Raw genomic sequence first — 72,089 nt, forward strand, 5'->3', positions numbered from 1 at the left:
AGAAAAACACGCAGATAAACCCGAAACAAAAGATTGCTCATTGCAATCTGTCTCACAGCAATGTGGCATGGCTGGTCCCAGATAAAGAGTTTGATTAATTCACTTTAATTTTAAACTGGTCCATTGGTTTATATAGTCTATAGATACTTTAAGATATTCCCTTCTTTACCATTGCTTCTAAATATTCCTTTGACCTGGAACCCACTGTCATAACTTAAATCCCTTATAGATAAACCTGAATTTGTTGATGAATGTTCTGTTAATGATACACAGATGGTGGGAATTGTCTGGTTAAGAACTGAGGCACATATAAAGAGTCAGGAGTGTTGTATTCTGCAGTCCCATACAACCATAGGATGCACAGTTCACAGACTCTCAAAATGCCTGCAGCTTTTGCACCCTTGAGATGTTTGTGGACCATGCATATAAAACTTTTAATAAGCTGCACCCAATTTATTTTATTACATTTTTGTTTGCACCTCTGTCCCACGCTCCTGATTTCCAGTCACCCTGTGCAGAGAAGGGTAGAGAAGGTGGAGGGCCTCCTCATGAACCTGTTCCTGGGACTGACCAAACTTGCCATCAACAGCTCCAGGCAGCGGGTGACTGAGTGAATCCAGCCCGTGTCTCTGCCTCTCTACCACGACTATATTCACATCCAGTTATCCCTGAAGAGGGAGCATGCACTGTCTGCCAGCATCACTGAGGCCTTCCATTTTGAATGGGCACTGCTGGGACTGGGATGATTTATCAACCCTGTTAATCACATCTTGGTTTGACGTTTTAAGTTTCCTTTGTATTTTGTTTCTTGTTTGATGCAGTGTCTCTTTAAGGGATCGCTCTCTTCATTTGTCCCTTAGTTTGTTTAATTTAGTTTAATTGTTTCAACCTAAAATAGTGTAAAGAGGGTCAGTTAGCTTAATAGGTTACAACCAAAAGGGGGTCCGTTTGACACAACTATCTGCCCCTCAACAACTACCTAACTACGCCTTGGTGAGGAAGCGCGTGGTGCCTCTCCAGGTACACCTGGATTTGAACATAGCTATGGTATGGGGCAGACAGTCGGAATGAATGATCCCCTTGGTTGCCCTCTGTCTGGACCTGTTGATGACAAGTTTGGCTTCAGACATTTCGTGGGCAGTGGGCATTGTGGGTATTGTGGTGATCTTCAGCCTCAGGAATGACATTTTAATTTGGTTTGTAAGTTTCCTTTGAAGGTTTTATTTTGTAAAAGAGCCCACTAAGGGTTGTCAGTCCCTCTCATTTTTGATTTTGAGTAATTTATTGATCTTGTCAGCTAGGATATGGGTGAGCCGTGCGGAGTCAGAGATCTATGATGATGCATCCTGTGAATAAACATACTCGCAAGAAAAAGATCTATGTTTTGTTTAGCAGTTTGTGCTTTGTCGATCCCCAAAGAGAAAATGCTGGAAAATTTGCTTTTATCCAGTGTGCTTTGTAGATGGTGGATTGGCGTTGAGGGGTCAGTAGGTGAGTTCTCTCTGCAGGGTTCCTGGCCTCTGACTCTTTGGCACTGTAAACAGTGTTTACATGGTTAATCCATTTCAGTTACTGGTCAATGCCTTTAGCAGGGTGTGTAAGAGAGGAATTCACTGATGAAAGGGCTGATTGGTTAGATTCTCTCTTGTTGAAAATAGTCATTGAGTAGCATTTGTGTGGTATGAATGTTACTTGCCAGTTGTCAGACGAAGTCTGGATATTGTCCAAATCTTGCTACATATGGACATGGACTGCTTCAGTATCTGAGGATTCATGAATGGTGCTGAACATAATAAACACAATCATTAGCAAACATCCCCACGTCATACCTTGTGATTTGGGCCTAGAGCTTGACCTGGAGAAACTCCTGCGGTGATATCCTGGAGTCGTGCCTAGCACATCTCTCTTTGTGTTAGGCATAACTCCAACCAGCAGAGAGTTTCCTCCCGATTCTCATCGGCTGCAGTTTTGCAAGGCCTCCCTGGCGCCACAGTTGATCAAACACTACCTTGACGTCAAGGGCGATCAGTCTCACCTCACCTTCTGACGATCGGTGATGCTGCACCCTGTGAATAATCCTCCAAACAAGGAAAACATGTGTCTTGTTTCATACTTCATCATCTTGCTTAGATCTATTTAACATAGACATCGCGGGTGGAACTTTCCTGTCCTCCTCGCCATGAGAATCGATGCGGGTGGGACATGGACCATGCAAAGGTCTGTTGACTTTGGGCAGGATTTTCTAACGTTGGGGCAAGCGCGGTTGGAAAATCCCATCCTTCATCTCTGCCAAGAAACTCAGGAAGGAGTTACCCATTATTTAGCATCTTTACACCACCATCTTTGGCCTCTAAATTTACAGGGACTATCCTATCCTTTGAATAGATATTATCTTAGGGATGTTTAGCAAATCCTCATTTTTTCATTTACCTTATTACTTACCTTAGTCCCAACCTAAAACTTAGATCCATCAGATATATGTATCAAGAAATTAGACATTTTCATAAACTTTGTAATTTTCTTTCCCTAATGAAGGTTGTTAGTGCAGCAAATTGAATATTTTCACTTTTGGATCTCTGTTATCAATATCAAATGTTCCCCAGTTGTCTGGGCAGCTGCTGAGTAAAGCTGTCTCTAGCCTGCATCAACAACTTGTCTCAGCCTTGAATGCTACAGAATGATCTTCAGTGCGTCAATGTAATACTTTCATTACCCAGAAGCAGCTGCTCTTGCCCCCTCTCCGAATGAGACTGACAATCAATATCAAACATTGGACAGCTTAATGCCATGGGTTCAATTCCACTGGGAACAGGAATCAAATTTCCCAAACTCACTGCACATATGGAACTTACAGTCATCAGAGATCTGACAGAGAGAGGAGAAATCTCTCCCATCAATCTGGGCTAATAGGCAATCGAGTTAACTTGCAGATACCAGGTGCAGAATCATAAAAAGCTGCCAAGTAATAGTCCAAACATGTCTGTAATTATCCTCCAATTGCCAAACTTGGTTTTACAATATTTTACAACATTTACAATATTTCTTCCTCTCTTTATCTCTAATTTGTTTGTGGGATTTGGGCTTAATTGACATGGTTAGCATTTTTCGCTCACCCCTGATTGCCTTTGAAAAGGTGGTGGTGAGCTATCTTTTTGAAGCATGCCAGTCTGTGTGTACTTATTGGATTTTGACCCAGCAATAATGAAGGAATGGTGATGTGTTTCTAAGTCAGAATGCTGTGATTTGGAGGGGAACTGCAGGTCTTGTTGATCCTGTGCACCTGCTGCCCTTGTTCTTTGAGGTGGTGGAGTCCATGTGTTTGGACGATGCTGTTAAAAGAGCTGTGAAAAAGTGCTGCAGTGCACCATGTGGGTGGGACACCCTGCAGCCACACTGTGCCACTGGTGGAGGGACTGAACGTTTAATGTACTAGATGGGATGCTGCTCAAGTGGGCAGCTTAATCCTGAACGGCCTTGAACTTCTTGAATGTTGTTAGGTTTCAGTTATTCAGGCAAGTGGGCAGTATTTCATCATGGTCCTAATTTGTGCCTTGTAGATGGTAGAAAGGTTTTGAGGAGTCAGTACATGAATTACACAGAACAAAACACCCAGCCTCTGGCCTGCTCTAGTAGCTACAACATTTATGTGCTGGTCCAGTTAAGTTTCTAGTCAATGTTGACAGCCCAGCATGTTGACGCTGAGGGAGTCAGCGGTGGTAATGTCATTAAATATGAAGGAAAGGTGGTCAGCTTCTCTTTTGTTGGCGATGGTTATTACTCGACACTTCAATGACAAGTAATATTTCTGCCACACACCAGCCTAAGGCCAAATGCCCAAGCCGTGTTGCATGCAGGCATGAATTGCTTTACGCTCAAGATTTGAAAACTTGTGCAAGCATCCTCACTTCTGACTTCCTGATGGAGGGAAAATGCTTCTAATCCTCCCTATCTAAGATCATGTTATGATGAGTTGATGGTATAATTAAGGGTATTTGGAACAAAGAATGGAACAGTGCAATAACAGAACGCCTTGTGTTGAATAAACAAAATTGTAATGGAATTTATATGCACACTTGAATTTACAGTAATAGCAACTGCAGGAAATATAATTTATACATCAAGTACCCCATTATAATTTCACCAGTTTTATCGCTGCAATTTGGGAGAAATTGGCTGAATCAATGCAAAATTGAGTTTTTGCACACTTTAACATTGGTTCAAGCATAATTTTGCCCATAGCTGGCTCTGCCCATGAAACTGACCAGGCCTCCCAATTGACACTAATAAATTAACCAAGTTTTAGTCAATAACAGTGTTTAAATTGTAATCTTCACACACCCACTCAAAACTCTGCCATCCAACCATCCTGTACATCCTTTTATTCAAATCTAAAGTATAAAATGATAAAGTAGTACAGAATTTTGCTTAAAAAAAGACATTTTTACATGTAAAATGCATTTCAATGGCCCATTGATGCAAACAGAGAATTAAATTTTATGCAGCGAAAATAAAACACGTGTGAAGAGAGTAAAAAATAACCTTTTTAAAAATAATCGTTGAGTGGCGCTGGGAATGGTGTGCCAATGTTGTGTCTCCAAAGAGATAAATAATATATCATTCTATCAAGAAGTAACTAATCTGGCTTCCTTGGTACACAACCCTCCATTTCCACTGCTTCAGGCCAATTTCCGTATTTGTTCTTATTTTTCTCATTCTTCAAGATCTGTTAACAAAAATGTGTTTTTAATGACAATACTGTCTACATACTGTTTTCTACCTTTCTACCTATGGTTCTATGCCTATGACCATGGGTCTTCTGTTCAGTTTCTGAACCTCTATTTCTGACTCTGAAAAACACACCTGGCCTCCTCCATCATTTCAGGGCAGTCTTCTGATGGAGATTCCTTCCAAACGGATTCAGTTCGGGCAGCCTCAGTGGGACAGAATCATGCAGAAACTATGCTCCCTTTTCTTTTATGCTACAAGTCGTCATATTCTGTTCTTCTGGAGTACGAATGGCCCAAAGCTTCCTTGAAAAGCTATGGAGAGGTAAGTAAGGGGGTGGCTGAGGGAGTAGGGTAGGTAAATTAAGTGAGTGGGTGAGGTCAGGTTAGGTTGAGGGGAGGGGTGAGGGGGGGGGTTGGGGCTAGTTAGGGGAGGCGGGCTGGGAGGGTTGTTCAGATTTGGAGGTCAGTTGATTGGTTATCCAGGTGCTGGACAAGGTTATAATCTAACATCTCTGTGTAAATAAATAGGAACCATCCAAAGTCTCCAACCCCCAACTCAGAGGTGCAGACTTTTCCAGAGGGTCCTGGGACCAGGGGAATTGTCCATTAAGTCAAACTTCCTGTGTAATTTCCATGGAACCATTGTATTGGGACTTCCAGTAGCACATCTTGGACGATAAGTCCCGTCTCTGACTAAATGCAGACCATTCTCAATGACACTGGTCACGTACTTTTCTTTATTTGGGGCTGAACAGCTTAGCTACAATCTTATCACTGCTCATGATTTTCCCATCCTGCTGAAGTGAATGGAGATTTGGCTGGCCGCAAAATTCTCCGACCTCATTGCAATGGGAGTGTGGTGTGAACGGCTGGTGAAATCATGCCCCTTTTCTTTGATTTATGGACATTCCCAAAATGTACAAACAACAGGTATTCAAGCATTTCTACACTTTTAAAGAGACACATTATAACATGCCCCAATCCCACAATGAATCTGATGTTGTGTATCCAGTCTCCAACTGGATAACTCTAACTGGTGAACTCTAACTGAGTTCATATTAGTAATGGTAAGATCACCATAGTTCCAGGTGAGCAGAGGCTGCTCTCCCCTTTGAGGAGAGTTGACTGGTGGCGATTTAACTTGAGGGTCACCATGCCTCAGGTCAGGGAAAAATTGAGAAGGTGGGGTTTTCATGAAAACCCCAGCGAGTACGGGAACTGAACCGGTGCTGTTGACGTTGCTGTGCATCACAAATCAGCCATCCAACCAAATGAGCTAACCTACTCCCTCTCAATTAATACATCCTTTTTCATTGTCATCGGTGAAGTTCTCCTGCTTTGTTCTCTGTTGAACAGACAGGCAGAGAAAGCTTAGCATCTGGTCAGCACTGGCATCTAAAGAAGTTGCAATGGATTCACACTTGAGAGTAGCAATGAGTAGACTGGACATTGGTCTTCATCCCCTGCCCTAACCTTAAGGATGTCAGAGGGGAATCTCATGCATGAAAAATAATAGATTGTTAATCTGCAGATATAATTATAAAGTATGAACCATAATGTTGACTAAGGTGAAACTGATCCAATTTGGAAGGAAGAATAAAAAAGCACATTATTTAAATAGTGAGACATTGCAGGGCTCTGAGATTCAGAAGGATTTGGGTGTATTAGTGTATGAATCACAAAAGGCTGGTATACAGGTACAGCAAGTAATTAGGAAAGCTAATAGAATGTTATTGTTTGTTGCATTGGAAATTGAACATAAAAGTAGGGAGGTTATTTTCAGTTGTAGAGGACACTGGTGAGATCACATCTGGAGTATTGTGCACAGTACTGGTCTCCTTATTTAAGAAAAAACGTAAATGCACTCAAAGCAGTTCAGAGAAGGTTTACTCGATTAATATCTGGAACTGGTGGGCTGTCTTATGAAGAAAGGCTTGATGGGCTAAGCTTGTATTCACTGGAATTTAGAAATATAAGAGGCAACTTGTTTGAAACCTTTAAGAGTTTGAGGGACATTAACCGGATGGAGGTGGAGAGGATGTTTCCACTTGTGACAGACTCTAGAACTAGGGGTCACTATTTAAAAATAAGGGATTGCCAACTTATGAGAGATGAGGAGAATTGTTTTCTCCGAGAGGATAGTGAATCTTTGGAACTCTCTTCATCAAAGGACTGTGGCAGCAATTTTTGGATATTTTTAAGGTAGAGTTAGATAGATTCTCAATAAACAATAGAGTGAAAGGGGCTGGACAGGAGATTACATTCAGATCAGCCATGATCTTATTGAATGATGGAGTAGGCTCAAGGAGCCAAGTGGCCTACTTGTGCCCTTAATTTGTATGTTTGTATGTTCATCAAAACATAAGGACATTCACCAAGATGTCTGTAAACTGGTTATGCACATTATGTTTACTGGAACTATGGGGCCCTATTTTACCATTTTGATTCTAAGTGCTGAGTGTACTTGAAACTAGGAGTGTTTCAGATCTGACTTTTAGACCGGTTGTCAGTGACGCCATACACACTCTGCCTGAAAAAAATCAACAATTCCGAATTGCGCTGCACAAGCCTGCGGGCAGGGCTTAACATGCCAGAAATCCTGCAGCTCCGATTGGTGCCTCCAACTGCATGCAAATACATTTAGATGGTCATTGCGCCCATTTCGAGCATAGTCCCAATCATGTCCATTTTTGGGCCTTGATAAAGGAGGAATCAGCATGGATGGGGGGGTCTACTCGCCTCACGTCCAATGTTACCAAGTTTTCGTGCCTGAAAACAAGGGCAACGTGAGGGTAAAATTGGGCCCTTGGACTCTACTGTAACCCAAAATCTGATTCTGAAGCAATAATGCAAAACAGTTCTCAAGTGCAAAAAAAGGGCAAAATAACAGCAGTGAAGAGTCCAGAAGATAACAATTCTCTGGAGGAAGCAAAAGACAGTGTAAAATGTTTCGGGAAATAGAGAAGAACAATCCTTTTCCCCAGTACCTTCTCCAGGCCATTTGTTAATAAGCTAACAGCATTCAATCCACCTGTATAAAAATCAGTTCTGCACTAACCATCATCACTCGGCTATCGGATCGGGTTAATTAATTTGGGTTGGAATGGTATTCCGTTCCTACCTGTTCAAATGGACTCTTCTCCTTGATGGGTTTGGCACCAACAAAAACCCAGTTGTCCCGAAAACCCACAGAATGAATTAAAGAGCTCCCTAGGTCACTAAAAAGTGTTCTTGCTTCATCAGTCATCCTAAAAAAGCGAAGAGATTACACTAATAATCTTTAATTAAATCACATTTAAAAAGAACAGGTTAGGCCACAAAGACTATAAAAGAGGATGGTTACAAATTAGAAGAGTCTGGATAACACTTCGAATTATCACTGTATTCTTTGATTTATGGATTTGAGCTTTACCGCCACTGAGACAGGGGGAGGTGAAATGTTGTTCCTGGCTGAATGGGGATTATTGAATTGAATTTGGGCAGTTGATATATTTGGTATGGTGTGAGATGACGATGTGATAGTCAACATTTCCACCCTGCAACAATAAAAAACCCTGCTGAAAACAACTCAAGTCACTTCCTAGAGGCGCAAGAAAAATACCAAAACAAACGATGTTAATGGTGATAAACAAAAGCGTGGTGTTAAAATGGAGAAGACGGTGGAGGGGGTGAGGGAAATGTAGTCAGCGGGAACCAGACAGCTGCTGAAGGCATAATAATCAAGGGTGAAGCAGAGCGGGGGCACAGGAAACTGGAGTCAAAGAAACAAGAAAAATAGCTCTGATAAAATGTTATCCAGACTCGAAATATTGGTCCTATCCTGGCTCCACAGCTGTTGTCAAACCTGCTGAAATTTTCCAGTATTTTCCATTTTTGCTTTAAAACACAGCATCTGCAGTAATTTGCTTTTATCAAAGAAACAAAGTTTGGCAGGGAGGTTAGAAAGAAGTTACAGATGTTCAAAGATGTGCAGATTAGGGGGATTGACCATGCTATTGCCTATTAGTGTCCAAAGAAGTGTAGGTTAGGGGGTTCAGTGGGATGAGTACGTGGAGTTACAGGGATACTGTTTCAGAGAGTTGGTGCAGACTCGATGGGCCGAATGGCCTCCTTCTGTACAGTAGGGATCCTATGATATGGATGATTGAGGACATGAATAAAGGAGGCCTTTCATATTTGAAATGTTGGGGCACTGAAGGCATTGTTGATTAGCAAGGACAGGGGTGAATTGTGAGAGATGCTTGGGGTTAGCTTACTTTTGAGGATGGAGTACGGGAGACGAGTCAAAACAGCACTGGAATTGTTGAATCTGAGTCGGCAATGACTTAAGTAAAAAATTCAGCAACAAATGAAGTAATTTGAAGACAGAGGTGGGAGAATCCATTCTTGTGATAGAGAAGTTACAGGATTGAAACATCAATTCAGATTCAAATAGTGTAACAAGATTACTGACAGTCTGATTGAAGCTGCCACAGGAACCAAGATTGGGAATGGAGTGAATGATAAGTTAATAGAGCGCGTGGTACCACTGATACAGAATTTAACTTTTCATCAATTAGCCGGAGGAGTTTTTCTCATCCAGGACTGACATTGTGACATGTGGCTTATCCACATGCTCATAAAAACTATTTGCAAATATGTAAACATAGAACTCACCTAGAAACTGTTATTTTGTTTCAATGATTCAAATGCAAATATTGTCAACTTGCTTTCGAGTGACGTCTAAGTTACGTATATATTTGCATTATTTAATTTGATTGCTGGTTGCTGGCATCTAGACGTCATTTACCCTTTTAAATTTGGCTCCCATATCTTAGTGGCAGATGTGTAAATCAATTATAAAAAACTGTCTTTATAAACCACATTTTGGGGTAAGGCAATCTAAGACAAGCTTGAAAAGTTGGCATATAGATGATTCACTGGCGTCCAAATTAAAATAGTGCCAAAATAAAAGCAACTAGAATTGCGCCTTCAGGTTTAATGATTTTCTCTCATTCCACTTAAACAGTTGGTGCTTAGTGTTACAGGGTGGGTATGGAAATTTGTGCCCCAGATCTGCAGAGTAGGTAAACAGTATGACTTTTAGGGGAGGGTCTCATCAGCACTTTGAAGTTTCCAATTGCTTAGCAAATGTTCTGTTCTGACACTGGTGTTAAAGTGATAGAACGTGGTGTAATCTATTGATAGCAAATTGGGGGAGCAGACAAAGACATTATTAATAAGTTAACAATGATTTTCACCATAATCAGGCTTTTTATTACTTCAACGCTTCTAACACTTATCATCCAAAGCTGCTGCCTTACCTCACCTATAGGCTTGTGTGCCAATATTTTGAAGCGAGTTACCAGCCGGTCTGATAGCCAGCTGATGAAGATTAAGCATGCGTGCTGGTTCAACAGTGCTTTAAATGTGCTGTAGCATGTGTTTAATTCAAATTAGTAGCCAACTGTTCCCAGCTGGTAAGCTCCTTTCGAGCATTGGAAAAGACACAGACAGACGGAGATGCAGCAGTGTTGGATGGATTCGCTATATTTTATTATAAAAGCATTCCCTGTAGGTAAAGAAGTAGGAAGAAAGAGTTTGTACACTGGAGTGACTTTGTTGCACTGTTATAAATGGCTTCCACTAGATTTATTAATTAAAGAGTACCATGGACGAGTTTGTGTTATGTATCCCAAATTTCCACACGTGATGATTCCACAATAAAACAAGTTGGAACTGATCACACAATGTATACGTGTATAAATTTACACAACTTAAGAGGCTTGTTATTATAATATCACAATGATGTGACTTGTGTGCGTGATAAATCTGTAATTTCACTGGTTGATCAAACATATACCCCAACTGTTTAAAAAGCACTTTTTAAAGACAAGAAAGGAGATGGAATAAAATTGGCTGCCACAAGACACCTGACATTGGGTATTGTCACTTGACTAGCATCTGGAAAGTTCCGATGTGGCTTTAGAATTCAAATTTTGTAATTTGAACTGAGAAAGAATGAAGTGATTTAAAATGCAAGGCCACATTCTAAGGTGAAGGTGAAGAAAACAAACCTTCTGACCCAACAAAACTTATCATTGAGTGAGAGACATTAAAATGCAAAGGATACTGAAAAATGGCTACTACAGACAGTCGCACAACAGACCTCTTGGAAATATACAATGGGTGAAAGAGAAGGATTGCAGGTGACACAGGTAGTAACTGGAATTTTACCACCACACCTGGCCCAGAATCGGGGCAGGCACTGTTTGCAGAATGGAATTCTCTAATGCTCCCAGGTGGGATTTTATGAGCTTCGCCTGAGCAACATCATAAAATACCGGCAAGTGTGTCAGTTCTGAACAGAGAAAACAGGCTGAAAAATTGGCATCTCTCTCCCTTTTGGAAAAAGTGGGTGTCAACCAGTTTGAGAATCAACTATCAGAAACCAACCAGCAAACTGAGACTTCACAGTAATTGCAGAGTTTTCTACATCTAACCGCATCCTTGAAACCAGCGAACCTAAACAGACTGCAACATTTAAAAACCTACTCTTCAAGGACAAGCAAACTGTATATTCTTTTAACTCTTTCATTGGACTCTAACTTCCCTTCTGATGCATATATGTGTGCACATGTATGTGTGTGACACTCTGTTGTTCTTATTTTTCCCTCAGGTTTAGTTATTAATAAAAGTTGCTTTTTTGTTAACTCAAGAAAAACTTGCTTGATTGGCTTTTTGTTGTTTACCACATAAATAGTTAAATATTTTTGGATTTGGAAAAGGCATATCCTCTTAAAAAAAAGAGAAATATAAAACCTTTGTTGTAATCAGCCCAGGCGGCTGAATAGAGGGGAACCGGTTCACACCTTACTTGGTTCAACATTAACCCACAAACCAGTTCCACATTTACTTACTTTGTTGCTGGATCATCGAAAGAAGCAAGTAAAATTATAGTGCCAGGTTTGATCTGCTGTAAGAATTCCACCAGTGGCTTAATATCTGGAAGAAAGGAAATTAGAATTCTCTTACTTTTATTGATCTATTTTTCATATGGTCTGTGGATCTGTTCCTTGATTTACAATTTACAGATAATGGGCCACAATTTTCGAGAAGTGGCAATCACAATTGGATTGCCACGACTCTCCTTTCTTCCCAGCTTACTCAAACACTGCACATTCCTTGCCTGATCTTCCAACATAGGCAGGAGGGAAAGGTGCAGCGCAGAGGCTTCCCATGGCCTTTAGTCAAGGACATTTGAAAGCATTGGAGCCGCACACCCTTTTTTTTAAAAGCAGGTGAGTTTAAAAGTTTGAGAAGGCAGGTGAAGTTTAAAGTTTATTTATTAGTGTCACAAGTAGGCTTATGTTAACACTGCAATGAAGTTTCTGTGAAAATGCCCTAGTCGCCACACTCCAGCACCTGTTCGGATGCACTGAGGGAAAATTTAGCACGGCCAATTCACATAACTGGCACATCTTTCAGACTGTGGGAGGAAACCGGAGCACCCAGAGGAAACACATGCAGACACAGGGAGAACGTGCAGACTCCACACACACAGTGACCCAAGCCGGGAATCGAACTAAGTCCTTGATGCTGTGAACAGCAGTGCTAACCACTGTTCCACAGTGCTGCCTAGGAGGTAAGTGTTTAAGTGGGTAGATTTGGGTGGGCGATGGTGGGACGGTGGTCATTGTGGAGGAGGGCTGTTTGGTCAGTGGTGGCATACAGGCAATCAGTGGGGGAAGGTTGGGTTGTTGGTCATGCGGGGTTTTTGGGGGAGGGAGGGACTGGGGGTGGTTAAGGGAGTGTGGGTATGGGGAGCAAACAAGAAGTCTGGATTGTAATTGGTAGTTGGGGGGGGCGGTAGTTGTGGAGGTCCACTGGGAGATGGGATGAGGTGATAGGGTTGTTAAGAGATGAATACTATAGTTATCTAGGAGATAAAAGCGGTATTGCGAGTCTGTGAAATTCTCTATCCCAGAGCATGATGGATGCCAGGACATTGAATAAATTTAAGGAAGAGCTGGACACATTTTAATTGGTAAAGGTTTGAAAGGCTATGGAGAATGGTCAGGAAAGTAGAGTTGAGGCCGAGATGAGGTCAGCCATGATTGTATTAAATGGCAGGGCAGACTCGGGGGGCTGAATTACCCACTCCTGCTCCTAGTTCATATGTTCTTAATTCTTCCAATTTTTCCTGGGAAACTATTCTGGTAAGACAGTTGGCACCATCTGAAGTCTTTGATTAAAGGGAGAGTATTGGATGGTTCCCAGTTCAGAGTAATTGCTGATCAGGAGTTTGAACTTCCTAGGGAAATTCCTGTGCAGTCCTTGCATGGAGATTTTCAGGCTATTTTGAGGTATTACCAAAGGCCAGGGCAGGGGCCTGAAGGTGGTGCCAAACGCCAGCACCAACACTTCCTCCCCAACTCAGGAAGTGGGGAGTTCAGATCTTTTTAGATCTGCACTGAGAGTGTCCAATTCACAGAGTAGTTTGAAGGCTGGAAGCAGCAGTGTGGGTCCAATTTTAAAAGAAAACTTCTGTCAGAAAACTAAACCAGCCCAAAAGGTCAACAGTAGCGGAGCAACTGTCAGGAGAATGTTCTAGTTCAGAAAAGTAAAATCCCTGCAGTTTTACAATCAGTTAGATGCTGTGGGGAAGGCTGGGGGAGATTGGTGTTGGGAGGTTGGCTGGGGACATGAGGAAGGTGTGGAGGGCCTCACAGGAAGTGGGGAAGTGGTGGGTGAAGGGGAGGGGGGGTGGAGTGGGGGGAGACTGAGGGAGTTTTTGAGGGGGGTTGGGTGCAAGGTTGAAGGGGAGTTGCGGGGATGTTGGAAGGGCGCTGAGAGACAAGGTTCAGGCAGTTCAGTGGAGCTAAGCTACAAGAGTTGAATTGTTTTGGGAATACAGTCATTTCTTTGTGGCTACTTTCCTAACATCAGTTGATTGCTTGATGGTTAATTTCCCTTAGAGACTCAGCTCGGGGCCTCCAAATCTATCACTGCTACAGTCACTCTGCCTACCACATGTGGGTGTAATGAAAGAAAGACAACACCTACATTTATACATCACATTTCGCAATGTCCCAAATTACTTTGCAGCCAATTAAATAGTTTTGAGTTGTGATCACTAGTATAATGTAGGTATGTTATCAAGCACCAGAGCAGACTCGACAGGCTAGATGACTTACTCCTGCTGCTATGTTTTTATGTAAGCCTAGGATGGGTGGAATGAACAGAGGGCTAGATGGCCGTCGTTATCCCTGATTATCTTGTGAACGTTGGGTGGAATCATGGCTGGAGTTCTGCTCATTGTATTGTTAATGGAACTTGCTAATCTGAGCGGGCCGTATAGGATGAGATTGCCTGGACAGGAGTGCATAATGCGCTCATAGTGAATCAGTGGTCTGTTTTACATTATACATTTTCCTTTTCCCTATCATCCCCTCTATCTAGGTGTTTTAATGAGCTTTTTAAGGTCTTGAAATACTGTGCTAAATTTGTGAAGCACGGTAGATACTGAAAATATTTTGTAGTGAGAAGCAGCAGAGTCTTCAGACTTGCTGATCAAGAAAACACAGATGCAATTGGGAACAATTTAGTCTTTGTCCTCTGGCCCCTGAAAAGTTGTCAGGAGAGACACCTGAGGGCTCCAATAGACAGTGAAGAGCTATGTTATTCAATCATTCCACTTCATCGCTCAGGAGTCATTTGATCTTTCTACCCTGCAAACTTATTGATGAAATAGAATCCTTGTATGAAATAAAGATATTGAACAATATCACGTACCCAGGCAGGTGAAAGTCTTCTGCTGCTATGGAATGGAAAAGATTTGTGCAGTTTATCTGGGTTCAGATATTGAATCTTTCCCCCAATTATGAATTGACTGTCACTTGTTGATGTGGTGCAATGTGCAGCACATATTAATGAGAGCTGAGGCAGTCACCAAAATCAGCATTATCATCTACGCAGTGTCATAAATAAACAATAGGATATTTTCCTTTCAAATTAACCATATTGCACAATATTGTTAAAGTAGAATTTGTACCTTCTGGTTTGTTTATTAGTTGCAGTGGGATCACCGAGAGTATGCACACAAACTAAAACTGCTCTTAATATTAATGAATCATACTGCATATCTATGGGGCAATATTGGAGCAGCACGGTGGCGCAGTTGTTAGCACTGCTGCCTCACAGCGCCAAGGTGCCAGGTCACCGTCTGTATGGAGTTTGTACATTCTTCCCGTGTTTGCATGGCTTCCCACTGGGTGCTCCGTTTCCTTCCACAGTCCAAAGATGTGCAGGTTTGGCGGATTGGCTGTGCTAAATTGTCCTTTAGTGTCAGGGAAGACCAGCAAGGTAAATGTTGGGGTTATGGGAATAGGGCCTGTATGGGATTATTGTTGGCTTAATGGGCGAAATGGCCTCCTTCTGCACTGTAGAGATTCTATGATACTTATATTTAATGCCAACTATAACTGTAATCATTTTACTAGGATTTCTCTGTGATTATTTACTGAATCTTGAAAGGGAAAAATTATCATAAATGATTGGAGGGAGAGTTAAAGTGGGGTTGGGGGGGAGGGGGTGGTAGGTGGAGAGAGAAAGTAAAGGAGCCTAGACACTTTGGGCTCATGTTCTCCTTGACCTTGGTACCACCCAGGTATGAACTCTCCAAATATTGGAAGTTACGGACCATTAATTAATATTGAAACTATTATCTTCTGTTTAGTTTGAGTTGAATCTACTTCACTGCCCACCTTGTCCCCCACAACATCTAGCAATGAACGGAAGGGTGGGTTACATTTCCATCTGAAAACATTTGAGTTAAATCAAAACAAACTTAGTTAAATTTCATAAATATCTTACCTCCACTCCACATGTCATAAAAGGAAGTTGATAATAGTTCACCATTTGATGCTGCAGAATAAAGGGACATTTCTGTTATATGTGAGAAATAATAATGTGGCAATATGAAATTGTACGAGTATTTACTCATTGCACATTTTCAGACAATCTACTCACCATTAACTAGAGCAATGTTTAAGCCTCTTCCAATGTTATTCATTATACCGCTCATTAATCTATAGGAAGAAAGAAAGAGATATCTCAAACTAAGAGGCAATGGCCTAGTGGTAATATCCCTAGACTATTAATCCAGAAACTCATCTTATGTTCTGGGGATCCAAGTTTGGATCCTGCCACAGCAGATGGTGGAATTTGATTTCAATAAATAAAATATCTAGAATTAAGAATCAGGGTGGCATGGTGGCACAGTGATTAGCATTACTGCTTCACAGTGCCAGGGACCTGGTTCAATTTCCAGCTCGGGTCACTGTCTGTGTAGAGTCTGCACACTCTCCCCATGTCTGCATGGGTTTCCTCAGGGAAGTGCGTGCAAGAGATTTCCACTTGGATTCTGAACATACAGCAGCTGCTATATTTATTGATAGGATTTTTAATGCCAAGAACATCAAATTCGCGGCCTTGTTATGGTCACCAGAGAGAGAAACACAATCAAGGAGTGACAGGAGCCCTTGAAAGCACAGACTCTTATTTTCAATATTGTCTGTTGTGTAACAATCACATCTTGACTTTTGGATGTGACACTTATTCAAATTGGGGGTGGAAGATTTCACAACTGTGCAGTTTAGAAAGCTGATTCAGTGATGGGAAGGACCTGTTTCTCACAGTCCAAGCATTGACCCAGTGGCACTGTTTTCTTCCCACAATCTGAAAAACGTGCTGGTTAGGTGCATTGACCCGAACAGGTGTGGCGACTAGAGGAATTTCACAGTAACGTCATTGCAATGTTAATGTAAGCCTTACTTGTGACTAATAAATAAAGTTTTTTAAAAACTGATGACCATGAGACCATTACCGATCGTTGGAAAAACCTATCAGGTTCATAAATGTACCTGGCCTACAAATGGTCTGGCCTACATGTGACTCCAAAGCCACAGCAATGTGGTTGACTCAACCTCCTTCCAAGGAGGAATAAGAATGGGTAATAAATGCTGGCTAGCTAGTGATGCCCACATCCCATGAATGAATAAAAAAAAGTTATTTTACCAGGATCCTGAACTTGAGATTAGAGCATTGTATCTCAGACACTTTAAAACAGACTTGTCCAACTGGTGGCTCATAGGCCAGATGTGACATCTGAAACCATTCTATGGGGCCCCCAGAACCAGTTTTCAAAATGCCAGTCAAAAGTATGTTGGTTCAGAAGATGGGTGGCATGGTAGCACAGTGGTTAGCACAGCTGGTTCACAGCTCCAGGGTCCTGGGTTCGATTCCCAGCTGTGTGGGGTTTGCACATTCTCCTTGTGTCTGCGTGGGTTTCCTCCAGGTACTCTGGTTTCCTCCCACAGTCCAAAGATGTGCGGGTTAGGTTGATTGGCCGTGCTAAGAAATTGCCCCTCAGTGTCCAGGGATGTGTAGGTTAGAGGGATTAGTGGGTATAGTATGTAGGAATATGGGGGTAGGGCCTGGGTGGGATTGTGTTCAGTGCAGACTCGATGGGCCGAAGGGCCTCTTTCTGCACTGTAGGGTTCTATGATTCTGTGAAAACTGTTCCTGATTTCATGGCTATGCCTTTTCAGAGTTCGATTGAATTGAGAGAGCGGTGTTCTGATTGGAGGAGCATTGAACACCATCAGTGGTGAGTTTGTTAGAAAGAGGTCTTCTTTTGCAAGATGGGACTTCATCTCCATAGGGATTGTGCCGTGGTCACTCTTCCCGATACTGTCATTGACAGGTGGGACAGTGGCAGGCAGGTCGGTGAGGATGAGGTTAAGTATGTTTTACCCTCTTATTAGTTCCCTCACCATGTGCCGCAGCTATGTCCATTAGGACCTGGCAAGCTGTGGGGCCCGGGAGTGTGAACATGAGTTCCGGGACCTGGGGAACGGGAATGTGAGTTCCGGGACCTGGGGAATGGGAATGTGAGTTCCGGGACCTGGGGAACGGGAATGTGAGTTCCGGGACCTGGGGAACGGGAATGTGAGTTCCGGGACCTGGGGAACGGGAATGTGAGTTCCGGGACCTGGGGAATGGGAATGTGAGTTCCGGGACCTGGGGAACGGGAATGTGAGTTCCGGGACCTGGGGAACGGGAATGTGAGTTCCGGGACCTGGGGAACGGGAATGTGAGTTCTGGGGCCTGAGCAGCGGGAATGTGAGTTCTGGGGCCTGGGAAACAGGAATGTAGGTTCCTGGGCCTGGGAAATAGGAATGTCGGTTCTACGACCTGGGAACTGGGAATGTGGGTTCTGGGGCCTGGGGAATGCAAATCAGAGTTCCGGGGCCTGAGGAATAGGAATGGGAGTTCCAAGGCCTGGACAGCGGGAATGTGAGTTCTGGGACCTGGAAAATGGGAATGTGGGTTCTGGGATGCGGGGAACAGGAATTGGAGTTCTGTGGCTTAGGATATGGGAACATGAATTCTGGGGTCTGGGGAACAGGAATCAGAGTTCCGGGGCCTGAGGAATAGGAATGGGAGTTCCAAGGCCTGGACAGCGGGAATGTGAGTTCCTGGGCCGGGGTGTGGGGAGCGGGAATGTGAGTTCCGGGACCTGGGGAGTGGAATCGGAATTCCAGGGCCTGGGGAATGGGAATATGGGTGCCAGGGCCGTGAACACTATGCGTGGAATTTTCCTGGCCTGCCCCCAGGGGAACTGTAGCGGGTGGGACATGGACCATGCAAAGGTCCATTGACTTTGGGTGGGATTTTCCAGCTTTTGGGCGAACGCGGCTGGAAAATCCCACCCAATCTTTCTTTCTGTTCAAAAAGAACATTGAGAGAACATTTAAAATAAATGGTACAACCCTAAAGAGGATGGGGGAGCAGAGAGCCCTTGCTGAATATGTGTATATAAATCATTGAATGTGGTGGGCTTTATTGATAAGGGTATTGAGTACAAGACTAGGGTGGTTACATTAAGTTTGTATAAGTCACAAGTTTGGCTTCAGCTAGGATACATCATTCAGTTCTGGACACCACACTTTAGGAAGGGTATGCAGGCATTAGAGAGAGAGCAGAAATGATTCATGAGAATGGTTCCAGGGATGGGGAACTTCAGTTATAAAAACAAATTAGAGAAGTCAGGACTGTTTGCCCTGGAGGAAAGAAGGCTGCAAGGAGATTTGATGAGGTATTCAAATTCATGTGGTGTCTGGAAAGAGTGGATAGGAAGCAGCTGTTCCCACACGTGAAAGGATTGCAAATGAGAGGGCACAGTTTTAAAGTCGAAGAAGTGATATAAGGAGAAACCCCTTTGCACAGCAAGTGGTAAGGGTTTGCAATGCACTGCCTGAGATTGCAATAGAGGTTCAATTAAACCATTCAAAAGGAAATTAGACTCTTCTCTGAAAAGTAAGAATGTGCATGGTTACGGTGAGAAGGCAGGGTAATGGTACTGTGGGTAAATTGTTCATTCGGCGAGTCGGTCCGGACAAAACAGGCCAAATGATCTCCTTCTAAGCCCTAAAAATTCAGTGGATCTCTGAGCTTATAAATTCTGGGGTACACAAGCCTTTGGGGAAATCTCTCTTTGTAATTTAATGCTCAGAGTCCTAGTATCAATTTGGTAAATCTACACTCCTCACCTTCCAAAGGCAGTAGATTCCTCCTAGGGTGTGCTGCCTAAGCCTAATACTTCAGGTGTGATCTAATTCAGACTTTGCATAGTTGAAGCATAATTTCTATCTTGTTCCATTGGCCTTTTTATTTACTTTCTGTACCTGGTCATGACATTAAGAAAGGAAAGTGAGGCTGGAGAAGTAATAATAGGAAACAAAGAAATGGCAAAGGAACTGAATAGTTACTTTGCTTGAGTTTTCATGGTGGAAGACCCAGTGGGATGCCAGAGCTCCAGGAGAATCAAGGGGCACAAGTGAGTGTAGTGGCCATCACTAAGGAGGAGGTCCTGGAGAAACTGAAAGGTCTGAAGGTGGATAAATCACCTGGACTGCAGGGAATACACCCCAGGGTTCTAAAAGAGATCCAGACATGGATAGAGGATTGGCTGACTGGCAGAAGGCAGAGAGTGGGGATAAAGGATGGCAGCTGGTAACTAGTGGTGTGCCTCAGGGATCGGTGCTGGGACCATAACTTTTCACAATATACATTAACGATTTGGAAGCAGGAACTGAAGGTACTGTTGCTAAGTTTGCAATGATGCAAAGGTATGTAGAGGAACAGGTAGTATTGAGGAAGCAGGGGGCTGCAGAAGGACAGGTTAGGAGAGTGGGCAAAGAAGCAGCAGATGGAATACAATGTGAAAAAGTGTGAGGTTATGCACTTTGGAAGGAGGAATGGAGGTATAGACTATTTTCTTAAAGGCAAAATGCTTAGGAAATCAGAAACACAAAAGGACTTGAGCAGTGCATTGTTCAAGATTCTCTTAAGGTTAATGTGTAGGTTCAGTTGGCAGTTAGGAAGGCAAATGCAATGTTAACATTCATGTTGAGAGAGCTAGAATACAAGAGCAGGGATGTATTTCTGAGGCTGTAAAAGGTTCTGGTCAGACCCCATTTGGAGTATTGAGAGCAGTTTTGGGACCTGTAACTAAAGAAGGATGTGCTGACCTTGGAAAGGGTGCCAGAGGAGGTTCACTAGAATGATCCCTGGAATGAAGAGCTTATCATGTGATGATGAGTTGAGGACTTTGGGTCTGTACTTGTTAGAGTTTAGAAGGATGAGGGGGGATCTTATTGAAACTTACAGGATACTGCAAGACCTGGATAGTGTAGACGTGGAGAGATGTTCCCACTAATAGGAAAAACTAGAACCCGAGGACACAGTCTCAGGCTAAAGGGATGATCCTTTAAAACAGAGATGAGGAGGAATTTCTTCAGCCAAAGAGTGGTGAATCTGTGGAACTCTTTGCTGCAGAAGGCTGTGGATGCCAGGTCATTGAGTGTCTTTAAGACAGAGATAAATAGGTTCTTGATTAATAAGGGGATCAGGGGTTATGGCGAAAAGGCAGAAGAATGGGGATGAGAAAAATATCAACCGTGACTGAATGGTGGAGCAGACTCAGTAGGCTGAATGGCCTAATTCTGCTCTTATGGCTTATGGTATTCTGGTTTATCCTTTTCAGATCTAAAGTTGAACTCCTCACACATGTATGTCTCTATTCTTCTTTAAGAATCTACCAAAGCATAGCTGGCTTTTGGTTATCTGCTCTTACATAGCCTGTGGTAAAATTTTGTTTGATGCAATTCATGCGAAGCTCCATTAGATGCATTATTACATTAAAGGCACTATACAAGTGGAAGTCACAATTATTATTGGAGAGAGAACAGAGCTAACATTACAAGTCTGGATGACTCTTCATCAGAGCTAAAGAAAACCTTCTTTAGCTTTGACAAAGGGTCATCCAGACTCAAACCATAAGCTCTATTCTCTCTCCACAGTTGCTGTCAGATCTGCTGAGATTTTCCAGCATTTTCTGTTTTTATTTCAGATTCCAGCATCCTCAGTGATTTGCTTTTGTCACAATTAATTCTTATTATTTTGGGGCCATCCACAAGCTACTGAGGCCAGATTGCCTGAGCTTCTTCTAGTGTCACTCCAGAATGGATTGGCATGGCACCGGTAGACTTATTCTGCGATCTATCTTTCCTCCTCTGGATGAACACCACATTTTCACTGCTGTCCCCTTCAGAGATAGGTTAGCAAAGGCAGAGAAAGCTCAGCAGCCTGGCAGCATCTGCGGAGAGAGAAACAGAGTTAATGTTTCAAGTCTAATATGACTCTTTTTCGGAATGAAAGGACATCCTCTCTTCAGCATTGAAGTAGAGTCATCCAGGCTCGAAACATTACCTCTGTTTCACTCTCCACAGATGCTGCCAGGCCTACTGAGATTTTCCAACATTTTCTATTTTCTATTAGATTTAGAATAATCTTCAACATGATGAACCTCGCAGGATGGTTATAATTCAAAGAAGATTTACAACCCAGCAGAGTTATATCTTGGTTACTCACACTTTGTTATTGAAACAGATGCTGGGTCCAACAACACTGGCTGCCCCACTTATGAGTTTAAATGGAAAATGGTTTCCTGGGCAACGTATTTCTGATTCGCACAGGGGCCTCTTAGCTTCTGGTTCTGGAAATGCAAAAAGCAAAACATTTATAATATGCTCCTTATAATTCAAAAATGCCATGGCCTAAAACTAGGTTGCTGTCATGCCTGTCATTTCAGGCATAAAATGGGTGTCAGAGCAGGTGGCGAGTGTGCACACATGCCTGATGTCACGGTAAAGGCAGAAAATGAAGCTTGCAGGGACAGTGTGGAAACAAGCATCAGATCCTTCACCTGGATGTTGGGTCTCTTATTTGCAGATGTGAAGTCTGGCTAATCATAGAACATAGAACATAGAACATAGAACACTACAGCACAAACAGGCCCTTCGGCCCACGAGTTGCACCGATCACATCAACACCTACCAACCTACAGACCTATCTATAACCCTCAATCTCATAAAACCCCATATACTCATCCAGAAGTCTTTTAAAAGACCCCAGCGAGTTCGCCTCCACCACCACTGATGGCAGCCGATTCCATTCACTCACCACCCTCTGAGTGAAAAACTTACCCCTAACATCACTTCTGAACTTCCCTCCCTGCACCTTAAATCTGTGTCCTCTCGTAGCGACCATTTCAACCCGGGGAAATAGCCTCTGAGAGTCCACCCTATCTATTCCTCTCAACATTTTGTAAACTTCTATCAGGTCGCCTCTCAACCTTCGTCTCTCCAGGGAAAAGAGTCCCAGCTCCCTCAACCTATCTTCATAAGGCATGCCTCCCAGTCCAGGCAACATCCTTGTAAATCTCCTCTGTACCTTCTCAATAGCTTCTACATCTTTCCTATAGTGAGGCGACCAGAACTGCGCACAATACTCTAAATGAGGCCTGACAAGGGTCTTATAAAGTTGCAGCATTACCTCCCGACTCCAGTAATCGTCCAGTGAATCACCTCCATTCAGCTGGGAAGCGTGACCCTCTGGTAAAAATCCCAAATACTACTTCTGGGTGAACTCCCATTTGACCCTGACGTAAGGATCCAGACCCAAAACTCAAAAGACCTGCTTAACAACATCATGTCATTCAATGCAATTCATTGGTGAGTCAGTGAGGTGTCACCTTCACAAAGCTAAAGTTTGAATGCGGGTGTGTCTCAGACATCAGCAGCCTGTGGCTTCTCGCATATATTGTTAGAACATTGAACATAGAACATTACAGCGCAGAACAGGCCCTTCGGCCCACGATGTTGCGCCGACCAGTTAAAAAACAATGACCCACTAACCTAAACCAATCCCTTTTCGTCCATAAACCTATCCACGGATCTCTTAAACGCCCCCAAACTAGGCGCATTTACAACTGCAGCAGGCAGGGCATTCCAATCCCTCACCACCCTCTGGGTAAAGAACCTACTCCTGACATCCGTCCTATAACTACCACCCCTTAATTTAAAGCCATGCCCCCTCGTGCTAGCTTTCTCCATCCGAGGAAAAAGGCTATCACTGTCCACCCTATCTAAACCTCTAATCATCTTATATGTTTCAATAAGATCCCCTCTTAGCTGCCTTCTTTCCAGCGAAAACAACCCCAAATCCCTCAGTCTCTCCTCATAGGACCTCCCCTCCATACCAGGCAACATCCTGGTAAACCTCCTCTGCACCCTCTCCAAAGCCTCCACATCCTTCCTGTAATGTGGGGACCAGAACTGCACACAGTACTCCAAGTGCGGCCACACCAGAGTTGGGTACAGTTGCAACATGACGCTGCGACTCCTAAATTCAATCCCCCTACCAATAAACGCCAAGACACCGTATGCCTTCTTAACAACCCTATCTACTTGATTCCCAACTTTCAGGGATCTATGTACACATACACCTAGATCCCTCTGTTCATCCACACTATTCAAAGTCCTCCCGTTAGCCCTATACTCAACACATCTGTATTCCTGCCAAAGTGAATTACCTCACACTTTTCCGCATTAAACTCCATCCGCCACCTCTTGGCCCAGCTCTGCAACCTGTCCAAGTCTTCCTGCAAACTATGACACCCTTCCTCACAATCTACCACACCTCCGACTTTGGTGTCATCAGCAAATTTACTAATCCACCCAACTATACCCTCATCCAGATCATTCATAAAAATTACAAACAGCAGTGGCCCCAAAACAGATCCCTGAGGCACACCACTCGTAACCGAACTCCATGACGAATATTTACCATCAACCACCACCCTCTGTCTCCTATCTGCTAGCCAATTCCTGATCCAATTTCCTAGATTACCCTCAATCCCATACATCTGCATTTTCTGCAGAAGCCTACCATGGTGAACCTTATCAAACGCCTTACTAAAATCCATATATACCATGTCAACTGCCTTACCCCCATCCACCTCTTTGGTCACTTTTTCAAAAAACTCAATAAGGTTAGTAAGGCACGACCTACCCGCTACAAAACCATGCTGACTATCTCCAATCAATTCATTACTCTCCAAATAACTATAAATCCTATCCCTAATAATTTTTTCTAAAACCTTGCCCATAACAGAAGTGAGACTCACGGGTCTATAATTCCCGGGGAAGTCTCTGTTCCCCTTCTTAAACAATGGGACAACATTCGCTAACCTCCAATCTTCCGGTACTATACCAGAGGCCAACGACGACCTGAAGATCAGAGCCAGAGGCTCTGCAATCACTTCTCTTGCCTCCCAGAGAATCCTAGGGTAAATCCCATCCGGACCAGGGGACTTATCTATTTTCAAACCCTCAAGAATATCCAGCACCTCCTCCTTATCAACTGTAATACTGTCCATTCTACTCCCCTGCAACCCAGTGTCCTCCTCAGCTATATTCTTGTCCCCCTGCGTGAACACCGAAGAGAACCTGAAATTGCTGTGATTAAATCTGTGATTGAATTATAGAAAGCACCTTGACCTCGCCGTTGTTTTGACAGCTAATTGTGGGCTAAATCACCTTAATGACATCAACAAATGGCAGAAGACATTGGAAACTGCAAAAGCTATGGACAATATTCCAGCCATATTATTAAAGACATGTGTTCCAGAACTTCCACACCCCTAGCCAGCTCATCTACAACACTGGCATCTAGCCAGCAATGCTGAAAATTGATCAGGTATGTTACATATATAAAAAGATGACCAATCCAATTACTGCTCATCAGTCTCCTCTCACTCATCAGTAAAGTGATGGAAAGGGTCATCAACAGTGTTATCATTCAGCAATAACCCGCTCAGAAATGCTCAGTTTGTATTCTGCCAAGGTCATTCAGCTCCTGACCTCATTACAGCTTTGGTTTAAACATGGACAAAAGAGCTGAATTCCAGAACTAAGGAGAGGGTGACAGCCCTTGTTATCAAGGCAGCTTTTGACTGAGTGTGGCATCAAGGAGCCCTAGCAAAACTAGCATTGTTGGAAATCAGGGGGAAAAGCCCTCTGCTGGTTGGAGTCATTCTTGGAACAAAGGAAGATGGATCTGGTGGCTGGAGGTCAATTATCTCAGCTCCAGGACATCACTGCAGGAGTTCCTCAGGGAGTGTCCGAGGGCCAACCTTCAACTGCTTCATCAATGATCGTCCTTCCATTGTACGGTCAGAAGTGAGGATGTTCGTTGATGACTGCACAATATTCAGCACCATTCATAATTCCACAGATACTGAAGCAGTCCATGTCCAAATGCAGCAAGACCTGGACAAGTGGCAGGTAACATTCACACCACACAAGAGCCAAGCTATGACCATCTCCAAATGGAGAGAATCTAAGTACTGCCTCTTGACATTCAAAGGCAATACCATCACTGAATCCCCACTATCAATATCCTGAGGATTATATTTGACCAGAAAATGAACTGAATCAGCCATATAAATATAGCAGCTACAAGAGCAGGTCAAAGGCTGAGAATCCTGTGGCTAGTAACTCACCTTCTAACTCCCCCAAGCCTGTCCACCACCCACAAGGCATAAGTTAGGTAGGGGTAGTGGAATATTCTCCACTTGCCTGGATGAATGCAGCTCCAATAACACACAAGAAGTTTGATGCCATCCAGAACCCACCCACAAGCATTCATTCCCCCTGCCACAGGGCAGGATTTTCCGACTGCACTCATCTCAACTCCTGAAAATCCCACCCGAGGTTAATGGATCTTTACACATTCCAACCCCTGCACACTGTGATTCCCGTGGCAGACGGGACAGGAAAATTCCACCCTTAATGTCAGTGTGTTCTTATGTTCTTATGCACAGTGGCCCGGTATTGATGGCCTCCTGATTGCTGGCCAGCCCTGCAACACCCCATCACTGGCCTTCCGACACCTCCACCCCACCCCGATCGCCAGTCTCACGGACGTCCCCGTACTAATCACTGGCCAGCCCTGATCTCCCAATTCTCTCCCAGCGGCAGCCCAACCCCACCCCACTCACTGACAGCCCCAATGACCCCCCCCACAACTGGCAGCCTCCCCTGCCCAAGCAGATGACCTGCCCCAATCACGGTCCTTCCTTCCTCTGCCACTGATCTTGAATGCAGAGTGGCAGAATGCAGAGTGACAGCAGAACTCCCCATCCCCACTGATCAACCCCCAATAGGCCCTGCTGCCGTTAAGCCCTGTTACCTTTGGCCCTACCCCTTGGCACTGCCTGATGCCCAGTGGGGGATCTCAAGATACCCTTGGGTTTGTGCAAGAGTGCCAGGCTGGCACTGCGTAATGGAGACCCCTTCCCCCATCCTCCTGTGGGGCCTCAAAGGCCTCTCTTCATTCCAGTGAGATCAGTTGTCTGTTCCATAAGAACATAATAAGAACATAAGAAATGGGAGCAGGAGTAGGCCATCTAGCCCTTTGAGCCTGCCCTGCCATTAATAAGATCATGGCTGATCTGTCGTGGCTCAGTTCCACATTCCCGCCCGCTCCCCATAACCCTTAATCCCCTCTCTTATCAAAAACCCATCAACCCGCGTCTTAAAAATATTTAGCGAGGTAGCCTCCACCACTTCAACGGGCAGAGAATTCCAGAGATTCACCACCCTTTGAGTGAAGAAGTTCTTCCTCAGCTCCATTCTAAACCGCCCCCCCTTTATCTTGAGGCTGTGCCCCCTAGTCCTACTATCCTTTCTGAGCGGGAAGAGTCTCTCCACCTCTATCCTATCCATCCCATTCATCATCTTATACGTCTCAATGAGATCTCCCCTCATTCTTCTAAACTCTAATGAGTACAAGCCTAGTTTATTCAGCCTCTCCTCATAGCTCAACCCCCTCAACTCCGGCATCAGCCTAGTAAACCTCCTCTGCACTCCCTCCAAGGCCAAAATATCCTTGCGTAAATACGGCGCCCAAAACTGCACACAGTACTCCAGCTGCGGCCTCACCAATGCCCTATATAGCCGCAGCAAGACCTCCCTACTTTTATATTCAATCCCCCTCGCTATGAAGGCCAGCATCCCATTCGCCTTCCTGACCTCCTGCTGCACCTGCAAGCTGGGTTTTTGCGACTCATGCACAAGGACCCTGAGGTCCCTCTGCACCGTCGCCTGCTGCAGTTTTTCACCACGTAAGTAATAATCCTTCCTACCATTATTCCTACCAAAGTGGACCACCTCGCACTTGCCAACATTAAATTCCATTTGCCATTTCCTGGCCCATTCGCCCAGCCTATCTAGATCCTTCTGTAGACTCTCACCACCCTCCGCACAATTTGCCTTTCCTCCAATCTTGGTGTCATCAGCAAATTTCGACACCCTACACTCGGTTCCCTCCTCCAGATCATCTATATAAATGGTAAATAGCTGAGGCCCCAGCACCGACCCCTGAGGCACTCCACTAGTCACCATCCGCCAATCCAAATAGCACCCATTGACCCCCACTCTCTGCCTCCTATTTGACAACCAATCCTCTATCCACGCTAACACCCTACCCCCAACTCCATGCCCCCTGACCTTCTGCAATAACCTCCTGTGAGGTACCTTGTCAAACACCTTCTGAAAATCCAGAAAGACCACATCCACCGGCTCTCCTCTATCCACTGCCCTAGACACATCCTCATAGAACTCCAGTAAATTTGTCAAACACGACTTCCCTTTAATGAAACCGTGCTGCGTCTGCTCTATCAAGCAATTCCCCTCAAGGTGCCTCGCTATTTCCTCCTTGATGATGGATTCTAACATTTTACCTACAACAGACGTCAAACTAACCGGCCTATAATTCCCTGCCTTTTGCCTGGCACCCTTCTTAAACAACGGCGTAATAGTTCCCCATTAGTAGGGAGCAGTTGTAATCCCTGCTGGAGTGAACCAGTCCTGGTCAGGGGTGGAGACGCTAGGGAGCTGGAGACTTAAGTCCTGGGCCTGCTAATGACATGGAAATGCTTCTTTCAATATGGTAATCAGCTCTGTGCTATTTCCAGCATGAAGCTGATAATTTTGCAAATCTTTGGCTGGGAGACATGTGGAGGCCGTGAAGCCCAGCCAGGAACCATAAAACAGACACCGCTGCATGAGTGGGAGAATTATCCCCCTTGTGTTTGCCCTGTTGTGTGGGTGGTTAAAAACTTCAGCAACACGTCCCTTTTATAAACAATATTCAAATTCTCTACTAGTCAGGCAACTGATCACTCCTCTTTGCCGGGAGAGACAGTGAGCAGATTATCTGTTTTAAATCTCACCTGATTTTTTGCCTTCAAAGAATATATAAATCAATTTCATGCAAGGAAATCACATAAAGTGGGTTTAATTGGATTTAACTCCATGATCTCATAGGTAGCACCAGAAAGTTTCGCACAATTGGGCTGAAACTTTTTTAAAACTTAAATATTTCCTGCTCCAATTAGTAGACAGTTTGTAACTGCAATTGTCCTCCAACGCCCAAAAATAAACTCCAGGCAAAGCCAGAGATTACTTTTCCTGGTTGAGCACTTGGCTGTTAACTGAATCATAGGATCCTTACAGCACAGAAGGAGGCCATTCGGCCCACTGAGCCTGCACTGACAACAATCCCACCCAGGCCCTATCCTCGTAACCCCTGACACTAAGGGGCAATTTAGCATGGCCAATCAACCTAACCTGCACATCTGTGGACTGTGGGAGGAAACCAGGGCACACAGAGGAAACCCATGTAGACATGGGGAGAACACGCAAACAGGAGAACATGGGGCGGCACAATGGCACAGTGGTTAGCACTGCTGCCTCAGAGCACCAGGGACCCGGGTTCAATTCCAGCCTTGGTTACTGTCTGTATGGAGTTAGCACATTCTCCCCGTGTCTGTGTGGGTTCAGTCCAGGGGCTCCGGTTTCGTCCCATGCTCCAAAGATGTGCACCTTAGGTTGATTGGCCACACTAAATTGCCCCTTAGTATCGAAGAATTAGCAGGGATTACGAGGATATGGCCTGGTGGTGGTGGTTGTGAGGAGGTGGGGGTAATGTTGTCAGTGCAGCCTCAATGGGCTCATGGCCTCCTGCTGCACTGCAGGGATTCTATGATGCCATACTGTCACCCCAAAGCCAGAATCAAACCCAGATCCCTGGTGCTGTGAGGCAACCGTGCCAACCACTATGCAACTGTGCCACCCAAATCATAAAATAGCATCCCTCTGCAGCAAGGCCCTACCAACTCTGACTGGTCACACGTGAAACTGAGTACTGAAGCAGCTTGTCCTTGGTGGAGTCTTGTTTGATTTTCATTACTCAATAGCTGGGAGTTCAACTTGAACCCAAAACTCTTCGCTGTTCCTTGGATAAATGAAAACCAAAGCAACAGATCACAGTTCTGAAAAAGTTGTAAACTAAGATGTTAACACAGCTCTCTGTCTCAGGTCCCAGCTGAAGCGCTGTCAAATTTTTTTGACTTTGCTTCAGATTTTTCCTGAGTAGATTTTCTTTGTCAAAACTTAAAAACCATCATCAGCGTTCAGCCTTGATTGAATCCGAGTTACTGTTGCTGACAGAATGAAGTCAATACTTTCAATAGAGTGTGTTACATCTGCTTCTCATCAATTGATGCCAGAAATATTTAACCCAGTATCCTTACCTATTGAATATTTCACTTCATCCACCCTTTGTCTAGGCTCCATGAGTTTACTTGCGAAAAACAGCGTCATACCACTGATGAGCAGCACCACTGCACCACGTATTACAGCTGTAAGATAACATGGAAAGGAGTTATTCTTCACAGTGTTACAATTGAACGTTATTGTTGGTGGGACAGGCTCTGGGTGGTTAGTTCCTGATGGAGCTCTTTGATGTGCACCTCACTCCTTGGTCAACCAGTCTCCCTTCTCAAACAATCTCCTCACTCCCAATGGTTTTATTCCCCCAGCTGCTCATCGTGGCTGCATTTTAGCCGCAACTACAAGTGGACAGCAAGTAACAACTGCCCCGGCACATCCCTGACTGGGTCGGGTCTTTGCTTTCCTCTGTGAACGCTGAAACGTCTCACAGATTTGACTTCTGACTTCCTAGATTTGTTTTAGATCCTGAATCCTTTCACACTGTAACGTTGCTGCCGCACTCGCGCTTGCTTAATCCCCGCCCGCTCCATCCATGCTGTTTGTGTAGTTTCTCCCTGCCCACCCTGTTTGTTCACTGTCCCTCCCCGACCCCTCACTGACCCTCCCCGACCCCTCACTGACCCTCCCTGACCCCTCACTGTCCCTCCCCTGACCCCTCACTGTCCCTCCCTGACCCCTCACTGACCCTCCCTGACCCCTCACTGACCCTCCCTGACCCCTCACTGTCCCTCCCCTGACCCCTCACTGTCCCTCCCCGACCCCTCACTGTCCCTCTCCTGACCCCTCACTGTCCCTCCCCTGACCCCTCACTGTCCCTCTCCTGACCCCTCACTGTCCCTCCCCTGACCCCTCACTGTCCCTCTCCCGACCCCTCACTGTCCCTCCCCTGACCCCTCACTGTCCCTCCCCTGACCCCTCACTGTCCCTCTCCCGACCCCTCACTGTCCCTCCCCTGACCCCTCACTGTCCCTCCCCGACCCCTCACTGTCCCTCCCCGACCCCTCATTCTTCCTCCCCGACCCCTCACTGTCCCTCCCCGACCCCTCACTGTCCCTCCCCTGACCCCTCACTGTCCCTCCCCTGACCCCTCACTGTCCCTCCCCGACCCCTCACTGTCCCTCTCCTGACCCCTCACTGTCCCTCCCCGACCCCTCACTGTCCCTCTCCTGACCCCTCACTGTCCCTCCCCGACCCCTCACTGTCCCTCTCCTGACCCCTCACTGTCCCTCCCCGACCCCTCACTGTCCCTCCCCTGACCCCTCACTGTCCCTCTCCTGACCCCTCACTGTCCCTCCCCGACCCCTCACTGTCCCTCCCCAACCCCTCACTGTCCCTCCCCAACCCCTCACTGTTCCTCTCCTGACCCCTCACTCTTCCTCCCCGACCCCTCACTCTTCCTCTCCCGACCCCTTCCTGCCCCTCTCCCGACCCCTTCCTGCCCCTCTCCCGACCCCTTCCTGCCCCTCTCCCGACCCCTTGCTGCCCCTCTCCCGACCCCTTCCTGCCCCTCTCCTGACCCCTTGCTGACCTTCTCCCGACCCCTTGCTGACCTTCTCCTGATCCCTTCCTGCCCCTCTCCCGACCCCTTCCTGCCCCTCTCCCGACCCCTTCCTGCCCCTCTCCTGACCCCTTGCTGACCTTCTCCTGACCCCCTTCCTGCCCCTCTCCTGACCCCTTGCTGACCTTCTCCTGATCCCTTCCTGCCCCTCTCCTGACCCCTTGCTGACCTTCTCCTGATCCCTTCCTGCCCCTCTCCCGACCCCTTCCTGCCCCTCTCCCGACCCCTTCCTGCCCCTCTCCCGACCCCTCCCTGTCCCTCTCCTGACCCCTTGCTGCCCCCCCATGACCTTTTATAAATCCGTTGACACTGTATTCACTGTTTCCCTCATCACCAAGTTCACAGCTTGCCACTGACCAGGTCTCTCAGTAAACCCTCAGCACCTTTTAGATCCCACCGAACGCTCGGTGAGTGTTGCTTATGGGATAGTGAGGGAAGATTGGTGAGTAATCCGGAGAGGGACAGTGGGTGGCGGAGGGGCAGTGGATGGGGGGGCAGTGGGTGGTGATAAGTCATGAATGGTACAGAAGCAGGATTAGCAAAGGGTCAGCAGTCGGATGATGTGGGGTGTGGAGAGGCATCTTAAGAGGAGCAGTGTGGGATCACAAGAGGGACAATGAGTGAAGAGTGGGGGCATTGGGAGATGGGCAGCAGGCCGCTGATGAGGGCTGGGGGAGGAGAGGAGGGTCAGTGGGAGGGCATGTGGTCCAGCAAGTGTGACAGTGAGTGGTTGGGAGGGGGACAGCAAAGAGTCAGGAGAGGGCTGTGAGGGGCTGGTGCGGGGCATCAAAGGATTGGGAAAGGGTCAGTGAGCTGGGCAGTGAGGGGTCAGGAAAGGGTCAGTGAGGGGTCAGGAAAGGGTCAGTGAGGGGTCAGGAAAGGGTCAGTGAGCTGGGCAGTGAGGGGTCAGGAAAGGGTCAGTGAGGGGTCAGGAAAGGGTCAATGAGCTGGGCAGTGAGGGGTCAGGAAAGGGTCAGTGAGCTGGACAGTGAGGGGTCAGGAAAGGGTCAGTGAGGGGTCAGGAAAGGGTCAGTGAGGGGTCAGGAAAGGGTCAATGAGCTGGGCAGTGAGGGGTCAGGAAAGGGTCAGTGAGGGGTCAGGAAAGGGTCAGTGAGGGGTCAGGAAAGGGTCAATGAGCTGGGCAGTGAGGGGTCAGGAAAGGGTCAGTGAGCTGGACAGTGAGGGGTCAGGAAAGGGTCAGTGAGGGGTCAGGAAAGGGTCAGTGAGGGGTCAGGAAAGGGTCAGTGAGCTGGACAGTGAGGGGTCAGGAAAGGGTCAGTGAGGGGTCAGGAAAGGGTCAGTGAGGGGTCAGAAAAGGGTCAGTGAGCTGGGCAGTGAGGGGTCAGGAAAGGGTCAGTGAGGGGTCAGGAAAGGGTCAGTGAGGGGTCAGAAAAGGGTCAGTGAGCTGGGCAGTGAGGGGTCAGGAAAGGGTCAGTGAGGGGTCAGGAAAGGGTCAGTGAGGGGTCAGAAAAGGGTCAGTGAGCTGGGCAGTGAGGGGTCAGGAAAGGGTCAGTGAGGGGTCAGGAAAGGGTCAGTGAGCTGGACAGTGAGGGATTGAGTGAGGATCTGCAATGAATTTAAGGGCTCGGTGAGCAGGCAGTGAGGGATTGGGAGGGGGACAGCAAAGGGTCAGTTCAGGGACAGTGAGGGGTAGGGAAAGGGGAATGAGGATTGGAGGGGGAGGAGTGGGGAGAGGGGAGTGAGAGGTGGAGAAAGGGGAGTGAGGGGTGGGGAGGGGGTTGAGGGTTGGGGAAGGGGAGCGAGGGGTGGGGAGGGGGAGTGACGGGTGGGGAGAGTGGAGTGAAGGGTGGGGAGAGAGGAGTGAGGGGTGGGGAGGGGGTTGGTTGGGGAAGGGGAGTGAGGGGTGGGGAGGGGGTTGAGGGTTGGGGAAGGGCAGTGAGGGGTGGGGAGGGGGTTGAGGGTTGGGGAAGGGGAGTGAGGGTTGGGGAAGGGGAGTGAGGGGTGGAGAAAGGCAGGGGAGTGGGGAGTCAGTGTGGTGGAGGGGAGTGAGGGGTGTAGTGGGCAGAGATAGACTGAGAGGTAGACAGGGCTGAGGGGGATCAGTGGACAGAATGGTGACATGTCAATGTGTGCAGCTGGCTCTGTGTGGCATAGCAAAGACAGCCTAGTGTGAGACTATCAAAAACAACACAGTGGAAAATCTCAGCGGGTCTGACAGCATCTGTGGGGAGAGAATAGAGCCAACTTTGGCTCTATTCTATTCTGACTATTTAGTTCTAACTCTATTATGACTATTTAGAGTCAGTTTGGGTGACCCTTTATCAGGGCTGGAAGTTTGAAAAAAGCAAACAGCCTAGTTTGAAAGTACCTTTGATCCACCGACAGCCCCACACCCCACCTTTCCCACCCCACCCTCCCAATCGGCCACTTTCCTGTCGTCACAGTCGGTCACCGTCCCAGCCGGCTACCCTCCCACCCTCTCCCCGTTCCCCTTCCCATCGCCCCACCCCCTCCCCCTTGCCCCCTCCCACTCTCACACCCTGCCATCCTCCCCCACTCGCACCCTACCCCCTCCCACCCTGCCACCCGGCCATTGCCCCTCCTCGACTGTGCCTGATCAGCTATTTTCTCAGCTCTAGCTGCAGTCTTCTCCCCTGCTACAGCTTCCCTCTCTGGGCCTGAAGCGCTTCTTTCTCCCTCTTCGGGATTCTATTTTCTGTTTCATCACCGTCTATTTTTTTCTGACCTGCAACAGATCCTGCATAAACACCTGGGTCTTCATTCCCATGGGAATACCTCCATCAGTACATCCTGCAATAGTCAAACTTTTCAAACAGCTTCCAGAATTTTCTTACCCACCACACCCAGCTCTGAACTGCTAATTCCAATACCTACGTATAATTCATTTATCCACAAGACTTCAGCCTTTAACTCCTTCCTGTTGTCCAATTGCTATTCCCTATTTACTGCAGGCAATGATATAGAATTGCTCCATAGAACTAGGCCCATGTAACATTTTTTTGTGGGATATGGGCATTGCTGGCTAGCCAGCATTTTTGTTACCCATCCTTAGTTGCCCTTCAGGAGGTGATGGTGAGCTACCTTCTTGAAACACTGCTGTCCACGTGCTGTGGGTTGAGCCTGTTGGGTAACTGAGTGACCTGCTAGGCCATTTCAGAAAGCTGTTGAGAGTCAACCACAATGCTGTGGCTCTGGGGTCACTTGTAGGTCAGGCCAGGTAAGGACGGCAGATTTCCTTCCCTAAAGGGCATTAGTGACCCAGGTGGGTTTTTCTGACAATCGACAATGGTTTCATGATCATCAGTAAATTCTTAATTTCAAATATTTTGTTTATTGAATTCAAATTCCACCCTCTGCTGTGGAGGGATTTGAACCCGGGTCCTCAGAACATTAGCTGGGTTTCCAGATTCATAACCTAGTGATAATACCACTAGGCTGTTGCCTCTCCAAAATACTGCAGATGCTGGAGTTCTAAAATAGAAACAGAAAATGCTGAAAAACGCAGCAGATTAAGCAGCACCTGAGAGAGAGAAACAGAGTTAATGTTTTAAGTCAATATAACTATTCTTCAGAGTTTCAATGCCATAGTAGACTCAAAATGTTAATTCTGTTCTCTCTCCACAGATGCTTATCAAGATAGATAAGTCGCTGGGACCGGATGGGATGTACCCCAGGTTACTGTGGGAGGTGAGAGAAGTGATTGCAGAGCCCCTGGCGTTGATCTTTGCATCGTCGATGGAGACGGGAGAGGTTCTGGAGGATTGGAGGATTGCGGATGTGGTTCCTATTTTCAAGAAGGGGAACAGGGATAGCCCGGGAAATTACCGACCGGTGAGCCTGACCTCAGCGGTTGGTAAGTTGATGGAGAGGATTCTGAGGGACAGGATTTATGAGCATTTAGAGAAGTTTAGTATGATCAGAAATAGTCAGCATGGCTTTGTCAAGGGCAGGTCATGCCTTACGAGCCTAGTTGAGTTCTTTGAAAATGTGACTGAACACATTGACAAAGGAAGAGTGGTGGATGTGGTTTACATGGACTTCAGCAAGGTATTTGATAAGGTCCCCCATGCAAGACTTCTTGAGAAGGTGAGAGGGCATGGGATCCAAGGGGCTTTGGCCTTGTGGTTCCAGAACTGGCTTGCCTGCAGAAGGCAGAGAGTGGTTGTGGATGGGTCTTTTTTTGCATGAAGGTCGGTCACCAGTGGAGTGCCCCAGGGATCTGTTCTAGGACCCTTGCTGTTTGTCATTTTCATAAATGACCTGGATGAGGAAGTGGGGGGATGGGTTAGTAAGTTCGCCGACAATACAAAGTTTGGTGGTGTTGTGGATAGTCTGGAGGGATGTCAGAAGTTGCAGCATGACAGAGATAAGATGCAAGACTGGGCGGAGAAGTGGCAGATGGACTTCAACGCGGACTTCAATGTGTAGTGGTCCATTTTGGCAGGACCAATGGGATGAAGGAGTACAATATCAAGGGTCTTAGCAGTGTTAAGGAGCAGAAGGGTCTTGGGGTCCGGGTCCATAGGTCTCTTAAATTGGCCTTGCAGGGTGGAGGATGTGGTCAAGAAGGCGTATGATGTACTGGCCTTCATTACTCAAGGGATTGAGTTTAGGAGTCGGGAGGTAATGCTGCAACTTTATAAGACCCTTGTCAGACCCCACTTGGAGTACTGTGCGCAGTTCTGGTCGCCTCACTGCAGGAAGGATGTGTAAGCTATTGAGAGGGTGCAGAGGAGATTTACAAGGATGTTGCCTGGATTGGGAGGCATGCCTTATGAAAATAGGCTGAGGGAGCTAGGTCTCTTCTCCCTGGAGAGACGAAGGTTGAGAGGCGACCTGATAGAGGTTTATAAAATGTTGAGGGGAATAGATAGGGTGGATTCTCGGAGGCTATTTCCGAGGGCTGAAATGGTCGCTATGAGAGGACACAGGTTTAAGGTACTGGGGAGCAAGTACAGAGGAGATGTTAGGGGTAAGTTTTTCACTCAGGGTGGTGAGTGAGTGTAATTGGCTGTCGGTGGTGGTAGAGGTGAACTCGCTGGGATCTTTTAAAAGACTTCTGGATGAGCACATGGGATTTAATGGGATTGGGAGTTACAGATAGTTCTATGGCCTGGTAGGTATGGATATGATCGGTGCAACTTGTGGCCAAAGGGCCTGTTTGTGCTGTAGTGTTCTATGTTCTATGCTGCCAAACCTGTTGAGATTTTCCAGCACTTTCTGTTTTTATTTCCAGTATAACTTGAGTTTCCCTGTGTTCATTCCCTGTGTTCTGACTGCTGCTCCAGACCTCATTCCTCCTATTTCCATTTATTTGTCTATCCCAGTTGATTTGTTTTTTTTTCCCTTCCCCAGGATGTTCCACCATTCAACTGCTGAGGTTCTAAGCTCTGGAATTCCCTCCCTAAACCTCTTCATCTCTCTTCCTCTTTTAAGAAACTCCTTAAAAGCTACGACCAAACTTTTGGGCTGTTTTCTTAATGCCTCCTTTGTGGGTAGGTGCCAATTTTTGCTCAATTAGGTCCCTGTGAGCACCTTGGGACGTTTCACAGTGGCACAGTGATTAACACTGCTGTTTCATAGTGCCAGGGACCCAGGTTCAATTCCGGGCATGGGTCACTGTCTGTGTGGAATTTCCACATTCTCCCATGTCTGCGTGTGTTTCCTCCGGGTGCTCCGGTTTCCTCCCAGAGCCCAAAGATAGATTGGCCATGCTAAATTGTCTCTTAGTCCAGGGGGATTAGCAGGGTAAATATGTGAAGTTATGGGGATAGGATTTGGATGGGATTGTTCTTGGTACAGACTCGATGGGCTGAATGGCCTCCTTTTGCATTTAGGGATTCCATGATTCAATGTTAATTGTACTCTTTAATATACATTGCTATTGTTAAACAGTGCAATAGATACCCTGATACACATACTGAACATTCACTTGTTTGTAATGTTATCCCTGTCAGTATTATTTCCCAATTAACTCACCCAATTTTAACTCTATTCATTTAAAATTAGCTACCTTGAAATCAGTCAATTGTGTTTCCCTTATTTAAACCAAATGACATTGCAATGGCAAATATTCCCAATCTTAAAGCATTGCACTATTCAAGATCACGATTTGCCTCTTTACTTTTTCTCAATTAATATTCTGTGCAAAAGGCATTTGTGAATTTATCTCCTTGAAAGGGGCGACATGGTGATACAATGGTTAGCGCTACTGCCTCACAATGCCAGGAACCTGGGTTCAGTTCCGGCGTTGGGTGACTCCATGTAGTTTGCACATTCTCCCCGTGTCTGCACAGGTTTCTACCGCATGCTGCGGTTTCCTGCCACAGTCCAAAGATGTCAGGTTAGAATGATCGACTATGCTAAATTGCCCCTTAGTGTCAGGGTGACTAGCAGGGTAAATACGAGAGGTTAAAGGGATAGGGCCCAGATAGAATTGTTGTTGGTACAGACTCAATGGGCCGAATGGCCACCTATGAATTTCTTAAACCTCATTTCAGTCTATTTAGAATAGATTTATTCACTATGCCCCACAATTTGGATCCTCCTATTTATTTATAAATCTATGAGGTTATGGGAATAAGGCCTGGGTGGAATGCTCTGTCAATGAGTTGGTGCAGACTTGATGGGCTGAATGGCTCCTGCTGCACTGTAGGGATTCTATGATTCTACCTGTACATCAATTCATCAGATCTTATCACTTACAATTTACCATCTGTCTCATCCTGGATGTTTACTCTGAACCTCCTCAGGACAGTCATATTGTCACAAAACAAGTCACCACACCCTGAATTTCTCTTTCTGTCTCTCCTAACTCATGTCTAGTGAAACTCATTGCCAGTTTCTGATCTGAATCAGTTCTTCAGTAAGCTGATTAAATCTATCCACACATTCCATGATGCTGTCTCCATTTCCAATCCCTTATTTTTTTATATATCAGCATGACTGCCTCCAGTTATCAAAAACAATTTGTCACTACAAATTAAGTAACAGGTGGTATGATCCAGATCTTTTGCTAACTAATAGTGTTCACATATTGTTGAATTGTAATTAACTATGCATCTTACAGCTCGCTCAACCATAGTTTACAAATTTTTTTCAACTGAAAGTTATGTATCTTCAACGATCATCTCTTATAACAGAATTAACTCCTATATTGCTGAAGTAAACAGAAATCTAATATTAAAACTACTATAGCTAAGTTACTTGAAGACACAGAAAGCAAAGTTCTTACCTGTGATCCTCATTTCTCATTACGTACAGAGCACAGGAGCTTAACTATAATGTATTTGTGTTGCAGGTACTTCCTCGTATAGGATCGTCACCTCAGCACTTCCTGAAATGACAGATTAACAATCAAAGTAATTAAAGTGCAAGCACAGCCTATTTAACTCATTGAGTACACAGGACTTTTCAAGGTTTCACATGGCTACACCTCTCGTACAGCTTTCATTCCTCATGGGGTTGATTTTACCATTGTGCCCCCTCGGCTGATGGGTGAAGTGAGCTGATAAGACTGTGAGAAAGCCATGAAATCAGGTTTATGCCTGATTTCTTGTGTCTCGCAATCTTACTGGCACTGGATATCTGGTGAGATCAGTCTTGTGACTTTTTAAGATCTTAAAATATGTTTAAAATCTTATTTTAATAGAATTAGTGAGTCTGGGATGGAATTGTCCGGACTGACTTAGCTCTGTGCCCTCTTGGGGAGGGTTCTCTCCTGTGAGGATCATATATGGTTCCCTCCCCCACCATTGACAAGGATTAGAGGTGATGGCCTCGCCGGTAGAACTGAGGCTGCCCCAGGAGGTCAGAGGCAGGGGTGGGGTGCCCCTTGGGTACTGCCGGCCTGGCACCACCCACTCAGCACCCGGGCACTGCCAGCCAGGCACACTGCAGTGGGGTAGAGCCTGAGGGGGTCGGACCAGAATGGGGGAAGGCCGTTTGGAGGGGGACTGCTGCCACTCTGTAGTAACAATCAGTGGTGGGGAAGGGGGACTGCTGCAGTAACGATTGGTGGGGGGAATCACTGCCACTCTGCAGTAGCGAGGGGTGGGGGACAAGGGGGGGGTCGTGATCATTCTGGACAGGGAGGGGAGATCGCATTCATTCCAGGCAGGGCTGCTCATGATTGGCTGCGGTGTCCCATGGTAGTGGGGGGGCTGGGTTTCAGCCACAAAGGCTGGCTATAGCAGCAGGGGCAGTGACAGATCTCTGTGTTCTTAGAAGTCTGCACGTGCGCAATTGTGTCCTCTGCTGCTATCAGCCAGCTTTTGGGTAATTTCGGTTCTGCCCACTCCCTCTGCTGGTGGGAAACTGTTTGGTCAAGATTTTTTTGCCTAAGTCAGGTAAGTTTCATTTTTTATGTTACCCGAAAAAAGGTGCAAATTTCTCCCGTTTTCATGCTTATTCGGGACTTTACCCTTTGGTAAGATTGGACTCTGTGTGTTTTCTCTCTTTCATCTCTAAATTCATTGTTCTTACTTGCTTTTGATATCTTTCCCATGATATCAAGTCTTTCCTGTTGTCTTTATGGCCATTATTTTCATCTCAAATAAACTAAATAACCGCTTTATTCATTTATGGTCATTGCTAATTATAAAACTTACTTTTGTTTCTCATTGAAATTCAACAGATAAACTTAAACTCCTCACTTATCTTCCAATGTAAATTCCCATTCATGTCGTATTTACTCATATCCCACCTCAGCTTGGCTTATCTCTCCTCCAAAAGCCTGCTTTTACACCTACTCCTTTTGATAATTTAAACCTTGTGGTCTGACTATCTTCAGTTGAAGTAAATTACTTACACACACGCACACACACGCACACCTTCCTCCCACCCCACCCCAAACATGCCTGCATCACAGTATTATTGAAAAAATGATCTTTTGTTACACGTGACTATGTGGACAATCACGGGAAATCTATATCCTGCCATGTGAGGTCCAAATGATTGTGATATCTCAAGAAAATAATGAATAGTGGCTAACCAAAGGAATTTCCATTAGACTAAGATGAAAGAATAACATCTTGGAAAAACTCAGCATGTTAATCAGTATTTGTGAAGAAAGAAACAGAGTAAATTTTTCAAGACCAGCATTTTCCGTTTTTATTTTGGATTTCCAGCATCTGCTGGAAATTTTGCTTTTACTTTAGTGGTCCATTAAATTGAAATGATTGCTTTCTCCTTGGCACCATGATATGCCACTATATTTTGAATGATGTCAATATTATTCCTCCAATATTGAACATTGAGTTCAACAACTTCTGGGCACGAACTCTCTCTGCAACTCCACCTCTATTTATTTTATTTCATTTCTTCTTTTCATCTTATTCATCCATTTTTATTATTTTAAATTCTTATTTTTATTTTTCCACTTCTAAAATCTCACATTCCAACTTGTTTTCCATACTCTCTCCCCCATCCCACAAGAGCCAACTGTCACATTCCAACACGCTGCACCTTTGTTCTGCCATTTACACATTCCAATCTCTTAATGCACGCTGTTAGCACAATTCTCAGCCTTTATCATCACCATTTACATTCCCTTTGTGTTTTTGTCTGTGCCATTCCTATCAATTATTACCCCATAACCCCGCACTCCCTCACCCTCACAGTTTAAATCTTGTCTGATTTTCCTTGTCTTCAGCTTTGATGAAGGATGATCCTGACTCGAAATACTGGCTCTGTTCTCTCTCCGCAGATGCTGTCAAACTTATTGAGACTTTCCAGCATTTTCTGCTTTTGCTTCAGATTCCACTGTCCGCAATATTTTGCTTTTATCTTACCAAACATTGATCACTTTTTGAGTAAAGGAATTCCTAATGGACACTTAATTTTGATGAAGGGTCATCAGTGTTAGCATTTACCCTCCAGAGATGCTGCCTAACCTGCTGAGTAGCTCCAGCATCTCCAATATTTTGCAGTCACCCTGTCTGTCCAGTCAGTTCCATTCTACAACAGCCATAACCATTTCAAAATAGACTTGTGCATCTATGGCTGTTGCTATCTCTTGTGTTGATGAGCTTTGCTTCACTCACTTTGAGCTGCACCCTTGATCTTGGGGTTATTATTAACAGCAAATTAAATACAGTATTTGCAGGAACAGATTCCAACATCTGTTATTTCTACTCACTGTGCAGCACTTATTCTCTTATGATGTGGTGGTAATTGTGATAAACTAAGAGAACAAACAAGATATTGAGTAAACAAAATCACATAATCTACAGGTTCAGTATGCACAAAAACACGCAAGCAGCGAAGTAAGCTCAGTTACACAACCTGGATCGAATCTAACATCATGAGTGGAAGAGCCTACACAAGCTGGTGAAGCTGGTTTCAGGTGCCACACCGCAGAGTGCCCCAATTTGCTTTTAAATTGGAGACCTCCTCCCACCTCCTGATCCTCCCATGGACATTGGACACACCCCACCCACATCGCCAGCATCAGGGCATCAGGACCCTTTCAATAGGTTGCCTGGTGGACTCCTGACACACCCTTGCCCCCCACCCCCCCCTGTCATGATCCCCTCTGTGACCCACCCCTTTATGTACCCGCAGACCCCCCCACCAACAAAATCCCCCTTGCACAAACCCCTCCCCCTGTATAGGCTGCCTATGCATAGCCTCCCAGTGTCATTGTGCATAGCCAACCCACCATAGTCCCACCTCCAACTCAGACCCCACCCCTTTGGCAACACCCCTGGAACTTATGGTGCCCAACTAGGCACTGCCAGCATTCCAGATGGACACTGCCGGGGAGGCACTGCCCAATGGGCATTGCTTAGCCATGGCTCCAAATACTTGAGGGCTTCAATGACCTGCTATCCCCCAGCACGGCCATGGCACCTGGTCTCCACTACTACAGATTCTTGCTGGTTTGACATTTCACCAGTATATTGGGAAACATCCAGGAGGGGAGAAGCAGCTGTGTGGGCTCCCTAATGATATGGAGATCCAGGCAATCTGATGGTAATGAGCTTGATACTCTGTCTGGGTGAAAAGCCATTTTTGACAGTAAAACACGGCCAGAAAGATAGCAATCCGATTTGCGCCCGGTACGACTTGGATTTTTGGCCTCTCACGCTATCTTCCCAGTTTGCCATGCTGATCGATGGGCATGGCAAGCTGGTAAGATCATGTCCTATGATGTTTCTACAAAATTGCCCTGTTGTCTAAATCACCGGGGTGGCACAGTGACAAAGTTGTTAGCACTGCTGCCTCACAGCACCAGGGACCCGGGTTCAATTCTGGCCTCAGGTCACTGTCTATACAGAGAATGCATATTCTCCCCATGTCTGCATGGGTTTCCTCCCACAGTCCAAGGATATGCAGGCTAGGTTAATTAGCCATGCTAACTTGCCTCTTAGTTTCAGTGGGGATTATCAGGATAAATGTATGGGATTACAGAGATAGATTCTGGGTGGGATTGTGGTCAATACGGACTCGATGGGCCAAGGTGCCTCCTTCTGCACTGTAGGAACTCCATGATGGGAGTCTATGACAGGTCCCCCGTTGTTGTTACTGATGTTTGTACTTTCTATAGGATTCAGCTCAGAAGAAAATCAAGGTAAAAGCAAAATATTACAAATGTTGGGAATTGGAAATAGAATCCAAAATGCTGGAAATGCTCAACAGGTTAAGCAGCATCTGTGGAGAGAAACAGAGGCTGGAATTTTCCAGCAGGTTTTCTCAATGTGAAGGCAGCTCACTGTTGGGCCCCAATTGAATCTTCAGACCTTGCTGAAGCCTATGACATTTTGCATGACTCGTCTACCCACCACCAGGGACCCTGTGGTGGGGTTGACTTTGGGCAGAGCTGGAAGATCCCTCCAGCAAGACTGAAAAATCCCAGGTTGAAAGGTTCAGGTTGATGATGACCCTTCATCCAAACAAACACCAAGGTTACTTTGACACCGTCTTCCTTCTTTGTGGCATCTCCTGCTATGGGCAAGTGCAGTAAAACCTGAATTTAATTTCCTAAAATCACTGTGGGTATCATATGGGTTACAGTAGTTTAAGAAGGTCACTCACTCCCACTTCTCAAAGACAATTAGGGATGGGTAATAAATGCTGTCCTAGCCAGTGATTCCCACATCCCATAAATGAATTTTAAAAATCTCAAGAGCATTATCACCTCCAAGTCATGCAGGGTGCTTACTTGAATATATTCCTCATCATCCCCAGGTCACTAATCTGGAAATCCCAGCCTCACACCATAAAGAAGGCCCTCACCCTTTTAAAACAGATCAGAATGGGCAATTAACATACATGGAGTAACTTGACTCCACCAGTTAAGAACAGATTGTAGACATTCTGAACAAACAACAACATGATGCAGATTCAATGTTTCCAGACATAACTCTAGGATCTAACTGCTGGGACACGTCTAGACAAGTTGGAGGGAAGCCCCAACTTGTTTCCCAATTGGGAAGGCCAGGTCCTGTTTCAGAAGATTGGCCATTAAAGGGGCCAGACATCACAGTATGCTTGCCAACATTGCCTTCATTTCTGTAGTAGAAGGATCATACATGGTTAACTTGGTCACCATCTTATCTGGCTGATGGTCAGAAGTCCTCCATTTTAACCACCACTTGGAGGAAGCACTGATAGTGGTTAAAGTGCAGAATGTACTCAGAGTGGGGACTTCAATGACTTGGTATCACCAGTGCAGATGAAGACTGGGTCCTAAAGGTCATAACGGCTAGACTGGGTCTGCAGCAGGTTGTGAGGCAACCAGCTAGAGAGGAAAACATACCTGGCCTCATCGTCATCAACCTGTTTGCCACAGATAAGAACATAAGAATGTAAGAAATAGGAGAAGAAGGCGGCCATCTAGCCCTTCGAGCCTGCCCCGCCATTCAATAGGATCATGGCTGATCTGAAGTGGCTCAGTTCCACTTACCCGCCCTCTCCCCATAACCCTTAATTCCCTTGTCTATCAGAAATCTATCTACCCGTGACTTAAATATATTCAACGAGGTAGCCTCCACCACTTCAATGGGCAGAGAATTCCAGAGATTCACCACCCTCTGAGAGAAGAAGTTCCTCCTCAACTCTGTTCTAAACTGCCCCCTCCCCCCTCTTATTTTGAGGCTGTGCCCTCTAGTCCTGATGCATCTGTCCATGACAGTATTGGTAAGAATGAACATTGTGGGTACAAAGTCCCATCTTCACGCTGAGGACACTTTCCATTGTGTTTTGCAACTCTACCACCATGCTAAATGGGATAGATTTTGAACAGATCTAGCAATGTAAGACCAGTCAATCATTAGTAGCAGCAGAATTGTACTCAACCACAATCTGTAACCTCATGGCCCAGCATATCCCCAGCTCTACCATTGCCGCCAAGCCAGGAGATCAACCCTGGTTCAATGAAGAGTGCAGGACAGTATGTCAGGAGCAACACCAGGGATACCCAAAAATGAGGTATCAACCTGCAGAAGCTACTCATGTACCAAAGGGCATCTGTCAACTAGATGGGTTTTTATGACAGTTGTTTCATGGTCATCATTAAGAGTTTTGATTCCGGATTTTTATTTGAAATTTCACCACCCACCGTGGTGAGATTCACACCTGGATCCCCAGAGCATTGCCCTTGGTCTTTGGAATATTAGTCAAGTTACAATACCATCTCACCACTAATATCCCCATCCTCAATGATGGGGGAGCCCAGAAGATAATATCTGGAAGTTCCCCTCAAAGCCACTCACCATCCTGACTTGGAAATATATTGCTGTTCCTTCACTGTCGCTCAGTCAAAATACGATCATGGAGCAGGAGTTGGCTATTCGGCACCCTGCGTCTGTTCCATTATCTGCTGACTGATCTGATAGTAATCTCAAATCTACATCCAGCCCATACCCAATAACCTATCACCTTCTTGCTTACCAAGAATTTACCCACATCTGCCTTGAGAATATTTAAAGGTTCTACTGCCACCATCTTTTCAGGGAGGGAGTTCCAGAGAGTCATGACTCTCTGAGAGAAAAAAAAACTCATCTCGTTTTTAAGTGAATGACCCTTTATTTTTAAACAGTGACCCGTAGCTCTAGATTCTCCCACAAGAGAAAATATTCTCCCCACATCCATCCTGCCAAGACCCCACAAGATCTTGGAACTCCCTTCCTAAGGGCACTGTGGATACAATTACACCACTTGGGCTGCAGTGCTTCAAGAAGGCAGCTCACCAGCACCCCTTCAAGGGCAATTAGTGATGGACATTTAGCGCTGGGCTAGCCAAAGATACTCACATCCCATGAATGAATTGAGGACAATACTGCCCGCTGGTGATACAAGAAAGCACCTGATCTAGAGCTTAGGACAACAGTGTAGAGCTAGGCAGTACAGTGGTTAGCGCTACTGTCTCACAATGCCAGGTACCTGGGTTCATTTCCGGCTTCGGATCACTGTCTGCGTGGGTTTCCTCCAGGTGCTCTGGTTTCCTCCCACAGTCCAAAGATGTGTGGGTTAGGTTGATTAGCCATGCTAAGTTAACCTTTGTGTGAGGGAAATTAGCAGGGTAAATATGAGGGGTTACGGGAATAGGGCCTGGGTGGGATTGTGGTCGGTGCAGACCTGAAGGGCTGAATGGCCTCCTTCTGCACTGTAGGGATTCTATGACCATGACATGGAGTTCTCTGTATACCTGCACCCTCCACTGTAAGTATGTACATTAATCAGTAATATAATGAAGACATCTTGGTAACTTTTTTCAAGACTGCTTAATGATGTGTATGCAATATGCACCATGGGTAGTGCCAACCCAACAAAACAATTTCAAGTGAAAAGGAAGATTAGTTGTTATTAATAGCCTGTGATAATTCTTGTTTCACAATCAAGAAGGAATGTTGGCAAACAGACAATTTATTCCAAAAAATCTATTTTTTCTTCAAAACACACAGAAGGCTACGTCTTCCTACACCTGGTCTTTGACAGTAGGAAACATGGAACAAGAAAAGACCTTTCAATCCAGGGTTGTTCACTACAGGAACAATCAATTTCGTTTAAATTTGCAAAGGCAAGATTACACAATTCCTCTTGTACTGATGGAGCCAAATCAAATAAGGAGTCAGAGCTTCACCTAATCTCACGTCCTGCATTGTAAATATTCAACCAATCATATTCATTTTTGGAGCCATGCCCATTCAATAAAGATACTAATTAACTACTGTGACCCTGGGACTCCTCATCTTAGTTCTTCTCTGAAGTTGATTACTCACATCCGTAACAACAACATGCATTTATGTAATGACGTTAACTTAGATACATGTCCAAACACTTTGTAAAAGCATAGGCAAAAATGGACATTGAACCAAAACAGATATTAGGAGGGATGACAAGAGGCCTAGTTAAAGAGGCTTTGAGGAGGCTGGTGGAGGAGGTGCAGGCAGACAGTGAGTTTACAAAGGGAATTAGAATATATTGAGCAAGGGGAGCTGATGTAAGCAAGACCGATGATGGAGTGAAGGGAGAGAAGAGGCTGGAGTTAGAGGACTGGAGAATTGGGGATGGGGTTACAATACCAGAGGAGGTTACACAGAGAGGAGGACCAGGCAATTGTGGAGTGCAGGAATCTGGAGGCAGTTGAGGTGAGCAATGGCGAGGATTCTAATGAATGGTACAGAATATGGCCAGCAGAGTTCTCCTTTTGTAATGTGCTCATGATCCAAGTTAACAGCCTGCTGAAATCTACAGAATCAATTTTTAATAGCATTAAAGACCTTTGCTAAACCTTTGCTGGAATGAAGGCATTTTAAAATCTGAGAATAGCTATGTATAATTTAGGGTTCTTAATCTAGAATTATCCTAAGGGCAAGTTGTCAGGTTAACCACAATGTTTCATATTACCTGTCAATACTTAGGAAACAAGTCTGAAGCATCTTTCATGTGAGATCTTTGTGTTCACTGAATGCACTGATCTTAAGGATTGAAACTTTAACTGCTAATCTCAGTATTGTGTGTAAAACAATCTGGATTCTAACAATGAGTTGTAAGTCTAGCAAAGATAGAGGTGTGTACCAAACTACACTTTATTTTACTCCAGTTTCATTTTACTGCTCCTCATAAGAAATCTGAGCACATAACATAATTTTAGGTCAACATGAATAGACTTCAGTGGGGGAGGTGCAGAATAATGCGAGTCAACTAAGATCCAGATAGAGGGCAATCTGCTAGGAATACAAGATGGAATAAAAACAATCCTCGCACAGAAAGAGGCTGATTCTTATTTGTCCACTTTGAGTATCTTTGATTGTGGACTGTATGCAGTGTTTAACTGTGAACATCGCTTATTCAATAATAATGACTCAGATCTTCCGATATTTGGAAACTGGACACATCTTGGAGGATGCACTATGGGACACCCGACTCTGTGGGAATAACTTGGGATTTTCTATTTCCAACTCCCTTTTTCCCAGGATCCTCTGAAAAGGCTGGAATCTTACCACCGTTCAGGATTTTCCCATCCCGGTTACAGTGAATGGAGATTTGGCCTGGCGCCAAATTCTTCACCCTCGCTGCAGTGGGAGCGTGGAGTGGACAGCTAGTGAAATTGTGCCCTCAGATTCTGACTTTGATTATTCACACTGTTCCGATTTCATGACCTGAACGGTAGCCCAGAAAACTTTTGATATAAAAACCTAGTTTAATTTCTGGGTAATAACCATTTCCAACAATCTAACCATCTAACCCTGACATTCAATCGTCAATTATCACTAAAAGCATCCAGGGGATTACTACTGACCAGAAACTGAACAATACCTGCCACAGAAACATGATGATTGGAAGAGCAAGTCAGACACTGGGAATTCTGAGGCAAGTAACTCACCTCTTGAATTCCACAAATCAGGAATGTGGTAGAATACTCTCCACTTCCCTGGATGAGTGCAGCTCCATCAGCACTTAAAAAGCTCAACATCATCCAGGTCAAAGCAGTCTGTTTGATCAGCAGTCCATCCATCAACTTATGCATTCATTCTAAACATCATTGATGCACACTGGCATCAGTGTGTACATTGACAAGATGCAGGAACTCACCAAAGCGCCTTTGACAGCACCTTCTACAGCTCTTGGGAATAAAGGGATCAAGGGATATTGGGGTGAAGGTGGGATGAGGACATTGAATTTGATGATCAGCCATGATCAAAATAAATGGTAGAGCTGACTCGAATGGCCGAATGGCCTACTCCTGCTTCTAGTTTTTATGTTTCTAAGCCCACGGCCTCTAACACCTAGAAGAACAAGGGTAGCAGACCGATGGGAGCACTACAACCTCCCACACAAGTCACACATCATCAGACTTGGAATGATATTACCATGCCTTTACGGTCACTGAGTTAAAATCCTGCAACACCTTTCCCATCACCACTGCGGGAGTGCTTACATCATATGGCCTGTGGCATTGCAGGAAGGCGATGCACCACCTTCTCAATTAGGGATGGGTAACAAACGCAGGCTGAACCAGTAACACCCACACTCCATGACAGAACAATAAATAAACATTGAAGATGACAGGGCAGATTGAGAAAGCTGTTGAACAGGTACATAGGATTCTGAGTTTAAAAAGTAGAGACATTTGAGCAAGGAAATTACAATGGAACTTTATAAAATACTTAACTGGAGCAGTGTGTTTAACTCTGGCACCACGGGTTTGGTAGGGAATGAAGGCTCAAGAAAGATTATGAGAATGGCTCCAGGAATGAGGGACCTGAAATATGTGGACACATTGGAGAATCTGGAGAGGTTCTCATCAGAGAAGAGAAGTTGAGAGGGGGTTTGATAGAAACATTCAAAATCATGAACGACCAAGACAAAACAATCTGAGAGAAATTGTTCCCATTGGTGGAAAGATGGAGAACTTGAGACTCAAGGTTATTGGAAAAAGAACCAACATTGACAGGAAACATTTTTACGCATTGCGTGATTAGAATCAGGAATACACTGTGTGAAGAATATGGTGGAGGCTGATTCAATGTTCAATAGCGATTTGAGTAGGTGCCAGATGAGAAAGAAGTACGTAGGGCTACGGGGAAAGGGCTATGGAATGGAATGTGCTGAGTTGTTCTCATGCAGAGCTAGCACAAACATGACAGGCTGAATACTTTCCTTTTATGATTCTCTGGCCGGAATTTTAATGGCACGCCTGCCCGTGACTCATAAGATCATGCCGACTGCCAATGGGGAATGCATTTCTCCGAGCCTCGCCTGCCCCAATTTCAGGGCAGGCATGCTGGTAAAATCAGGGCCTCTGACTCCAGAAAGCCTCTGCACTTCGTGAGCTGACCCAGAGCAGATTCTGGAATAGATTCTGAAGTTTATAAGCAATTTACTGATTGCTATTCAGCAAGTATAGTTACAAGCTGCTGCAATGATTTAGATCCACACCAACAGCAAACTGAGTATGATTTTTTTTAAAGGAGCAGGCCAGGTTTACAGTTAAGTATGATAATTATGCTTCATGCCTAAGAATAGCCATAAAGAACACTACAGTAGGGATGTGATGGCATAGTGGTATTGTCTCTGGGTTTACAATACAGAGGCCCAGGGCAATGCTCTTGGGACCTGCTTTCGAATCCCACCATGGCAGATGGTGAAATTTAAATTCAATAAAAATCTGGAGTTTCAAGGATGGTCACGAAACCATTGTTGAAAACCCATCTAGTTCACTAATGCCCTTTAAGGAAGGAAATCTACTATCCTCCATCAAACTATTAGACTTCAGAGCAGACGTAGGCCATTCGTCTCAATGAGTCTACTCTGCCATTCAATGAGACCATGACTGATCTGATATAATAATCCTCAACTCCACTTTCCCACCTTATCCCCTTAACCTTTGATTCTGTTACTAATTAAAAATCTATCCCCTTGAACACACCTAATGACCCAGCCTCTACAGCCCTCTGCAGTAGAGAATTCCACAGATTCACTACCCTTTGAGAGAAGAAATCCCTCCTTATCTCTGTCTTAAATGGACAATCCCTTACTCAAAGATTAAGCCCTCTGATCCAAGACTCTCCCACAGGAGGAAACAGTTTCTCAGCATCTATCCTGTCAAGATCCCCAAGAATCCTTTCTGTTTAAAAAGGTAGTCTCTCATTCTTCTGAACTCCAATGAGTACTGGCCCAACCTACTCAACCTTTCCTCAAAATAAATCCCTCCATACTCAGGATTAACCTAGTAAACGTCCTTTGGTCTACCTTCAATGCCAGTATATCTTTCCTTACACAGTATTCCAGCTTTGATCTAACTAATGCCTTGTACAGTGTTAGCTAGACTTTCCCATTTTTACATTCAGTTCCCTATGAAATAAAGGCCAACATTCCATTTATCTTCCCTGTTCCCTGGTGAATTGCATACTTTTTGTCACTTATGCATGAAGATCCCCCCAGTATCTCTAGTCTTTCTCCATTTAGATAACATCCAGCCCCTTTGTTCTTCCCCCCCAAAGTGCATAACTTCACATTCCCCTACATTATATTCTACTTGCCAAGTTTTTGCCCACTCACTGAACCTGTCTATGTCCCCCTGTGGGCTCTTTGGGCAGGGCTTTCTGGCCATGCCCATTACAATTCCTGTGGTGGGCAGGATGGGAAAGTTCCCTCCTTTGTGTCATTTTCACCACTTGCCTTCCCACCTATTTTTGTGTTGTCCATAAACTTAGCAATAGTACATTCCCGTCCCTCATCTACATTATTCACCTATATCATAAATGATTGTGACCCAGCACTGATCCCAATGGGACTCCACTAATTACAGGTTGTCATCCTCAAAATGCCCCACTTATCCCAACAATTAGTTAGCCAACCCTCTAACTATGCTAATATATTATCCCCAACACCACAGGCTCTTAACTTATTAAGCAGCCCTTTATGTGGTACCTTATTGAATGCTTTTTGAAAATCCAAGTATATTCCATCTACTGATTCCCCTATATCTATTCTATTCATTACCACCTCAAAGAATTCTAATACATTTGTCAGGCATAACTTTCCCATCATGTAGCCATGCCAACTCAGCTTGACTATATGCATTTCTAAATATTCTATTACTACATCCTTTATAAGGAATCAGATGTTAAACTCACTGACCTACAGTTAACTGTTTTTGTCTCCTACTTTCTGGAATAAGTATGTTACATTGGCAGTTTTCCAAACCTCTGGGACTTTTCCAGAATTAAAGGATTCTAGAAAGATCACTACCAGTGCATCCACTGTCGCTGTATCTACTTCCTTTAATATCCTAAGATACAACCCATCAGGTGCAGGGGACATATTGGCCTTTAACCCACTAGTTTTCCTAGTGATAGTTATTATATAATTATCCTCCACCCAAGACAAGAAACAACAAAAGGTCGTGAATGTAGCCCAATCCATCATGCAAACCAGCCTCCCACCCATTGAGTCTGTCTACACTCCCAGCTGCCTCGGCAAAACAGCCAGCATAATTAAGGGCGCCATGCATCCCGGATGTTCTCTCTTCCACCTTCTTCCGTGAGGAAAAAGACATAAAAATCTGAGGTCACGCACCAGCTGACTCAAGAACAGCTTCTTCCCTGTTGCTGTCAGGCTTTTGAATGGATTTACCTTTACGCCGTTGTTTAAGAAGGGTGCCAGGCAAAAGGCGGGGAATTATAGGCCGGTTAGTTTAACGTCTGTGGTAGGTAAAATGTTAGAATCCGTCATTAAGGAGGAAATTGCGAGGCATCTTGAAGGGAATTGCTTGATAGAGCAGACGCAATACGGTTTCATTAAAGGGAAGTCGTGTCTGACAAATTTACTGGAGTTCTATGAGGATGTGTCTAGGGCAGTGGATAGAGGAGAGCCGGTGGATGTGGTCTTTCTGGATTTTCAGAAGGCATTTGATAAGGTACCTCACAAGAGGTTACTGCAGAAGGTCAGAGGACATGGAGTTGGGGGTAGGGTGTTAGCGTGGATAGAGGATTGGTTGTCAAATAGGAGGCAGAGAGTGGGGGTCAATGGGTGCTATTCGGATTGGCGGTTGGTGACTAGTGGGGTGCCCCAGGGGTCGGTGCTGGGGCCTCAGCTATTTACCATTTATATAGATGATCTGGAGGAGGGAACCGAGTGTAGGGTGTCGAAATTTGCTGATGACACCAAGATTGGGGGAAAGGCAAATTGTGCGGAGGGTGTGGAGAGTCTGCAGAAGGATCTGGATAGGCTGGGCGAATGGGCCAGGAAATGGCAAATGGAATTTAATGTTGGCAAGTGTGAGGTGGTCCACTTTGGTAGGAAGAATGGTAGGAAGGACTATTACTTACGTGGTGAAAAACTGCAGCAGGCGACGGTGCAGAGGGACCTCGGGGTCCTTGTGCATGAGTCGCAAAAACCCAGCCTGCAGGTGCAGCAGGTGGTCAGGAAGGCGAATGGGATGCTGGCCTTCATAGCGAGGGGGATTGAATATAAAAGTAGGGAGGTCTTGCTGCAGCTGTATAGGGCATTGGTGAGGCCGCAGCTGGAGTACTGTGTGCAGTTTTGGGCGCCGCACCTGCGCAAGGATATTTTGGCCATGGAGGGAGTGCAGAGGAGGTTTACTAGGCTGATACCGGAGTTGAGGGGGTTGAGCTATGAGGAGAGGCTGAATAAACTAGGCTTGTACTCGTTAGAGTTTAGAAGAATGAGGGGAGATCTCATTGAGACGTATAAGATGATGAATGGGATGGATAGGATAGAGGTGGAGAGACTCTTCCCGCTCAAAAAAGACAGTAGGACTAGGGGGCACAGCCTCAAGATAAAGGGGGGGCGGTTTAGAACGGAGTTGAGGAGGAACTTCTTCACTCAAAGGGTGGTGAATCTCTGGAATTCTCTGCCCGTTGAAGTGGTGGAGGCTGCCTCGCTAAATATTTTTAAGACGCGGGTTGATGGGTTTTTGATAAGAGAGGGGATTAAGGGTTATGGGGAGAGGGCGGGAAAGTGGAACTGAGCCACGACAGATCAGCCATGATCTTATTGAATGGTGGGGCAGGCTCGAAGGGCCAGATGGCCTACTCCTGCTCCTATTTCTTATGTTCTTACCTTGCATTAAGTTGATCTTTCTCTACACCCTCGTTACAACTGTAACACTACATTCTGCACTCTCTCATTTTCTTCTCTATAAACGGTATGTTTTGTCTGGATAGTGCGCAAGAAACAATACTTTTCACTGTATGTTAACACATGTGACAATAATAAATCGAAATCAAATCTCCCCTTCTGTCCCTTGATTATTTACTATTTTTGGAATGCTTTAGCGTCTTCTACCGTGAAGACTGTCACAAAGGCCGGGATTTTATGACTCACTCGGGTAAGGCTCGTAAAATCCCACCTGAGGCCAATGGAGAATTCAATTCTGCGAGCCTCGGAATCGGGGCGGGAATGCTGGTAAAATTCTGGTTAAAGTATTTATTTAACTCGTGTCATTTCCTGGTTTCCCATTATTATTTCCCCAGGTTCATTCTCTAAGGGGCCCATGTTCACTTCAGCCTTTCTCATCCATCTTATTTGTGACAGAAATGTGGTTAACTCAAAAAAAACCCAAGGGCAATTAGGAATTGACAACAAATGTGCACATCCCTTGAATGAATTAAAAAAAAATTGAAGAATATTCCACCTCAGTTTTCTTCAGAGGCTGAGATTATGATGGGAATATTATTAGCTCTTCTTGACAGGTTTATGAGTTTCTTGATAGTTTGTCTCTCCAACCTAGTCAGAGTGCACCTTGAGCCTAATATGGGATTACTTTTTATCCTTCACTGCGCAGCCGAATTTTGTTGATATTATGAATGCTTAGAAGGCTCCAACCTCACAGCAATATTGTGCTCTTCTCCCTCTTTCCAGTGTAATAAAATAACAGAACGCTGCGGGTTTGTGATGTATAAGCACAATGCAGACAGGAGATTACCTTCCTCAGTCTGCTGGTAAGAACAGGTTGCTCAGAGACCCACGGGATGGTCAGCAGTTCTGATTTAAACATATCTTCATGTTTATTTAAATCCAGTGAAAAAAAACAAAGTGCCATTTTGCTTAAAATATCTTGTGTAAAGGTTCATGTATTTGGTGACCAAGCCTTTCAATTGCTCTTGTCAAATTGGTTAAAACAATTCATCATTCTATTTACGTTGTTGAAATTTTGCTCTCATATGGAAAATATATAGCTGTGAAAATGAGAAGTAAATTAAAGTTAGTTTATTAGTTACGAGTAAGGCTTACATTAACACTGCAATGAAGTTACTGTGGAAATTCTCCTAGTCACCACAGTCTGGCGTCTGTTTGGATCAATGCACCTAATCAGCACGTCTTTCAGAATGTGGGAGGAAAGTGGAACACCCGGAGAAATCCCACACAGACACGGGGAGAACTGGGAGTCGAACCTGGTGCTGTGAAGCAGCAGTGCTAAATTTTCTGCTATCATGCCATCCTAAATAAATTGTTCATCAAAACTACTATATAATCGACATTTCTGTTTGCCAATGACGGAAATTTGAAAGTGACTCACTCCAATCACTTGTATATAAAGTACAATGATGAGCCTTTTTCGCTTGCGTGTAATTGCTCTCAATCCAGAACTTGATGTTGAATAACTTGTTTGACTTGATCTGATAACCTTTCACAATGTACTCTTTCACCTTCTGCATACATATTCTTTTGTGAATCCAGGAAGGAAATGCATTGTGCAACCTTCAGTTCTTTTTAAATTTCAATGCAACTTTTTTTTCAGTTTGAGTTCAGTTATTTTAATCACTTTTCTGGTAAGGCACAAATTGTTATATACGGTATATGTTTAACAAAATGTATCAATTATGTGTCTTTTTAAAAGAAGGATCATCACCCCGTCAACTAGGATGAGACAATATCACCGCAATTTTTAAATCACTATGTGAGGATAGGTTGTACCAAATCGATAAAGACAATCTGACTATGCACTATTCTGCACAGGCACCTCACTATGGGATAACACAGTCAAGCAAAGCTGCAACCTGTGTTATTTGGTCTGCCTTTGTAAAATTGGAGAAATATACATGGAAAGTACGTGGATATTTAATTTTTTAATCTAAATTTGATTTAGGCTTACATTAATACTGCAGTGAAGTTACTGTGAAAATTGCCTAGTCACCACACTCCAGCACCTGTTTGGGTACAATGAGGGAGAATTTGGCACAGCCAATTCACCTAACCAGCACATCTTTCAGACTGTGGAAGGAAACCCACACAGACACAAGGAGAACATACAAACTTCACACAGACAGTGACCCAAGTTGGGATTGCGAACCCAGGTCCCTGACACTGTGAGGCTGCAGTGCTAACCGCTATGCCACCATGCCGTCCATGTAGTTAGTTCACTGTATAAGCCGATGGAGGTCAGTGTGAATCAACTCTCAGAGAAGTATAAATACAAATTACAGCGGATGCTGGAATCTGAAACAAAAACCGAAAGCAGAGCTAACAAAGAGTTATCACTGGAATGTTAGGCCTATTCTCTCTCCACAGAGGCCGTCAGACCTGCTAAGATTTTCCAGCCCTTTTCTGTTTTTGACTCAAACAAACTTGTTGTTCAGATTGTTCATGGTGTGATAGGGGCCTGTGAAACTAAGAAGATGTTGATGCTGGATCCGATTATCTATAAAATATTTAATGTCTATTAAAAGATACTTAGATAAGCACTTGAAATATCATAACACTCAAGGATATTGGACAAGTGCAGGAAAATGGGATTGTTGCACCTTTAGTCTTACTGTTGGTGCAGACTTGATGGGCCAAGGGCCCTCCCTGCGCTCTATGGCTGGAAATTTACCACCCCACATCTGCTACGGGAATTGGAGCGGGTGAGGGGTGGACAAAGAGAAGGTCCGTTGACCTCGGGTGGGACTTTATGGTTTCAGAATGAGTGAGGCCATAAATTTCCACCCTATGACCATACATATCAGAAATCTGATATATTATGGCATAACATGATAACCATTATTCAAATTTAGTGAAGACTGTGGTGGATAATGTTTGTAACAAATGCATTACTGTCTCTGTTCAAAAACCTAATATGACATTTTTTTCAGAATGTTTTGTCACTGTGGTTTCAAAGACAGGGGGAGCAATTTTATCCTGCAACTGGATGAGTGGTTGGACATGCTGAGGCAGCTGGTAGCCATTTTGAACTGGATCTGCTTATTATATAAATAGTCAGCTAGCTGATGAATAAAAACAATATTTGTGCACAATTTCTGGTTCATGTGTTAATTCATTAGTAAAGGCACGTCCTATTCACTCAGTTTATTATTCTTTCCATTTCCATTTCTGGAATGTACTGGAAAGAGGCAAAGATTTACCAAGAGATTTCTAACACTTCCTAGCAGGCGTCATTGGCAATAGGCAGAAGCAGGAGGAATGCATTTCCCATAAAGTGGAAAGAAGAAGCCTCACAGTTTCTGTAAAAAAAACTGATTAGAATTAAATAGCTGGAACATCAAAGTGTAGGAAGATGTTTAATTTTAAATTTTTATTCATTTGTGGGATATTGGACCCACTATCCCACAAATGTTGGACCCTTAGAGGATGAGAGGGGGGATTTAGTGGTGGGAGATGAGGAAATGGCTGAGGCCTTGAATAAGTTTTTTGCTTCGGTCTTCACGGAGGAGGATGCGAATAGTTTGCTGGGTGTTAGCGATGGAAAGATGGTGGGAGTGGAGGGCCTGAATGAGATCATTGTTACTAGAGAGGTAGTCCTGGACAGACTAGTGAGACTGATGGTGGACAAGTCCCCAGGACCGGATGGAATGCATCCCAGGGTTCTAAAGGAAATGACGGAGGTGATAGTGGATGCCTTAGTGATTGTTTTCCAAACCTCGCTGGATTCCGGGCAAGTGCTGGAAGATTGGAAAACGGCTAATGTTACGCTGCTGTTTAAAAAGGGTAGCAGGCAAAAGGCAGGGAATTATAGGCCGGTTAGTTTAACGTCAGTTGTAGGAAAAATGCTTGAATCCGTCATCAAAGAGGAAATAGCGAGGCATCTTGAGAAGAATTGTTTGATAGAGCAGACGCAGCATGGATTCGTTAAGGGGAAGTCGTGTCTGACGAATTTATTGGAGTTCTATGAGGATGTGTCTAGTGCAGTAGACGGAGGAGAGCCGGTGGATGTGGTCTTTCTCGATTTTCAGAAGGCGTTTGATAAGGTGCCGCACAAAAGGTTGTTACAGAAGGTCAGGGGCATGGAGTTGGGGGTAGGGTGTTAGCGTGGATAGAGGATTGGCTGTCAAATAGGAGGCAGAGAGTGGGTGTCAATGGGTGCTATTCGGATTGGCGGTTGGTGACTAGTGGAGTGCCCCAGGGATTGGTGCTGGGGCCTCAGCTATTTACCATTTATATAGATGATCTGGAGGAGGGAGCCGAGTGTAAGGTGTCGAAATTTGCGGATGACACAAAGATAAGTGGAACAGCAAATTGTGCGGAGGGTGTGGAAAGTCTGCAGAGGGATCTAGATAGGCTGAGCGAGTGGGCGAGGACCTGGCAGATGGAATACAATGTTGGCAAGTGTGAGGTTATCCACTTTGGCAGGAATAATAGTAGGAAGGACTACTACTTACAGGGTGAAAAGCTGCAGCATGCTACAGTGCAGAGGGACCTGGGGGTCCTTGTGCATGAGTCGCAAAAACCCAGCCTGCAGGTGCAGCAGGTAGTCAGGAAGGCAAATGAGATGCTGGCCTTCATAGCGAGGGGGATTGAATATAAAAGTAGGGAGGTCTTGCTGCAACTGTACAGGGCACTGGTGAGGCCGCAGCTGGAGTGTGCAGTTTTGGTCGCCGCACTTGCGCAAGGATATTTTGGCCTTGGAGGGAGTGCAGAGGAGGTTTACTAGGCTGATACTGGAGTTGAGGGGGTTGAGCTATGAGGAGAGGCTGAATAAACTAGGCTTGTACTCGTTAGAGTTTAGAAGGGTGAGGGGGGATCTTATTGAGTCGTTTAAGATGATGAAAGGGATGGATAGGATAGAGGTGGAGAGGTTCTTCCCGCTCAGAAAGGACAGTAGGACTAGGGGGCACAGCCTCAAGATAAGGGGGGAGCAGTTTAGAACAGAGCTGAGGAGGAACTTCTTCACTCAAAGGATGGTGAATCTCTGAAATTCTCTGCCTATTGAAGTGGTGGAGGCTGCCTCGCTAAATATATTTAAGTCACGGGTAGATAAGTTTTTGGTAGACAAGGGGATTAAGGGTTATGGGGAGAAAGCGGGAAAGTGGAACTGAGCCACGACAGATCAGCCATGATCTTATTGAATGGCGGGACAGGCTCAAAGGGCTGGATGGCCTACTCCTGCTCCTATTTCTTATGTTCTTATGTTTATGTTCTTAAATGGGCATCACTGGCTGGCCAGCATTTATTGCCCATCTCTAGTTGCCCTTGAGGACAGTAGAGAGTCAACCACATTGCTGTGGCACTGGAGTCACTCGTAATCTGGACCGGGTAAGGATGGCAGATTTCCTTCCTGAAAGGACATTAGTGAACCAGATGGGTTTTTCCAGCAACTGACAATGGTTTCACAGTCATCAGATTTAATTCCAGATTTTTTAAAATTGAATTCATGTTCCACCATCTGATTCGAACCCGAGTCCCAAGGATATTAGCTGAATTTCTGGATTAATAGTTTAGTGATAATACCACTAGGCCATAACCTCCCTACAACTTATTGATTTATTCCATCAGCATAGTGGTTATAACTATTCCTTTCCCCATCTGTCGTACTCGGATCGAGCACTGTCCCTCCCCTGCATCCTTCAACATTCTGACCAATGACTTTCCTTTCAATGCCCCTCATCAGAACCAATGTGCTTCTTTTTCCTCTCAGCTTATGTACAACATGCAGGTGCACCACTTAAGTGCACTCGGTTTCTCAGCAGCCTAGGTCTTTACTCTTCTGTAAGAGAAGCTGGTGCATAACATGAGGGGAAAAAAATAAGTCCAATGGAGCAAATTCTGACATCATGATCTTCCCACTGATGGAGTAGAAGGCAATGGAAGTTAGTGGGACATCAAAAGAAAGCAATATTGGACATTGAGAGGCTGGTAGCTTGTCAGACTGCCTTTCAATTGAACCTCTAATCAAATCACCAAGAATTATAGTGTAAAAATGATATCAAAGTTGTGAGTAGCTTGGTTTTAGACAGCTGCCAGGGAGGGGGATGGAATCAGTGGTGAGAGAGCAGTGTTTGTGCCAGAGATCAAGACTAATAACGAGAGTTTTCCCAATATTAAACTGGAGGGAATTCCTGTTCATGCAGTACTTGATGTCAGGTAAGCAGTTTGCCAATTTAGTAATGGCAGAAGGAGGGGAGAGGGGATGGTTGAAAGAAATGTGGCAATGCAGAGTTGGGTGTCATTAGTGTACATCTGGAAACTGATATGTTTCCCTACGGTGTCACTAGGGGTAGCAAATAGATGAGAAATACAAAAGGGCCGAGGATGGATCCTGGGGGACACCAGAGCTAACAGCGTGGGAATGGGAAGAGAAGCCATTGGTGGTATTTGCTGGTTACCACGATATAGATAAGAATGGAATACTAGGCAAGTCACCCGCTGGAAAATAGGGAGGGACATAGGAGAAGGATGGTGGACATAGGAGATGGTGGACATAGGGATATAGGAGAAGGATGGTGCAATCAACTGTGTGAAAGGAAAACTAAAATGTTAAATCTTCCCTTTGCAGATTTCAAGCTTTATTGAATTAAGTTTCACAACACCAGGTTGAAGTCTAACAGGTTTATCTGGAATCGTGAGCTTTTCGAATGCTGCTCCTTCATCTGGTGAGTGGAGTCACCTGGTTCACAAACAGGATATATACAGACACAAGACAACAGTTGCAACTGAGTCTGTGTATATATGCCCGGTTTATGAACCCAACTCTCCACTCACCTGATGAAGGAGTGGTGCTCCGAAAGCTCCTGCTACCAAATAAACCTGTTGGACTTTAACCTGGTGTTGTGAGACTTCTTACTATCCACAGATGCTGTCAGACCTGCTGAGATTTCCCAGCATTTTCTGTTTATGTTTCAGATTTACAGCCTTCCCATTAATTTGCTTTTATCTTCAGTCTGTAGTTGTGATCAAAGGTTGGAGCTCTCAGGCATCACCAATGATATCATTCATTGCGGTCCACCACCAGCACTGCTGGAGCCATCGAGAAAGCATATAGCAGAATGACCCAAAGTTGTGATCACACACAAATTGTACATTGAGGATGTGGAACTTCCTGTTCTTGATATTAGCTTTCTTTCTGGCTTGCTGGAGTCTTTGTAACCACATAAGAGCTATCAATAGTGGTCTGTTATTGCTGCAAAGTTCAAAGCTCTCTGATTTTGACTGCAGTCATTAATGGGAATTAAATGTATAGATTTCCCCCGGGCAAATAAAGCATCACTACTCCCTTGATGCACTGATGGACTGATAGCTGTGAGATGCCTGAAATGTCCTCAGTAGCACCCTGAAAACAACCCTGAGGCTAGAGAGTTCAGTGCAGTTGTCACTTTAACGAACACTAGCACAGCTCAGATCCCAGGTGTGACAGGCTCATTACAGAGAAAATGACAAAATGTCAGAATCAAAAAGCGCAGCTTCCCCCTTCACAGCTTCCCAGACAACTCTAGCAAGATCCCCAAAGGCCTGAAGACCCTGCTGAGTGGACGCTACCTTCTCCAACTGCAGCTCCCCGGCATGTTCAGTGTTCCAGTGCTTTTGCTGTTGCAGCTGCTGTTCTCCTTCCTCCTTCACTGACATATGTTCAACATTTTATTGAATGAGAGGTCGCACGACACTGGGTTAAAGTCCAACAGGTTTATTTGAAATTACAAGCTTTCGGAGCACTGCTCCTTCGTCAGGCGAAGTTGGACTATAACCTGGTGTCGTGTGACCCCTCATCTTGTCCATCCCAGTCTAACACTGGCATCTCCACATCATGGCTGACATTTTACCCACATCAGACTGTACCTTGAGCCTGTGTTCGCCATCAGCGAGGTTACCGGTGGGGCCTCAAGACTCGGAAGTGGCAGTTCTCCAGCGAGAACGCAACTCCGCATCTTCCCCACTCCACACTGGTGATGTCATCAGGGTCCTGCCCATAATGACTTACATGGATTTCCATTCATTTCAATACTATTAACCCACTGCTGTATCTTGACCCATCGCCATCAATCCAAACTGTGCCAAGGTGACATCATGTTGATGCGGTTTATGACAATTCACACAAACACGAGCCTGTCATGGGGTCCCCTCAGGGGCATAAAGGTATGTATAGCCCCAAGGGGATGAGGGAGATGACCAGGAAGTGCTCTGGCACTGCCCCATGGCACAGGTTGTCACTGAAAGGTTGGCACACCATGCTGCCCTGGCAGTGCCATTCTGGCAATGCCGCACTGGCAATGCCAACTTATTAAGAAATCTCATAACACCAGGTTAAAGTCCAACAGGTTTATTTGGTAGTAAACACCACCAGCTTCGTCAGGTGAGTGGGGAATTCATGAATGCCAAGGGACAGGCCCCTGTGGGAGACTCATGGCGGAGGTGGGGGGGATTCATGCAGATATGGTTGTGGGTTGGTAATGGTTGAACGAGCAGGTGATGGTCACTTGTGGATGAGGACAGAGAAGGGGCCGAGGGCTGATGATCATAGGGGAGGGGCTGGTGATCACGGGGATGGGGGGACGAGGAGCCGTTGTTAATTGTCAGGGGAGGGGTGCGGTTGGAGTGAATGCTGCCTCCGATCAGGGGTGGGGAGGGGAGGGGAACCCTTGAAGTCTCCGTGGTAAGGTAGGGGAGGAGATTTATTGCAGTTCTGATCTGGGCATCCTTTAAAAATGGTGTTCTGATCTCTAAGCAGCCATGTGGTAGATTCTGGAGAGAAATCATGTCGGTTTCTCTGGAGAGAAACAGGCCAGTTTTCTTGGTAGAAACAACGTTCTGCCATTCTTTAAGAATTAACCAATAAAATTTACACTGTACGATGGAATTGCCTGGACAGTTTTTACTGCAATATTTTACCTCTGTTTCCTTTTGTTCTTGCTAATCAAGATGTTTCCAATAGTTATTGTATTTTACTTAGAATGAACAGTCATGTATCCAGTTACAGGATATTTTTTGAGTAACAACCTGCAGTTAAATTCCAGGAGATAAGTAAAATAATCCTTTTGTTACAAATATGAACCAATCACCTCAGATGCGAAAGAATACAATGGCCTCAATTGAAAAAACTTCTATTCAATTATTTTGAGTTCAAAGTACATTGAAAAAAGACAGAAGTAACAACCAGAAAATTCAACAGCACTAAATGAAAATAAAACGAAACTGGTTTTGTTAATGGCTGATGTAAATAATACATAAAGCACTGGAACTTACCTTACTGTTCATTCACCAAACCCGCCTGCGATGACGGGCGGGTTGTTCTTAACTCGGTGCTTCTTACAGTGAATGAAACTATCAAAGTAAACTTTGTGCTTTGTTGGTAACAAAAGTGGGAGGAGATTATGATAACGTGGCAACTGCAACCAAAGTGGCAAACCCAGCTAATACATTGTGTGATTACATGAAAAGGATTCAAGGTTAAAACATCAGTAACCCTGTAACTTTGCCTGGAGGAATTACAACAGCTTGTTCATGCAAGTGACACTCTTACAAGTTGTGAATTGCTCAAGGGTCTGCAGTTACATCTGTTGCTAAAGTCTATAGAACTGTAACTTGCGCAAATCAGCAAATAGAGCGTATGGAGTTTGACCCATTCCTGCCATAAACTTAATTAGTGCCTGGAATCGACGTGTTCAGGAGAGATTGGACGGGTTAGACTTTGCTGGAACAAAAACAGGAAATGCTGGAAAATCTCAGCAGGTCTGACAACATCTGTGGAGCGAGAATAGAACTAACGTTTCCGGTCTAGCTGACCCTTCATCAGAGTTTAGAAGAGTAAGAAGCAACTTGATTGAACGATACAAGATCTTGAGGGGTCTTGACAGGGTGGATATGGAGAATTTTTTATAAGAAAATCTAGAACTAGGGGCCAACGTTTAAAAATAAGGGACTATCCATTTGAGACAGAGATTAGGAGAATCTTTTTCTCCCATGGATCATGTGAACATATGAATTACGAGCTGGAGTAGGCCACCAAGCCCTTTGAGCCTGCTCTGCTCTTCAATAAGATCATGGATCATCTGATTGTAACTTCTACCCCAAATTCCTGTCTATCCCCAATAAATTCCACCCCCTTGCTAATAGAGAATTTATCCAGCTCTGCCTTAAAGATATTCAAAGGCTCAGCCACTGGCACTCTTTCACTGCCTTTGGAGGAAGAGAGACCCAGAGACTAGAGTCCCTCAGAGAAAGAACTCCTTCTCATTGCTGTTTTAAATGAGTGACACCTTATTTTTAAACAGTGACTCCAGTTCTAGATTCTCTAACAAGAAGAAACATTGATTGCTCGTTGGAGCGAGCGGAGAGAAGGTTGCACAGAGTAAAGGTAAGCGATTGCCTTTGTAAAGATTTTTGTGGGCTTTTTCACGGTATTTCTGCTTTAAAAGTTAGACAGGAAGTGGGCCGCGGGGCTTTGTGGGAATAGATTTTTTACCGCGCAAAGTATAAAAGGAGGGTTGCAGTAGACAGTAGGCAGTGGAGTGAGAGGGAAGCAGTGTGAGCTGTAAGGGCTTTGGATCACAGGGCTTGGGAGAAAAGGGCAGGGTAAGTTTAAATTCTTAACTGTGTTTAGAAATCACTAGGAGACTGGGATGGAGGGGCATGTGATGTGCTGTTTCTGCATGATGTGGGAGCTGGTGGACCCCAAGGTCCTTCCCAATGACCATGTCTGCAGTAAGTGCTGGTTGTTTGAAGAGCTCCAGTTCAAAGTAGACAAACTGAACTCTGAGCTTCAGACACTGAGGCTCATCAGGGAGAGGGAGTGTAACCTGGATAATGGGGTACAAGAGAGATTCACATCCCCTAGACTGGCTAACTCTGAGGGTCAGGAACAAGAGGGTGCTGCTGAGAGGAGGGGGGGGCGCGGGGAGGAAGGAAGGAGGGGGAGCACGGGGAGGAAGGAGGGGGGCGCGCAGGGAGAAAGGAGGGGGGGACCCAAAGGCCTCAGCCCCTGAATCTGCACAACAGGTTTGAGGTTCTTGCTCCCAGTGTGGACAAGAATGAGGGCTGCAAGGTTGATGAGCAAACTTCCCATGCTACAGTGGTGCAGACACAGGACAAAGAGGAAGAAGTAAAGAGGAATGTAGTGGAATTGCACCTAATCACCACATCTTTAGACTGTGGGAGGAAACCGGAGCACCCCGAGGAAACTCACGCAGACACGGAGAGTGTGCAGACGTCATACGGACGGGGACCCAAGCCTGGATTCGAACCTAGGTCCCTGGCACTGTGAGGCAGCAGTGCTAACCACTGTGCTACTGTGCCGTGCGTTTATTTTTGCTTAAATAAGGAGACCAATATTACTGCCCACAATACTTCGGACTCACCAGTGCCATGTATAACTGAAGCATAATCGTACTTATCTAATCAATTCCACTCACAATAAACAATAACATTCTATTAGCTTTCCCAATTACTGGCCTGTGCACCAGCCTTCTGTGATTAATGCACTAGGATGCCCAAATTCCTCTTTACCTGAGAGCTCATCATTTTGTACCATTTAGGTAATCTTTTTTATTCTTCCTGCCAAAATGAACAATTTCACATTTATCCACATTATATTCCATTTGCCAGATTTTTGCCCATTAACTTATTCTATCCATGTCCTTTGTAGCCTTCTTACATCCTCTTTATAACTTACTTTCTTGCCTAACTTTGTGTCATCAGCAAAAATATTGCAGTCATACACTCAGTCCCTTCATCTAAGTCATTTATGTAAATTGTAAAAAGTTGAGGTCTGAGTTCTCACCCTGTGGCACATAACTTATCACATTCTGCCAACTGAAAAAAACCCTTTGCGCTAAATCTGTTTCCTGTTAGCTATCCAATCTTCAATCCATTTCAATATGTTACTCCCTACACCATGAACTTCTATTTCACAACAACCTTTGATGTGGCACATTATTAAATGCCTTCTGGAAATCTAAGTACAGTACATCTCTTGGTTCCCCTTTATCCACAGCATGTGACTCCTTCAAAGAGCAGCAATAAACTGGTTAAACATGATTTCCCTTTCACAAAACCATGTTGACTCTGCTTGATTGCCTTAAATTTTTCCAAGTGCCCTGCTATAATATCTTTAATAATAGCTTCTAACATTTTCCCTATGACAGATGTTAAACTAACGGGCCTATAGTTTCCTGCTTTCCATTTCCCTCTCTTTTTGAATAAAGGAATTACAATTGCTATCTTCCAATCTAATGGAACCTTTCCCAAATTTGGGAATTTTGCAAAATTAAAACCAATGCACCACTATCTCACTAGTTGCTTCTTTCAAGACCTTAAGATGAAGTCCATCTGGACCAGGGATTTGTCAGCCCGCAGACCCAACAATTTGCTCAGTACCACTTCCCTGGTGATTATAATTTTTCTGAGTTCCTCCTTCCCTTCCATTTCCTGATTTACAGCTATTTCTGGGAGTTACTGGTGTCCTCTATAATGAAGATAAATGCAAAATACCCGTTTAATTCAGCTGCCACAACCTTACTTTTATTATCAATTTGTGGGGCTTTGGAACTTTCTTCCTCAAAAGACAGTGAATGTAGAATCGCTAAATGTTTTTAAGGCAGAGCAAGATAGATTCTTGATAAGCAGAGGAGTGAAAGGTTATCAGGGATAGGATTACAATCACATCAGTATGATCTTACTGAATAGCGAAGCAGGCTCGAAGGACTTATTGGCCTACTCCTGCCCCTAAATCATATGTTCAGATGTTAAGTATGGTATTCCATTAAACAAATATGCACTCGATTTAAATTTGGTATCTTTTGTGAATTCCAAAAAAGGGAACAGAGGGCAGGATGCAAATTAAGAGATTGGAATGACTGCTTAGTTTTGCTTCTAATAAAAACGATTGAAACTTTTTCATAGCCTGAATACCAACGCCAAGGATGAAAAATATCCATTTACAAAATATTTAGAATCTGTTTTATGGAATCGTTTTAGAATTTTCTGGACAGTTCAATATTTTCTACTTTGCAAAGTTATCAGTTGTATGGTGTAATCTTCAAAAAACTCAATCTGACCTGAATTCCACCACCTCACCCACCATAGAATCGGCGTGGGCGAGGTTCCGATAACGGAAATCTCCGCTGACCTTGGGCAGAAATTTCTGGTCTCACCCAAGCGAGGCCATAAAATCCTGCCCAATGTCTCAAAGTTGCAATCTATGCATTTGGCTGTAAAGCAGCATTGCTATACTAGACATTAACCAAATATTAACTAAAACACTCCACAAAGTTCACCCTCTCAACCATATTGCTTCTCTACCAAAATCAATTTCTTACTGAGCAACTCATTCCTGACAGTTTCAAATAACTTGCATGTTTAAAGATTTAGCCAGCATATATAATGATCACGGCAGTAGCGTGACAGCTCTGTTCCAATGCACATAAAGTTAAATAAAACCTTATTGGCATACAAATGGGTGTAATATATTCTTAGTGGGTGGCACAGAACATTTCACACAAACCTTCCACTTCAGGGAATGAGTTAAATTCCACACTAGACAGATGGAGTGCAAGTCTAGTTATCTTAAGGGTTCTGTGTAAGATGAGGTGATACTGGCCAAGGTTAATAGTTGTTGATCCCACTTCACCAGGTTAAAGTCCGACAGGTTTATTTGGTATCACGAGCTTTTAGAGCACTGCTCCTTCATCAGGTTCATTTCAAGGAGCAGCGCTCCGAAAGCTCATGATACCAAATAAACCTGTTGGACTTTAACCTGGTGTTGTGAGACTTCTTACTCTGCCCGCCTCAGTCCAATGCCAGCGTCTCCACATCATGGATCTCACTTCAGTTGCAGGTCAATGGAAAGCTCCCACGAAGGTGCAGGAAGGTGTTGGAGCTTTAGTGTCTGCCTCATATCTAATCAGGAAGTGCTTTATGGATTCCAGAAATCAGTAGGTGTTCCATTATCCAGAACTTAGAGCCAAATAATTTTTCCCTCAGTTCTTCCTATAAAATTTTGTATACCCATAAAATGCTCCCTCACAAATAATTCACCGGTGAAAACATCATTATTTAATGTTGGCAATGGTATTTATTCATAAGGGCCTACGTACTCAGCTGAAAGACAGGAAAGAAAAGTGTTGTTATGAACAATTTAAAATACCCAGTAAAGCTTGCAGTCTGATTTTATCTGGGCACACAACAGTGCAGAACATCATACAGTCAGGACACTGCAACTGAAAAAAGAAGTTAATTTGTTCACTACACTGATAAAAAGAAAGAACTCTTCCAAAACAACTTTGATTTATATGCCAGTTTTAACATGGGGAATTATCCTTCACAAGGTACAATTTAAAAAAATAAGCTAATGAGGAATGCATTGGCAGCAAGCCAGGCCCAAAGGTTGGGTAGGAGGAGTGTCCAAAACCTGCTGCCTGTCATCAGCTTTTTTACTGTATATTAAGGAAGGCGATGGCCCAGTGATATTATCGCTAGACTGTTAATTCAGAAATTCAGCTAATATTCTGGGACCTGGTTTCAAATCCCACCGTGGAAGGTGGTGGAATAACCTGTTGATGATCATGAAACTATTGCCAATTGTCTGGAAAAACCCATCTGGTTCACTAATATCCTTTACAGCCAATGAAGTGCTTTTGAAATGTCGGATATGTTCTTGGTGAAGGTGATTGAAGAATAAATATTGGGCAGGACACCATGATAATCTCACCTACTCATCTTCAAAAGCAATTCAGGCAGCATTGCAAACCTGAATAAAACTCAATTCTTTCAGGCTGTAATTCTGGGTGGGGAAGGTTGTGAAGTTCAGTGGGAGCACCTCCACTAATTACCACAGATAGAGTTTCTTTCTCCAAAAACATACTTTATTCATAAGAATTCTGTAAGAACATTACAAACATTTTGAAATGGCTATCATACGAAGTGCAATAATATTCAGGTTCCTTACATACTCCATGTTACAGTCTGAGATGCTTCAATACTGTCAAAGAAACTATATAGAAATTTTAAAATGTCTTTTGAGAAAGTAGAGGCGTTGGTGGACTTTCTTAATTATATCATCAGGGGGATCATCAAGCAAGCTAAGCAATCACATTGAAGAATTGACCATGCTAAATTGTCCCTTAGTTCTAGCTAGGGTAAATACACGGGGTTGGGGGAGAGCCCTGGATGGGATTGTGGTCAGTGTAGATTTGATGAGCCGAATGGACTCTTCCTGTACTGTAGCATTCTATGACTCTGTGACAATACAAATGTATAGGGCCGGTTAGGGCACCATGGAAGGGATATTATTTTATAAATGAACAGAGTTATTATTGACAAAAGCATATTATAGTTCTTCAATATAATGCAAATTGCAACAGATGCTGGAAGCTGAAACAAAAGCATGTGCCAGACTCGAGATGTTGGCTCTACTCTCTCTCCACAGATGCTGTCAGACCTGCTGAGATTTTCCAGCATTTTCTGTTTTTGTTTTTAATGCTTCAAAACTTGCATTTATTTAGAAACATGCACAACCCCAGGATATCCCAAAATGTTCCACAACCAATAACTTATTTTTCAAGTGTAGTCACTGTTTCAAAAGCAAATATTGGCACAAACAGTAATGGGATAATGAGGTACCAATCTGCATTATTGATATAGGTTAATGTTAAGCACTGGGAAAATTCTCTAATCATCTTTGATTAGTGCCATGGTATTTAATACATTCACCTGACAGGGCCTTGGTTTAATATTGCAGCAGTCAAATGGCATCTCCAACAGCCCAGCTGTCCCTCAGCCCTGCTACTGAAGTAACAGCCTAGATTATGTGCTGGAGTGAGATCTGAACCCACAGCTTTCTGAATCAGGAGCAAGAGTGTTACCACTTTCCCAAACTGAGAAATATATAAAATCTGTCAGGACGTATCCAGAGGTTAGGTGCCCAATAAATGCCACAACAAACCAAACCAAATGGCTGACCAAAATAGCACGCTGATGGACCAGCATCAACAGGCAGAGGAAGTTGATAATTCCACATTTAAGTGTCAGTCTTGACAGAGCCATCATATTCAGATAATAGGTAAAGTCAAGTTTCTTATTCATTCTTTCATGGGGTGTGGGCATTGGTAAGGCCAGCATTTATTACCCATCCCTAAGGGATTTGTATGGAATAGCTTGCTAGGCCATTTCAGAGGGCAGTTAAGAGTCAACCACATATGTGTGTGTGTCTGTCACATGAAGATAATGTCCCTCAAGGGCATTAGTGAAGCAGATGGGTTTTTACAATTGATGACAGTTTCATGGCCTAGCTTTTCATTTTTTTTGTATTGATTGAATTTAAACTTCAACTGCCTTGGTGGGATTTGAACTCATGTCCCCAGAGCAACAACGTGGGCCGCTGAATGACTAGCTGAGTGACATTGCCACGATGCCACCATCTCCCTGTAATGCTCCAGACACTTTCCAACTGCAGGTGAGTATTTTCTCTTCCAAATATGTTCCAATTATTAAAATGAGACAGGAAGATGGATTTCATTAATTTTAGCCAAATTGAGATTATGAAATGAATTCCCCTGCTAAGGGAATTTTTAAGTTACCATCCAATCACTACAAATTTTAATCATGTATTTTGCAAATAGAATACACATTGGGAATTTAGAATTCAGAACTTATTTCATCTGTAATGAAGGTTTAACCATTTGTGAATTTACCACCTTTAACTTTTTGTGTTTTCCTTGCCAGTTGAATAAATTCTGCATTTCACATAGTCCCCCATTGAATAGCCTCTTTTGACATGATGCAATTTCTTTTTTCAACTGGTCTTTTGTAGTCATAATTCCTAATCTGAAAGTGACAGTCTTTTGATAACTTTTCACACAATTCCTCCAATAAATGAGGCATACCCACTTCTATAAGCTTCTGATCATTAGTTGAATAAATCTTACTGCAGAAAAATAAATAAGGTGTATTAGGATAAAATAACATTTGTTCTTACAATAATTGCTACAGATATCAGAGCATTTTTTTTCATGTCTCTACTGTGATTAAGTTTGAGAAACAGTCATCTCATTGCAACAAAAATACCTTGTGGGTATTTGGGTTCACGGCTACCATCCACAAACACAAACAATGCGAAGCCTATTAAGGAAATTAAAGACCAAATTGAGGCCAATATTCTGAGGTCAACTGGAGGTCAGCACTCCAGCATCATTTTAACCAACCCCCACCCTCACTCACCAGCTTTCATCCTACTCCCCATGGCTAACACACTAAGATGGCCTCAAGTGTAGCCACATGGCATAAATTACCCTGTCCAGCAGTGATCTGGCAGCAATGGACAATTTTCATAGAATCCCTACAGTGCAGAAGGAGGCCATTTGGCCCATTTGAGCCCGCACCAACAACAATCCCACTCAGGCCTATCCCTGTAACCCCACATTATTTACCCTGCTAATCCCCCTTTCACTAAGGACAATTTAGCATGGCCAATCAACTTAACCTGCACATCTTTGAAGTGAGGGAGAAAACCGGAGAACCCGGAGGAAACCCATGGTGACATGGGGAAAATGTGCAAACTCCACACAGACAGTGACCCAGGACCACAATTGAACATGGGTCCTTGGTGCTGTGAAGCGGCAGTGTTAACCACTGTCACCCATAATTTTAATCTAGTCTTTTCCAAGAGTCTTTGAAAGCACATTCATATCCATCTTTCTCTCGTGTGCACACTTCATCAGCTGCCAAGCCTGATGGTGGGGCTGCCGGACTGTGAGTGCTGGACAGCCTTCTATTGGACCCCAAGCCTCAGAAGCCTGCCCAGCAACATTAGTCGGATGCTGAGAGCATTCCTAGAGAGTCCAGTAAATTGCCAGATTGTAAAATATTGAGCAAAACCTCAGGTGCTGATGCAATGGGTCGGTGACCCCGGAACTTAAAAACCAGCCCGGAAAGTTGGACCTTGATTGAGACACAATAAACAAAGTGGATTTAGAAGGTCCGATTTTGTGGGACCTCACTGACCAATGGCTGAAAAACCAGTTACATTCAATTTGTAAGACTAATTGCTCTAATTGTTTAATTGCAGTCAAATTCTGCCATCTGATAAACGATAATCTTCAGTCAAATAAATCTTTGTTGAGGTTCATTCAACACAAACCAGGCAGAGTTCTGACCCTGGCCTTATCAAATATGCCTCTGTAACACAGTTGGTGGTTTCTGATCACAGGGATGTTTTGCATTTAGGTGTTTAATCCACAAACTTAATCTTTAGCGGTGCTGTGCACAGAACCTAGCTCACCACCATGTGTCTCACACATAGCTTCCTCTGTTACCTGACACTTTCACTGGAGGTTTGCTTTCAATTCTAAAATAGAACAGTCCAATTTGAGTGCACGTATGTGGCACAGACACGCTTACACCAGAAGTTTGGGTGATGGGTAATGTTAAGTTTGTAATGGAAATTTTTTCCCCTAATTTGAATAAGTGACAAACTCAATTACCATATTACTCAATTACCATACATCAATCTCTATCAGAAACCATCACATTGGCTGTACCTTTAAGACTTGATTAGCTGTAAAGATTTGCAATCCAATCATAATTCTGCATATTGAGTTTGTGTCTTCATATGCCCTGTTTGTGAACAGAACTCCCACTTACCTGACGAAGGAGCAGCGCTCTGAAAGCTAGTGGCTTTTG

At 44.5% G+C, this 72,089-nt stretch overlaps 1 protein-coding gene across 1 annotated transcript; it reads right to left on the reverse strand.

Annotated features, from left to right (window-relative positions):
* Nucleotides 1–2,529: 2,529 nt before the first annotated feature.
* LOC145338602 (protein FAM3C-like) lies at nt 2,530–38,625 on the reverse strand. Its single transcript, XM_080182979.1, has 8 exons — nt 38,527–38,625; nt 29,773–29,880; nt 21,705–21,828; nt 15,738–15,796; nt 15,582–15,632; nt 11,627–11,711; nt 7,849–7,975; nt 2,530–4,723 (listed from the first exon to the last, which is right to left on the reverse strand). The coding sequence occupies exons 1-8, from the start codon at nt 38,537–38,539 to the stop codon at nt 4,634–4,636; spliced, it is 657 nt and encodes a 218-aa protein (XP_080039105.1). The 5' UTR covers nt 38,540–38,625; the 3' UTR covers nt 2,530–4,633.
* Nucleotides 38,626–72,089: the final 33,464 nt, after the last annotated feature.

Source organism: Carcharhinus amblyrhynchos, chromosome 3 (genome assembly GCF_965287045.1).
Source record: "Carcharhinus amblyrhynchos chromosome 3, sCarAmb.v2.hapA, whole genome shotgun sequence".
In the NCBI taxonomy this organism is placed as follows: Eukaryota; Metazoa; Chordata; class Chondrichthyes; order Carcharhiniformes; family Carcharhinidae; genus Carcharhinus; species Carcharhinus amblyrhynchos.

Bases quoted from the DNA above. Each gene is read 5' to 3' on its own strand.
- LOC145338602 (XM_080182979.1), bottom strand. The intron at 15,797-21,704 runs GTGAGTAACCAA...TTCTTCCTATAG, and splicing joins ATCTGTTTCAATAACAAAGT to ATTAATGAGCGGTATAATGA. The intron at 15,633-15,737 runs GTGAGTAGATTG...TTTATTCTGCAG, and splicing joins AAACATTGCTCTAGTTAATG to CATCAAATGGTGAACTATTA.